We start from the raw sequence: 72089 nt of genomic DNA, 5'->3' as shown, positions 1-72089 counted from the left end.
TGATTATTCTGCTTTTGATTTCCATTTAAAAATGTAAAAACCATTCTTAGCTTGCACGCTGTACACACGCAGGTGGCGGGCTGGATTTGTCCCACCAGCCATAGTCTGCAAGTCCCTGAATGGTTTTCAGCACAGTTTTACATCTTGTCAAAGCAAAGAACATTAAACATGACAAGAGTACATTCCATCAAAGTTTCAAAAAAGGCCGATCAGCTCATACACAGCAAATCAGTAAGGCCTTGGTGCCTGGAAAGGGAGTCTTATCATCAAAGGAGTACCAGCATTGGCATCCCAGGATGGGAGGCATTTCATCTTTATGCTTAAAAACCAGGAGATTTTTACTCCTGGTCAGTGCACCCTTTTCTTTTATGGTTAACACAAATGTACAATGTATGTCTAACAGGCCACAAAGCAAGCTGTTCCAATTAGCATAAAGTGTAAGTTAAATCATGTATAAGCCAGAACGACTTCTCCAAACCTCAGTATATGAAAATTTATTCCATCAGAATATAACCTATAAAAATATCGAATTATTTTGCTGTACATCTGAAACTAATGTAATACTGTAAGTCAACTATACTCAATAAAAAATAATTTGAAAAATATTCCTTCTTCATGCCTTTCTGTTTTCAATTTCTAAGAAACAAAGAAAAATGTAGAAGACATGAGTAAAGAATATTGGGAAATCTTCTCTTTGTCACTCCTCAAAGTGCGATTAATTCTACCTCAAGTGGAAGGAAATATCTGTATCTCAACCACATCTTCCCTTTCCCTATGAGACAATGGTTTTCAAACTGTGACCTGGAACAGTATTTCCACCATGTACATGTTACTAAGAGTTCTTCACAAAAGGCTCTACTTCCAAACAAGTTTGGGAAACACTAACTTCATCAAATATAAACAAGTTACTTAGTGTCAGATGTCTATGAACATTCTGTATGAGTCACCAAGGGGTGGGGCAGTGAAGCGTGTAAGATGCAGTCTTCCTCAATTTATTTCATTATGATCTTTTTCTATGTCTATTAATTACTCACAGAGTTGGGGGGCATGCTACTTTGGGAAGATTCACTAGTCCATGTGGTATCTTCTGCTGCCCCTGTCCCAAGCACACAAAAGGCCAAAGAATGAAGAAGACTGACATATGATAGGCATTGATTATTGATTATTGATTATTAATGTCTATGACAGGCATTGATTATTGATTATCAATGCCTATCACAGGCATGATATTGCCTGTGATTAAGGCACTGGCTACAGTGGAGATCTGCCTATGAATCAGGGTAGCCCCCACAGCTCACTGGTTTCCTTACAGGACATAATCCCCATAATGGATCAGCAGTTACCAACTCACTTGGCAGGCTGGGTTTCATTAAAGTCTATTTGGAGTATGTGACAGTGTCACAAGAAGCCATCTGTGCCACAAAGTAAGTAAGTCAATAAAACAGGAGCAGCAGACATGCAGATGTGGGTCTCTAGGCTGCAATGTCTGAGGGCAGCATGAGGCAATACAAGATCAATACAAATCCACGCATTCAGTGATTGTTGTGATCCAGACGGTGTGTAAAGTGCTTAATAATGTATTGCCTTCTGTAGTGTTTCAGAGAATCTCATCCCAAATGTGGCTTTATCATGGTATGTTGATCTTTGTTTCAAAAGAGTCTTTCATTAAACATCTTATTCTGAAAAACTCCCATTATCCAGAAAGTAAATAAGATAAAATAAAAAATACTTCTCAGAAACAATACTATAGGATAAATATTGTCCTTGATTTACATGCAGAAAAACCACTTAAAAGCATGCAGATAATTCATGAGGGTTCCCATATTCCTATTCTCATCCCCTCCTCCAATATACAGCGGAGAAGGGGGTTTCCATGCCTCTCTGGGTCTCACTGCTTTCCCTACAAGCTGAGAGCACTATAAATTGTGGGACACAAACAGTACTTAAAACCCAGTGCAGAGAGAGAAAAATATCTTATGATGTCTCTTATATTTGGAATCTAAAAAAAAAAGCAGAACTTGTTTACAAAATAGAAACAGACTCACAGACATAGAAAACAAATTCACCAAAAGGGGAAGCGGTGGGGGTGGGGGATAAATTAAGAGTTCAAGATTTGCAGATACTAACTAATATATACAAAATAGATAAGCAAGAATTTCATACTGCATAGCACTGGGAACCATATTCAATATCTTGTAGTAACTTACAGTGGAAAAAAATTTGAAAACGGATATATGTATGTTCCTAAATGGCTGAAGTACTGTGCTGTACACCAGAAATTGACCCAATGTGGTAAACTGACTGTAGTTCAATAAAAATTTAAAAAAAGAAACCCAGTGCAGAATTATAGGATAAATTAACTAAGCTATTATTTCTAACAGTTTCATTATTTATACAAAGCAAACATAAAGATCTTTATTCTGAAAACATTACCACAGAAATACAAAAAATAACTCTGTGATTATGTACATTTTCTCAGTCGGTGGAAATCTCACAGTATTGAAAATTTGTAAGGTATTTGTAAAATACTGGTAATGAAGCATCAGGTAATAATACAGAAACCAACTTTTTATTTTACATGAAGCAATGTTTAGGGACTGTCACAGGTGGGAAAAAAATGCTTTAGTCAATGTCACCATTGTAAAATAGCCTCTATTTATTGAGAATTTGTTATAACAAGGCACATAACTAGGTGCCTGCCATTTACTCTCTGATTTAAATTATAACAGGATGCTCAGATGCTGTCTCGGAGTTTTTAGCAGAGGCCCCTGAATCATGGACAAAATACTCCGTGGCCGAACTTGCTGAATTTTCACACAGAGCATGTGGACACCCCCTCCCTAAGGCCATGGGAACGTCTCACCCTGGAGCCTCCAGGGTTGGCAGATCAGATCATTCACCTCTGACCTCTCTAACCCTAGGCAAGAGGAAGTTGTGGACAGGAGGTGAAGACAATTTAGGGAGGGTTTCTTTGGAGAGAATTGTCAATAGGCTACTCTTTTCCCTTTACAAGTCAAAGGACAGAGCCTGCTCTTGCAGACTTCGGAAGGACCAGAAGTGCCTGCAGTCCCTGTGAGTCAGAGATTGGCCTCATGGAAGAGGGAACATTTTGGGTTGTCTTAAAAAGGGACTGCCTCAAGTCAGCCTTCTGGAGGGGTGGGATAATCACAGCCCAGAGTCGGGGTCAGAAGCCAGAGATTTGCAGGGCTGTCCAGCCAGAGGAGGACCTGGCCTCACAGAGGACTGAAGGGCTGAACTCAGGGGTCACAGGTAGTTGGGGCGAGGGGCGCTCTGGCTCTGAGGAACCCACCAAAGCATCCTCCGAGAGAAAGAGCAAGTAATCGGGCATCTGTCATTAACGGATGCTGGCACCAGACTCCAACTTGGCCCGTCCACTTCTCCTGCCCTCTGGACCCTCTTCCTTCCACCCTGGCCTTTGATCGAGGACCAGCCACACACAGCAGTGAGTGTGGGAAAGGAGGCGCCACAATGACCCGAGAATTGGATTTGCCCCCTTTCACCACTCAGGCTCCAGAGCCCAGGATGAAGGAAGGGAGATGTTTCAATTTGGAAAAGGGTGTGTCGTTGGACATTACAGGGGACTTGACGTTTTGATACTTGGAAAAGGAAATCATGTGTTTCTCCTGAGTGAAAGGAAAAGCTCTTGGACCTGTCTGTGATGTCAGGGAGCGGTAGGAAAGGCTGGAATAGCACAGCAGCATTTTGAAGGGGCAATAATGAAAGTGAGTAAGGCTGCCTCCTGCTTCTCTCCTGTGAACATCAGCTCCTTTACGAACCTGGTCACAAAGCTTCGGTGGCTTTGGCATTATTCTCCCTGGCTTGTCGGCTGGGTTAAAAGACAGACCTAAACAACCAGGACCTACTGTCAAGCACATGGAACTAGATTCAACTCCTTTTAAGGACCTGTAATGGAAAAGAATCTGAAATGTATGTTTATGTGTGTGTGTGTGTGTGTGTGTGTGTATAGACATAAGTTTATGTATAACTGAATCGCTTTGCTGTACACCTAAAACTAACACTATAAATCAACTTCATTTCAATAAAAAATAAAATTAAAAAAAAGACAACCCTAAAATCATAAAACTCAAGTGAGAGGTCTAGGATTCTTAATCCAGGATTAGAAGGTGGGTGACTTCTCCACAACTCCAGCTCTTCCCTGCTCCATACTGCCTCCACTCCCCTTCCCATTACCACATTGCAAACTCCTGGAAAGGAAGAAATATTGAGGAATCTGAAACACTGTGCACTTACCCTATAACACCTTGGTTTGAAAATGTTTCTGTTTCCACTAAGTGGTTTTCGCCTGAGTTGTTGTTTATATTTTTATGTACCTGGTAGGTAGGCAACTTTTCCCAACTTTGGAGAAGTTGCCATTTGTAGGAGCTTGTCCCATATGTGTCCCAGCAGAGCACACCTCTCTCATCACCAGGGCTCTGTGCCCTAGGGGTCCCCCCCATGAGGGCTGTGAGGGTCTGTGGTGGGAGGACTGCGGGGGCAGCCTTGTAGGCTTGGTTGACCGCTAGTCCTGTTAGTTACCAAATCACTGGCTGGTGGAACACGGTCAGGAGGTGGTTGACTGTGGAATCCTTGGGGGCCCAGGGGCTAGTGCTGGGGTACTGGTAGGTGGAGTCAGGGTCAAAGAGATCCCAGGGCTGTTGCCACCCACTGGTAGTCCTGGGCTCATGGCAGCCTGCTGGTGGGCAGAACTGGGTCTTGGGGTCTGGTTGCAGGGCCCAGGGGTCCCAGAGCTGGTGTTGAATTCCTGGTGGGTGGGGTCAGTTCCTTACACAGTTGGCTGCAGGGGTCTGAGTGTCTTGAAGCTTGTGTTAGCCTTCTAGTGGGTGGGCCAGCGCCCAGCTGGTCCCTGGGCAGGGTCTGGCCTGCTAGTCTGTGGCCTGGGTCCACAGGCTGTGAAGCTAGTTTTCTCACAGCTGATGTCTGCCCAATGGTGGGTGAAGCTGGGTCCTAGGCTCGAGCAGGCTAACTGGTAAATGGGGCCAGCCCATCCAGTCCCAGGGCAGGGTCATTCACTTTGCCTCATGGAAGAGGGAACATTTTGGGTTGCCTTAAAAAGGGACTCCCTCAAGTCAGCAAGATATGTTTACAGTTTATGAAGAAATTCCACATGCCTTCTCTAGTTTAATCTTTACAGGGTCTTATGATAAGGTAGACATTATCAGTACTTCCATTTATCTTGTTATGGGCTTGAGGGGTACACCAAAAGGGTGGTGAACATTAGCACATCTTAGACCTGCTATCCTATAACCTCTGAGGACATTTCTATAGCATGACACTGTAATGTCATCTACAAATGCTGATGCATTTCCTCAGTGAAATGCTGTCTCTTTTTGGCCCCTTCATCCCAAAGTGAAAAGGCACAGTCAGACCAAGAGAGGTAAGATAGAAGGGGCACCCTTCCTGGGTCTCTAAGAGAATGGGGAGACCCTGGCAGGGTGACCACTCTCCCCGTTCAGTGGTGGTCCGTCACTGCACTCAGACCGGAAGGCTGCCCAGCACTCAACATGCACAGGAGTCAAAACCATCCAATTGAGCTGCAAGGATGCGGTTCCTCATGATGCTACAAATGTACTGACCTTACTAAGAACAGGCAGATCTAGACTGTGAGCCTACCTCCAGCCATGGCATTTCCCTGTACGTTCCTGACTGGGGAAGGACTTCATTGTCAGGGTTCAGAAGGTGCTGTCCTATGTACAACCAAGCCCCAAACCAGAGATGCTTAGTTAATCCTCTAAACTTCTACCAGAAAATTGAATCCTGAGAAAATACAGTCTTACCCCATTCGGTCAGAAGCCCTTTCAGGTATGAAATATATCAGAGATAAACACTAGGGCCTTTATTACTGTAAACAGGGCCCATCTGTCGGAGTTGAACACAGGCCCATCTTCAGTTCCTGACACACACATAGTCCTTTGCTCAAGGCCGTCCCCCAGAGTGGTGTGTACAGCCAAGAGCTTCATTCCCTTATGAGGTTAAACATAAAACCCCACACCATATTTTTGTACAGATGCCTATTGAAGGGAGCTAGATGTGCATGTAAAACCCAGCACAAAAAATTTTAAATTCCCATTTTTGGGAATTGGAACATTTGCCAAGGAGTCAGCAGAAAAAGAAAATGTATTAGTGGGATGATTTAAACAATTAGTAACTGATATTAAATAATAACATTGTTTCAAAAATAATTGGACTGTGAGGTGTCTGAGAGAAACAAAATTAAGTGGGTGTGGGTTTGAATGGTAATAGAAGATCACATGCACGGTTTAATGAATCCACATCGAGAGACCAGATGAATGAATAAGTGGCTGGATGAATGGGTAAAGGGGTGCCACCAAGCCCCCACTCTCAGGTGGCCTGGAATCTTAGGAATCTACACAATTGGCCTGTGCTCTTTGATTCCTCCCCCAGTGTCCTTTGGAGATAAGAATCTAGGCCCTACAGAACTTCCTCTTTGTGACCATCCTGTGGATGGCACCTTTGACCTCCTTATTTCTCAAACTGTAGATAAGTGGCTTCAACATGGGGATGACTGCAGTGTAAAACACCGACACCACTTCATTGAGATCCAGGGAGAAACTTGCACTAGGCCGCACACAAATGAAGAAGTGAGTACCATACAGGATGGAGATGGCCATCAGGTGAGACGGCAGTTGGAAAAGGCTTTGTGCCTCCCCTCGGCAGAGAGGAGCTTCAGGATGGCAATGAGAATGCAGACATAGGAGACCAGGATGGTCAGGCTGCTGAAGACTCCCACAGCTCCTGCCACCACAAAGACGACTAACTTGTTGAGCCTGGTGTCAGTGCACATGAGGGAAAGCAGGGGGGACATATCACAGAAGAAATAATTGATGACATTGAGGCCACAAAAAGGGCGGTAAAATGCATTTGTTGTGTGCAGCATAGTGTTTATGAACCCGATGGCATAGGGACCAGCCACCAGCTGGATACAGAGTCTCCGGGACATGGCAACTGAATACAATAATGGGTTGCAGATGGCGACATAGAGGTCATAGGCCATGGATGCCAGGAGAAAACACTCTGCCACCCCCAAAGAACCCAAAGGACCACTGCTGCAAAGCACAGCCCAGGAAAGAGATGGCTTTCCTCTTCACAAAGAAGTCAGCGAGCATCTTGGGGCTCATGGCTGAGGAGAAGCACATGTCCACAAAGGACAGGTGGCTAAGGAAAAAGTACATGGGCGTGTGAAGGCAGGCATCGATCTGTAGCAGAGCAACCATCCCCAAGTTTCCGGTTAGGTTGATGACGTAGAAACTCAGAAAGAGCAGGAAGAGAAGCAACTGCAGTTGGGGTTGTAATTCAAACCTCCGAAAATGAACTCAGTGACCCGCGTGTAGTTTTCACTGACCATGACCGATGCTGGTTTCCACCACGGAGAGCAGAGGCATCACAACAGACTGGGTGAGCGTATCTTCAAAAGGAGGACACAGGAGAGCATTGGAGAGGATATGACTTAGCTACACACTATGGCCAAGGAAATACAGGCAAGATAGAAGCCAGCGCAAAAGATCAGACCTGAAGCTACAATATTTTAAGACTCTATAGAATGCTGTCAACATATGGATGAGAAAACATCAGCCTAGAAGCTCGAGTCCCTGTAACTAACTGATAGCAGCAATAGTTCCAGAATAAACACCCAGTAACTGCAGCTTCAGTGAGTTCACCAGGTGGACGCACACCTGGTGAAGGGATGCAGGAGAGTGGAAATGAGGCAAGCTGGAGAAGAAGGAGCAGACACTCCATTTCAGGCTGAATGCTGTGCGGTTGGTGGTGATACAACCCAAGGCTAAGTGTATATTCTCCATTGGCCCGGGAACCTACCTGTCTGACCCTGGGAACCATGACTTTTCTTCATCTGTGGAGCAGGATTAATAATAGTAACAACTATGTTGTAAATTGTTGTGAGGATTAAATGAGATAATGCATGCAAAGCATGTAGCAGCATCTTATTAAGAACTGAGATAAGTGCAGAATAATTGTACGTATTTTTGCCTTATGTAGTCCCTTTAATAATACTGAAAACTAAATATCATTATATCACCTTATTTTTAATGCTATCTTTGATTTTTAATTTTATTACTTTTTATTTATTTTACTTTGATGGGGGAGGTAATTAAGTTTATTAATTAATTAACTTCTTTATTTTTTATTTATTTCTTTAACGGAGGTACTGAGGATTGAGCCCAGGACCTCGTGCATGCTAAGCACACATTCTACCACTGAGCTTTACCCTCCCCCCCTTATTTCACTTTGCAAAAGAGGAAGACTGAAGATCAAGGCATGCTCATAATGCTAGCAAATGGCAGAAAAGGGCTTAGAACATGTATTGGTCAAAACAGACTGTGCCCTTTCCTTTTTCACACTGTGGAAATGTTTCCTGTGTCTTCACAGATCCTGTCATCTCAAAGAGGTTCAAAATTCATTGCAGTATGAGTACAGGCAATGCATTTTTGGCTTCCTCTTCCTGGTGTTAGGTTCTAGCCACTGGTCATTGGTAGGAAGGCCACTGGATAATAGAGTGTCAAGCTTAACATCCCCTTTATGGAAACAGTACAGGGAAGAAGCCGGGAAAAGAGCCTAACTTATACCACCTCTATATCATCCATATGTCCTTTTTCACCCACTATAAGGGTAACCTTGGTTACATCAGCTGATCTCTTTGAACCTGAGTTGCTGCATTCATTCAGTGTGGCTAAACCCTTGATCTCCCAGAATTCTCATCCACTTAGAATGAGAGGGTTGATGAGTGCTCAGAAAACGTCTTACACTTTACTTTTAACTTTTTTTTTTTACTAGCCCATGAACATTGGAATTCAACAAGCAGCCTTATGCTAGACAGTTCCCGTCACTTCTCTAACTTGAAATTGATCATTTGACTTTAGCAAGGCCTCCTCTGAGGGCAACTACTACAGCTACTATGCCATCCTTCACTTCAGGGAAATTAAAGAAAAAGATGGATTAGCCAGTCACACTGTCCACCCATCAGATGCACCTCTTGCTCAAGTTTCTTCAAGAGTCTGACAGCTCCTCCAGGATCAGCCACTATTGTCAGTGCTACTTCTCAGTCTTCCACTTGACAACTGCCCAGAGGTCCTCAGTGCTTCCTTGTCAGCCTTGGTTCCTAAGCCTGCCCAAGCCTTCCTTGTGCATTTTAATGTCTCAGTTTTTCCTTTGTCGCTTGGTGCTTAGGATAGAATGTAGTGCTCCATATGGGGTGGGGGACACAATCAGACCTCAGGTCTGGAGCCCAAGGATAATATCAGCACAGCCCATGACAGCCTTGTTGGAGCAAGGACATCACCCGGTGGTTTAGATCGGGCTGTGAGCTGAATTCAGCGCTGCCTTCCCCCGGACCTGCTGCTGCAGCATCCCTGTCCCATTTCATACTTACTGATTATACTTTGACCCAGTTGCAGAACCTAAACCTGTTTCTCCATGTCATCCCTCCTGAGACCTTCCTCAGTCATCAAACAATGGTGAGGATCATGCTGATCTTGGCCAGGAACCACAAAGATCACTTATTTCAATCCCACTTTCATTTATGTTCTCCTAGCTTGCTAAAAGTCAGGCAGAAAGAAGAACAGATAATGATGCAGAAGGTCGCAACTTATGCTATAAAGGGCTCCCTCTTCTCTAAAGATGGCACGAAGAACTAAAGCAAAAGGGAGCCAGTTTCCCAGGTTTCACCTTCCCTTAACGTGGCTACCTCCACACACACAAAAACGGGTCAGAATTTTCAATAGTCATTTAATTTTATTCTGTATTTTCTTCCAAAAAGAAAACATGGAAGACTCCACTGTAACACATATTCAGCATCTTCATCAATTAGCTAAAAGCCCCCTGAACTAGTTGCATCATTTTGTCTTTCTTGTTGCTATGGAAGATGCTCGCTCCCCAAAGTGTACTATATCCTGGGGATGAGCTGCTAAGGGAAAGCCCAAATAAAGTTTTGCTTCACAGCATAAGGAAGTCCCACGAGATCTATTTTCTGGTGATTTTATGTTTGTTTCTGCCTGGATATAGGCTCTCCATTTTCTCTAGTTCCAAGCTAAGCAAGGAGACTCTGTGGAATCCTTTGTAAATGAAAGCAGCAGAGACGGTGGTGCCACTAGAGGACATAGCTTTCCACGTCCTTCTTTCTTGTGCATTAATGGTTTGGGAACAAGGGCAAAGAATGTGGAAAATGGACTTTCCTCAAACACAGCATTCACCACACATTGCCAAAGAAGTTCAACTTCCTGAGACTTTGCCCAAACCACAAAAAGAGCTTTAGATGCATCAGGTAGTCTGTCAACTTCATTTGCTTAAAAAAATTTCACCTGAAGCTCACTGCTCTGTTTCGACATCCAGTGCACCGTTATCATCTTGGGATGTCCTTTAAACATAATTCTTCATGTGTGCACCATGGGTAAAAACATGCATAGAAGAGATGGGTGTGTCTGTGCCTGAGCAAGAAGAATGCGTGCTGTCAGTCAGCCTGAGCGCTCAGAGAAGGTAAGCCATCAGTAATCGATCATGAAAAACGCCCCCAAGCCAGGACATAAAAACAGGAAACACAAAGGAGTGGCACCATTTTTTTCCTCTCTTGCATTGGCCCACTCCCAATTCTCGGGGTGCATCACGCTCTTTATCTCCTGTTAGAAATTCATTATTTGGGGGGAGTGAATAAGAACCAAGGTAACTTTTATTCCCCTACTTTCGCTAACAGAAGGACCAGGCAAGGATTAACTTAAATTCCAGGGCTCACGGCTGGAAACTCAGATGTTTCAGATCATTTAGACTGATTAACCACATTGGCAGAAATGACACTTGGCAGCAGACAACAGAGGAGTCATCTGTGGCAGGAAATCTGTTAAGTGAAGACATTGGAGCATTTGTACTGCTTAGTCTTTTATTATCTTAATACTGATCACTGCTTCTCAAAATGTTTATCTATATTTATACAGGTGCCACCCAGACGAAAATGTAAGTATTTTTTTCTTGTACCATGGGAGAGAATTACAGCGGACACCCAGGGATTTATGGAAATACAGTTTAAGAAATAAGAACTTAACCAATAAAGTGATATGAAAAGTATTACTCAAATGGGAATTGTCAGAGTGAGGAATGTCAGGGAAAAGAAACCACAGATTGAATGAAGTGAGTCCCATTGACAATTTATATAGAAAATTTCCATTGACAAATTACCAGATTTTTATAAGGATTTTTTTTCAAATTTACATTTCATTGAAAAAATAGATTATTGATGTACATAAAACATTTCATTAGTAAATATACTGAGAAAAATTCCAAAAGTGGTAAGTGGGGCATAAAGGTCCAGGCATACTGACCTACTAAGTAAAAGACACTGTAGAACAGTAAGAGTTAGAACCGGGTGATGCTGGGACCTAAGTGGAAGACTGAATAAAACAGGTAGCAGTAAGATGTCATACATATGACAAGGGAGACAGTGGATGAAGGGGCTTGAGAACAAAGCAGGATTTATCTGACGTCTGTGTCTGCCACTTCCTGTGAGGCTTCAGGAAGTCACTGCCCTTTTAGGACCCTCAGTTTTCCTTGTCTCTTGAATGAGGACAATTCCTACCTTACAGAGTTATCTTAAAATCATCTTTTCAGGTCTTACAACACCACTTGCTACTTCAGAATTTTACCTCACCTCTTCTTAAAGAGTGTTTTAATAGCTCAACTGACAGTAGCATTTTACAATTACCATTATTATTAATATTCAAGTATTATTTCATGAAGAAAAAAGTGATTACTCTTTAGGTATTTTAAAATTCCTGAGTAATTAGATTAAAATACAAGTATGCAAAACCATAAAACATAAAAATAAATATTGGCCAAACACTCCAATCTGTGGTCAATATGTATTTAAAGATGAAAATAGTAATAAAAAATTTTAAAAATACACAATTTTATTTATTAAAGTTGCAAAGGATAGACTAGAAAATATTTGTAGCTAACGTTAGAAAGTCTGTTATTATCATTACGGTGATGTAAGGAATTATAAGAATGTTGATGGAGTAAAAATCTCTGAACCATGTGTTTCCATGTGTGCCATAATTCTGTTATGTATAATAAGAAAAACATTTTCCTACTTTTTTATGCTTTAGTTTCACAAAATAAGAAAATGAAAATCAGAATGTTAGAAGAGATGAAGGATTTTAAATTTTTTTGCGCCATGAACTTTAAAGAGTCTGTAAGACATTTCTTTTCCTGTACAGAGGTCCAAACACACAAAACTTGTATGCAGTTTCACAGCCCTTCAAAATCAGCTCTTAGACTTTCAAAAGCTTTTTTCCAAGCCTGCTATGTTCATAACTCTTTTGATTACAAAATGAAACGTTAGTGGACGATTTCAGTGTGATTGACACGCTGATGCTGCCACCTAGTGGCAGAGTTTAACAACATCTTAAAAAGGAATGACGTCAGTCATTGCACAAGAAACGGTGCATACTCTTTATTTGAACAAGTGTATACTCACAGAGACCGTGCTAATAGGAGATGAATAAAGAGCAGAAGGGGGACAGCTAATTAAGAATGTGAAATAGTGCATCTCATGGTGCTGAAAGTATAACAAACTTTAACAAACTTTGACCCTCATGTTCAAAAATAATACGAAATATTTAAAACTAGGTTTTTAAGAATTTAGAGAATAAGGCCATTTTGAGGGGACCTTTATTAACATGAAATTGGAGCAGGACTAATACCAGCCTTAAAAGTTAATGATGTTTTTCATTAAACAGTCTACAAACAATAAATGCTGGAAAGGGTGTGGAGAAGCGGGAACCCTCCTACACTGTTGGTGGGAATGTAAATTGGTGTAAGCATTATGGAAAACAGTATGGAAGTTCCTGAAAAAAATAAAAATAGACTTACTATATGATCCAGCAATCCCACTCCTGGGCATATACCCAGAGAAAACTAGTTCTGAAAGACACATTCCTCCCAACGTTCACAGCTATTTACAACAGCCAAGATATGGAAACAATCTAGATGTTCATCGACAGATGACTGGATAAAGATGTGTGTATCTACAATGTAGTATTACTCAGCCATAAAAAAGCAATGAAATAACACATTTGCAGCACCATGAATGGCCTTAGCAATCATCATTCTAAGTGAAGGGAGTCAGACAGAGAAAGACAAATGTCATATGATGTCGCTTACATTTGGAAGCTTAAAAAAAGATACAAATTTTATTTACAAACCAAAAATAGGCACACAAACATAGAAAACAAACTGTGGTCACTGGGGTGGAAAAGCAGGGGGAGGGATAGATTAGGAGTTTGGGAATAACATATACACATTACTATATATGAAATAGATAAACAACAAGAACCTACTGTCTATATAGCACAGGGAAGCATATTCAATTTCTTGTAATGAGCATAATAGAATAGAAACTGAATATATGTGTGTGTGTGTGTGTGTGTGTGTGTGTGTGTATAACTGAATTGCTTTGCTGTATACCTGAAACTAACATTGTAAATTGGCTACACTTTAATAAAAAGAATAAAAAAGTTATGATGTTTTATCACATTCCCTCCAAAATGACCTCAGATGGATTTAACAAACTTCTAGTGTATAACGTCTTCAGTGTCACATATTGTCCTAGACCCCGATGATAAATAAGTTGTGTTTACCCGGGACATGTGATAAGGGAGGATTCTTCTCTTTCTAGGCTACTAAAATTTTATCAAATTAATCAGGAGCAGATGGTGTCCTATGCCTTCCTAAAATTTATAAATATGATCATATGGAATTTTTATTAACCTAAAAAATATCAAGAGGAAGAATAGAAATATCAGTCACAATCTCTTGGGCACTTATCTATAAAGTCTTACCTAATTTTATATTGATACAGTGCCCTTCATAACGTTATCCCCATCTCACAGATGACTACAAGAAATTTTTGGTTTGAAGTATCTGTAATGTCAGATATTGATTCTTACTTTGAATTTTGCAATATTGCATAACCTAAACATAATTGTGACATTCCCATTTGAATTCACTCTCCTTCTCTCTCCCTCTCTCTCTCTCACACACACAAACACTCTCTCTCTCACACACACACCACTAAGCATATTAAAAATAAATGGTTTTTTTTCATAGTCTTTCTCTTGTTGGTAGGGGATAGGAAAGTGTGAAAATGGTTTCTTTCTTGTTCCAGAACATCTTCTTTAAACCTTTCTCTCTCTTTCCTCAAAGTTCCATTTCAAATATGTTTATCTCCACCATCCACATCATGTCTGTGAAATTCATCCCTGGTTGAATAAATCTCTAGTTCATATATTGCACTGCTGTTAGTATTCTAATATATTGGTATTTCACAAATGATTGATCCATTTCTGTGTGGTTGGGCGTTTGAGTTTCTCTCAGTTTTTACATTTTGGGAATTTTTCTCCAAAGATCATCCAGTGAACACCATGTCCTTTGGTGTTCATGAGCACACATATCTCTTGGGAAGATACCTGACAGTAAAATTTCCTTATTAGAGGGTACATATATATTCATATTGACTGCTAATTCAAGGAATTTTCCAAAACCCATTATTTACACTCCCATTAGTAGTGCATGAGAGTCAGTATTTGTCATTTTAACCATCTCGGTGAGTGTGGAGTGGTATGTCATTGTGCCTTTAACCACCATTTCCCTGGTTTCTAGCGAGATTGAGCAACCTATTGCAGTATTTATAGGACATTTACATAACCACTTTTATGAACTGCCTGTTCAAGTGCCTTGCTCACATTTTTTGACTGGATTGCCTGTCTTTTTTAAAAGTTAATATTTATCCATATATTCCAGGTATATCAACTATATGCGTCGTAAATACATTTCCCTTGCTGTGGTTTACATGTTTATGCTCTTCAGTGTAAGCCTAAGTTCTCAATTTTAATGTGATTCAGAGAATCAATATTATCTTTCATGTTTAGTATGTTTGTACCTTATTATTACTTTTTAAATTTGCAACCACCTGTAAAAGAGATATTCTCTAATATATTCTGGATGCTTTAATTCCTTGCCTTTCACATCTTGATCTCCAAATCATCTGGAGATGATCTTAGTGTGTGTTGTGGGATGGGGGTAAATTCCACTTTTTTTCCATGCAGACATCCAATGGATCCAACATCATTTTTTAAAATCATTTTTTCTGTCCCCAGCATCAGCTTTGTCTTAAGTGAATATTGTTGAGAAAATGAGGATGCTAATTATACAGGAAGAAACCTGCTGTCAAACCAATTTACTCAAAGTATATCAGTATTTTCAAATGAAAATATACTGAAATGAGCAGAAACTTTATCAGGATCAATTTGTGAATACTGCCTTCCCAAAGTACACTGCACGATAAAGCAGAAGTTATTGTCTTTGACAGCTTTACATCATTGTATTATTTTATTTTGGCAAGGAAGGGAGAAAATTAGGTTTATTTGCTTTTAACGGAGGTACTGGGGATTGAACCTAAGACCTCATGCATGCTAAGCATGTCTTTTAAAGAAAGCCTTCAGAGATGACAGTGTGGATCTCATTGAGTCTTAAGTTACAATGATACAAAAACATGGTTTATCCCCCTCATGTCTTGGATGTGTTGCTATGTTCCAGTAAATAAAACACAGAAATATGGCTGAAAGAATATTGTAAGTGGAGAAAATAAAAATGTGAGACCAAATTATGAGTTCATGGGCAATCCATTGATTCTTCATGGCTGTTTGGCTCATTGTCTGTAAAAATAGAATTAACTTCCTGCCTATGACACAAAAATCAATAAATAACAATAGTAATAGTAACACTTTATTAAAGAACTGGAATGTATTCTACACTTCACATGCACAAATCATGGCAAAAGCCCAGCAAGTGACTATTATGAGCAAAAAGTATAGGGGATGTAAAACACCTTGGTAAAACACCTCCTCTAAACATGAAAGTAGTAGTAGAGAGTGCTATGGTTGCATGGTTCCTGAATAATTCACTTTTTTCCAATTTTATTAATATACAATCGACATAAAATATTGTGTTAGCCCAAGGTGTATGACATTATGATTCAGTATTTATATATATTGCAACGTGATTACCCTAATAAGTTTATCAATTCCCTAACAGAGTTATAAATTTTATTTCTTGTGATGAGAACTATTAAGATCTACTCTCTTAGCAACTTGGAAATATACAATGCAGTATTGTTAACTATAGTCACCACTGTATGTTACAGCCCCAGACATATTTATCCTATAAGTGGAAGTTTTTACATTTTGACCATAGTATACTTTTCAACAGTTTGTGTTTAATGAGTCAAGGCCAAGATCACAGACAATGAGAGCTCTCAACATGTTATAAGCAAAATAGAAGTACTTTAAAGTCACTGGTTATGATGATAACATTTACTCAGGATTTAACAAAGAACCTCTCATATCCTAGTCATAAATTTTTGTGTGTATATGAGTAACAATGCTTTTTAAAGTCTTGGGATTCAGTAATCTACTTATCTGAGTTTAAAGTTCTAAAGTTCATTTCTACTGAATAAGAAATAAGAAAAACAAAATGAGAAAATTGTAACCTAAAGACATTGTGTGACTTATCGATGACACAGAGTAATAAAGAGTGAATCTCAACACACAATTTGCAGTTTTTCCATCGTACATATATATTAGCTCTCACTCTGTAGTACAAATGATGTTCTAATTTATTTACCTTCTCAATCTATAATACAAATGTTGTCATAGTTCACTTACTCAAAAGAAATTTCTTCCTTTCAAATGTCCTTCTGAATGAGTCCTTGACCTCTTTGTTTCTTAGGCTGTAGGTAAGTGGGTTTAACATGAGAACCACAGCTGTGTAGAACACAGAACCCACTTTGTTAATATTCAGGGAGAAACTAGAACTCCAACGTTCATAGATAAAGAAGAGTGTCCCGTAAAGGATGGAGACAGGTGTCAGGTGTGAAGAGCAAGTGGAAAAGGCTTTCCACCTCCCATCAGCAGAACGGATCCTCAGGATAGCGATGACAATGTAAACATAGGAGACCAAGGTGATCACACCACTGAGTACTCCTAGAGCTCCAGCCAAGATGAAAAGTAAAAATCTACTGATCTGTGTGTCTGCACATGCCAGGGATAGAACAGGAAGGTCACAGAAGAAGTGACTGGTGATATTCGGACCACAGTGAGGCAGGTGAAAGGTGAAAGTTATGTGGATCATGGTGATTTTAAGACCCATGGCAGCATAAGGCCCTACCACCAGCTGCATACAGACTTGCTGGGACATGAGTGTGCACAACAAGGACTTACAGATGACCATATACTGATCATATGCCATGGAAGGCAGAAGGAAACACTCAGTCTTTACAGACCAAAAAGCCAGATCTGGGCAACACAACCAAAGAAAGAGAAGACTTTTTTCTCCACAAGGATGTCAGTCAACATTTTGGGACATATCACAGAAGAGAAGCAGACATCTGCAAAGGACAAGTGGCTGAGAAATAAGTACATTCGGGAGTGGAGTCGAGAATCCAACCAAATGAGAGTCATTATCCCCATGTTTCTCAGAAAAGTGACAAGATAAACCAAGAGAAATACCATAAAAAGAAGAAGCTGGCGCTGGAAGTGATTTGTTAAGCCCACAAAAACAAACTCAATCACCAAAGTGCGATTTCCATTATCCACTTCTCTGATCTAATCTGTAAAGAGAAAGAGAGATTTTTCTTTGGAATCAATTCATACTTGGGCTTCTTATTTTTAAAAATAAATACAACTTCTATATTTTTACAATTCACAGAGTAGACTGACAGGTGACACTCCTGCCTCCGACCTCTAGGTGGTCATAACTACCTACTAACTATCTGTGTGATACTGAGTAAGTCGCTGAACCTCACTGGGCCTTTCAGTTTCTCCTTGATCAACACAGAATTTTTGAAGGGAATCAGATTTTTTAGGTGTAGGAGCTCCCTTTGGAGATTACCCAAGGCAAGTCCAGATTATTAACTGTGTTCAAAAGCCCCTGTTTTTGAACAGAGGATATTTTAAGACATATTTTATAGATAAGGTATTATGTGAATTTGATGAATTCAGGCTGATAGCTCTCACTTTCACCTTGGGTGACGGCTGTTAAGAATGTATCTTCCTTGTCAATTCCTTTAGATTCTAGAAAAGTAGTGTTGAATCTAAAGGATAACTTCTGAAGCCTAAGAAGGACTGCAAGCTCAGACAAAAGAAGCTGGTTTTTGAACAGGATTCAAAGGCCACAGCAGTGTCTGCTCTGTGATGCCTTCTCCAAAACACCTCCTGGTGTGTCCTTTTCATCCTGAAGATATTATTTTTCTTTCCCAGCTTCTGCTAATACTCCATTGGTTACAACACTGACTCAGTATTTAAGAACCAGTCTCTTACTATGGACTAAAAACTTCAATGGAGTTTGACAAGATTAATCAGTGTATATACTAACAATATGAGGAATGTAGGTGTTTTAGAGAATAATGACTGAGAATATCCTCAAATTAATGTTTGACACCAAATCTCAGATCCAGGAAGCTCAGAGAACACTAAGGAGGATAAATGTCAAAAACAAACAAACAACTATACCTAAGCTTAAAAATTTCAAAATACAAAAAAATTCAAAGATAAAGAAAAAACATCCTGAAGGAAGCCAGAAGCAAAAAAAAAACAAAAACAAAAACAAAAAAACAACATCTCTTGAGAAACCGTATCTCATTAAAGTTGATGCCCTCCTCCAAGGCACCAATACTGTATATCAGGGGATTTCAGTGTCTGGAGGCATTCATTGATGTAGAATTTCTCTGCTCCTCATATTGGGAGCCACCCTTTCATTCCAAAATATGGAGAACCACTTATAGACCTATGAGATGAACAAAAAAATGTAACTCCATGTGAATTTCCATCACGCCTAATATGAAGAATCAGCTGGGAATATTCCTCACTAATAAAAACAAAGCAAAACCAAAAACGTTATCCTAATATGCAACATGTTACACTTATGAAGGAAAAGAATGTGATGCTGCAGTAATGACAGGGTAATTAATCCTCCGAATGGAAGCCACGCTTAAGCAGTGCATGAAAAACAAGCAGAGTTATCCATGTAACCATGGTACAAAGAGTATTCTACACAGAAAAAACATCAGGGCATCAGAACAGCAGTAACTAGAGCTTCAGAGGACAGTTGGTTTTGCATATATTTGCACATATTTGCATATATTTAGAGAAGGACCTCAGAGCCATTGAGGAAATTTATAATTACCACTTGCTTCCTACGGTTCTTCTCCCAATCCCCTTTCAATGGATGTTAAATCATAAATGCTTAAGGAACAATTAAAAAGATAGAAGACACTTCGAGCATCATACTAGGAAGTGACCATCTGAAAAGGTGACCTGTGGTTTGAGACACGTTACACAGTGAAGACGCAGAATAGAGGCACTTTAAGGCAAAATTTGACTGGGAAAGAAACTGTTGCGTCCTTCTAGATAAAAATAGGAAAAATACCTTTTCCCTTTGTCACACCTATGCCCAAGTTTTAACAATTCTTAGTAAAATGGTGCTGGAAAATTTTACAAGACTGACAATTAGCGATGTTAGTTTTACATGGATACATTTAAGGTAATATTTACTGTTCCTTTCAAATCTCATCACACTTGCATTGTGTCACTTTTAGCATTCTGCTATCATTTCAAAGGTTTTAGTCAAGAGAAAGCATATCGCTATGTATAGAAGTTATAAACTATGGGGGTGGAGGAAAATGCATATCTTTAGAGGGAAAAGGTGAGAGACTAAAGCACAGAGTGGCTGAGAACCTCTCCATTTTACTTAGGTTTTGAACAATATTTCAGTAACCAATGTTCAGAAGTGTTTCATGAAGTCAGAGAATGGTGGAATGTAGAAACAGCCTTAAGAGAAGGCTACATGAATCCATCCTCCTCAATTTATCCATTTACTGATAAATTTATTCATTCAGTTTTGACACAGACTGTGGCTTTTCAAAAGTGAATCTTGATTAAAAAGGTAGACGTATTTGTTATAAAACAAGTTCAACAACCCAGATGAGGATGGAGCACCACCCCACCTTCCTGCTTCCCATGGGCATGCCACTGAAGTAACCAGTGTTCACAGTTCAGTCTGTAGCCTTCCATACTTCTCTCCATCATCTTGTATAATGTGCATGCCAATATATTCTACACAGTAGGTAGACTCTGCCCACACATTATTTTTACTAAGTGTAATCAATTTTGCAGATTTTACTTTGACTTGGGAGTTTTTTCCATTCACCTACGATAGTATCAGGGAGTTTCTTCCAAACAAAAGCACAGATATCTAAAACATTCTTTTTATAATTAGCTGCACAATGATTCATAAGAAGAAGATTTGCTTCTCCTAATGATACAAAACTATACTGTTTCCTTTTATCCCCCTACAAATGATGCTGCAATATTTGTGTCTGATATTTATATTTCTATAGCATAAATTTCTGAATGTAAGCTAGCTAGGTCAAAGATCAAGTGCATTTTACTAGAAATCACCAAATTAGTTTCTGAAAATGTACCCACTATAGCTAAGTATAGAATACCCAAATGGTGACCTTACCAGCATTGTAACCTAATCAGCTGAATGTTCACCAATCTGATAGATGGAAAAACAAAAACAAACAAACAAACAAAACCAGATTGCATTTTCATTTCATTTACTTAAGCAACTGAGAATTTGAGCAATTTTTGTATATATTTATGCTTTTGGCCATTTGTATTTCCAGTTATGTCATTGCCCATTCATCTGTTGGTTCATTTCTCTACTGTGTTTCATATATATGTATATACATGTTCCAACGCTTTCCTGTTGGGACACTAACTCATTGTGAGTCACTTGTTCTACAGTTGTTCTCTCACTTTCCATAGTTCAGCTTTTATCAAGGTCTATCAAACCTTTACGGATGGACTTTGTTGATCTTTCTCTTACAATGTTTGCTTTTCTGGGCTGGAATAAAATGTCTTCTCACCTGTAAGAAGATACAAATGTTCTCCTGGACTTTCTTCTGGCATCACTTACATTTCTACTTTCAACATGTATGTAAAATGTTTTATATTCCCCAACATTTTGCAAAGGAGCAGACTGAAGAAGAACAATATAAACAATATGTCTAGTATATGAATGACCTTGAAAACAGCAGACCCAGGAACTAAGGGGAATGTCTCATTCTCAGTACTGTCTTCTCTTGACCACACATAACTGAATTAACAAGAGTGGTGCAGCACAATTAGAATTCTATTTTATCTACTAAAAATTCTTTTTTCCTTTCAAACTTCCTACTGAATGCATCTTTCACCTCTTTGTTCCTCAAGCTGTAGATGAGTGGGTTCAACATGGGGGCTACCACAATATAAAACAGAGAAATCACTTTATTCATATCTGGGGAGGAACTTGAGCTAGGTCAGACATAAATAAAGAAACGAGTCCTATAGAGGATAGAGACAGCTGCCAGGTGAGAGTAGAGAAGGCTTTCCTCCTCCCATCAGCAGTCTGGATCCTCAGCATGGCCACCAGGATGCAAACATAGGAGACCATGATGATCAGGCCACTGAGAACTCCTATGGCTCCCACAAAGATGAAAAACACCAACTTACTGATCCAGGTGTCTGCACATGCTAGGGAAAGCAGTGCTGAAATATCACAGAAAAAGTGATTGATGATATTTGGACCACAGAATGGTAAGCAAAAAGATGAATTGTGTATGTCATGGTGCTTAGAAGACCCACAGCATAAGGGCCCAGAACCAGCTGCACACAGACCTTCTGGGACATAATGAGGGTGTACAGCAAGGGCTTGCAGATGGCCAAATATTGATCATATGCCATGGAAGCCAAGAGCAAACACTCAGTTTCCACAAAAAGACCAAAGAACCACATCTGTGCAGCACAACCTATGAAAGAGATGTCTTTTTTTTCTACAAAGATATCACACTGCATCTTGGGGATAATGGAAGAAGAGGAAAATGTGTCTACAAAGGACAAGTGGCTGAGAAAGAAATACACAGGTGTGTGGAGTCTGGGATCGATCCATATGAGAGTGATCATCCCCAAATTACTCCCCAGGGTGACAAGACAGATAAAGAGAAAACTAACAAAGAGGACAATCTGCAGGTGGAGATGATCTGTGAGGCCCAAGAAAAGGAATTCAATCACTGCTGTCTATTTCTTATCTTCCATTGGTCATCTGTAATTTGTTAATAAGAAAGAGAAACATTTTATTATTTAAAAATATATCAATAAGAGTAACAAATAATATATTATTCAATAACAGAACATCTTTAACAGACTTGTTACAGAAAAGTATTGAAATAATATCAAACTGGAAGATAATATTCCTAGATACTAGGTCAGGACAGTTGATGCAAAGATCCTGTGTCAACTTGGATATTCACCCTTGACCTCTGCTCTCTCTCATCAAGAGTCCAACTCTATTATCTAAAACTCCTTCAAGTTATAAGCTTGTACATGAACTGCTTCCCAAGTTTCATCTTACTGTATGATGGGATTAAAAAATAAAACATTGGAAAATACTGGGAATACTGTAAAACTAATGATATTCAGATCTTAATGTATGACATCTGGGAAAGACTAACCAGGGGAGTTCTTGATCTTACAGAATGATCAGTACCATTGTAATACTATTAAGACACAATTCACATGTGTGTTTTTCAGTCTGTTCCCTACTCCCAGTTGTAAAAAGATGTGGAAATGATAACACACACAAATGACAGAGGTTACTCATATAAAGTGATATGATGCCATAGAGGGAATGGGGAGGCTGTGCCTGTAAGATGAAGTGATCTGGTAAATGTTGGACAGCAACACGTCATGGAAATTGTATACAAAACGAAGCACCCTTTGCACCAAAAATCACATGGAATTACTTTATGTGATTACCCATATTTCATATAAACTACTTTTAGGGCACTTATCCTGAAATCTGTCAGGCAATATCAATTATAGTAATAATATATGTAAAATGTCAAATGCATAACAGCTTATGCAGAGAACACATTCAAGAATATGTTATTTCTGACTCACTAGCAAGGAAGAAAAAAATCAACTGTTTTAAATTCCTAAGGGAAGATCACTCTGTAGGATATTTTTTGTGAAAAGACACTTTCAAACAACACTTATTACCGCTGAAATTAATGTCTTCTTTCAGTAAAATAGAAGCAATATATTACTCTTAAGTCAGACAAAGACAAATATCTTATGGTATCCCTTATATCTGGAGACTGAAAAATGATACAAATTAACTTATTTATAAGGCAGAAATAAACTCACAGATACAGAAAACAAACTGATAGTTACCAAAGGGGGAAATGGGAGGAGGAATTAAATTAGGAATTTGGGATCAACAGATACACACTACTATCTATAAAAGAGATAAACCACAAGGATCTGCCGTACAGCACAGAGTACTGTATTCAATACCTTGTAATTGCCTATAATAGAAAGGATCTGTAAAAGGAGAGCATATATGAAACTGAATCACATTGCTGTACACCTGAAACACTGTAAATAACTATACTTCAATTTAAAAAATGTAAATCAATATACCACTCTTGAATTATACAATAATTATATGTGGAGCTCAGTCTATGAGAAAATAGTGAATATATCTATTTGATGTATGATATTTATCATTATCATGATCATTTGCTTAGTGCTACATGGAGTATATTTTAAGCACAAAGAAAATTCTAGGCTTAGATATGAAGCCTTATCCATTGCATGAATGTTTTCCTTTTTACCCATCCAAATATGGCAGTATAGTTGTGTGGAGGTAGGGGGTTGTACAGACTGCTTCTGGTCTTTCGTTAAACCACTATTTATTTATTTAAATGTAAGTCATTTTCAGTCTTCTATTTTTAAAAATGCAGGATTATCTCTATGTTACTTTCATAGCTAACATTCTTTGACCTTATAATTCTTTATGGACATCACAGTATCTCTATCTCAAAAAGAAATAAACAAGAAAATCAGTTCAGAAAAAAATCACCGTATAGACCAGTTACTTACTCTCATAAGGATGTGAACAAAATGCCAGTCTGCTGTCTTTAGAGAACCTGGGCTGGGGAGGGGGATATTACATTCCTAAAGTGCAAACTCATCCTGCTGCTTCTCCATCATATTTCAAAAACTTCAGTATCCAAAATGCAATGTCCTCACTTCTCTAAGGATATCCTTTGTGTATCTCCATTAATTGCTTCAAGGGAAATAACCATTTTCTAGAAATAAGGACGGAATTTTCAACTTCCCTCACGGTGGCAAACTTTTTAAAGAATATTTCTTAGATTTTCTAGGTACTTGGCAAAGAAGGCAAAGCCCTCATCTTGAACATCTTGGCAGTAAAGGGATACTCTTTGACCTGCACATTGATTCACCTGTTGTACAGAATAAGGGAATTTTTCTTTTGGAGTTTTCAAAGATTTAGAGCCAGGTCCCCAAAGAACTAAAAGCTCAAGAGCTTATCCCTAGAGGGACAAAGTTAACATTGTCTCAGTGGCATTTGGACCAAGTGTTATTTACCAACTGTATCTTTTCTCAAAGAGAAGACTGCTAAGAAAACAACATGGTTCTTCCCACTTTAGGATCCTCCACCAACAAAAGAGAGCTCTCTTTCCTATGAGTGGGGAGTGATGCATTGAGAACCCAGCACCAACTGGGAGGATGTAGTTTGCTGCCTAGTTTCTGGATCCACATTGCCTGCAAACCTTAATTTCATCACTTACTGGCTGTGTCACTTTGAGCAAATTTTTAAATCTCTCTGTGCCTCATTCTTTTTATCTCCAAAATTAGACAGTATCTGATAAAAAAGAAAACATCAATTCAAAGTAGCATTTTCTTATCTCAAAGCAAAAAATCCCATCAAGAAGATCTGTTTATCCCATCAAGAAGATCTGATAACTCATTCTGTCAACCCCCATAACACTTCATTGCTAGCTCATTTTTAACCCCTTTTAAGTATCTGTCTCGAAAGTTCATCAATAATTGGTGTTGTGTACATATTTGTTGAATTAGTGGAAAACAAATCCCCAAAACCTGTGTAATTCATAGTGGTTCATATTTAGTAGATAAAATTATGCTATCTACTTTTGATTAAAGATGTCAGGAAAAAAGTATTTATACCTGTTATTTGTCTTAAAACCACTTAAAAGCAATGAGAAAACAACAAAAACAGATTTTTAAAAATAGCACTTCATTAAATCTACAAAAAAAGAAATACAGAAAATAACAGGAAGAAGGATTCCATTAACAAAACTATAGGCAGGTAACATGTTACTATGCAAAACACTAAAGACTCCACATGAAAAATAAAATACTTAGGAACAAACCTGACCAAGGAGGTAAAAGACTTATAAGCAGAGAACTATAAAATATTAAGAAAATTAAAGATGATTTAAAGAAATGGGAAGATATCCCATGCTCTTGACTGGAAGAATTAATATTGTTGAAATGGCCATACTACCCAAGGCAATAAGCAGATTCAGTGCAATTCCTGTAAAATTACCAATGACATTTTTTACAGAACAGGAATGAAAAATTTTTTTAATTTGTATGGAAACACAAAAGATGCCAAATAGCCAAAACAATCTAGAGAAAGAAGACCAGAGCTGGAGGAATCACACGCCCTGACTGAAAACTATACTGCAAAGCTACAGTAATCAAAACAGTATCTAACTGGCACAAAAACAGACACGTAGCTCAATGGAACAGAAGTCCAGAAATAAAACCATGCACTTATAGTTAATTAATCTACAACACAGGAAACAAGAATATATGATGAAGAAAAGACAGTCTCTTCAGTAAGTGGTGCTGGGAAAGCCGGACAGCTACCTATAAAAGAGTGAAATTAGAACATTCTCTAATGCCATATACGAACACTCAAAGTGGGTTAAAGACCTAAATGTGAGAAAGACCGGACACTATAAGATTCCTAGAGGAAAACACAGGCAGAACAGCTGCCTGCAAATCAATAAAACTAGAACACTCTCTCACACCATACACACACACACACAAAACTCAAAATGGCTTAAAGACTGAACAAGAGACAAGACTAAATGTGTAAGCCTCTGCACAGCAAAGGAGACCATAAACAAAATGAAAGTACAATTTACAGAATGGAAGAAAATATTTACAAATGATGTGACTGACAAGGCCTTAACTTCCAGAGTATACAAAGAGCTCATACAACTCAATAACCAAGAGACAAACAACACAATCAAAATTCAGCAGAAGATCTAAATAGACATTTCTGCAGTGAAGACATACAAATGGCCAACATGCACATGAAAAACTGCTCAGTATCACTAATTATCAGAGAAATGCAAATCAAAACTACCGTGAGGCATCACCTCACACAGGTCAGAATGGTTATCTTTAAAAAAATCCACAAATGAGAAATGCTGGAGAGGGTGTGGAGAAAGGGGGACCCTCCTACCCTGTTGGTGGGAATGTAGTTTGATGCAGCTGTTATGGAAAACAGGATGGAGATTCCTTAAAAAGCTGAAAATAGATTTATCCTATGTCCAGCAATCCCACTCCTGGGCATATATCTCAGGGAACTCTAATTTGAAAAGACATCTGCACCCCAATGTTCATAACAGCACTATTTACAATAGCCAAGACATGGAAGTAACCTAAATGTCCATCAACCGATGACTGGATAAAAAGTGGTGTGTATATGTATACACACACACACACACACACACACACACACACATATACAACAGAATACTATCAGTCATTAAAAAAGAAAAAATAATGGTATTTGCACCAATAGGGATGGGACTAGAGATCATCATAGTAAGTGAAGCAAGCTAGAAAGAGAAAGATAAATACCATATATCATTTTTATGGGACATCTTTAAAAACAGTACACAAATGAGGTTATTTACAAGACAGAGACAGACTCACAGACATAGAAAACAAATTTATAGTCACCAGGGTGGAAAAAGGAGGGGAGAATGGAGACATAAACTGGGAGTTTAGGGTTTGCAGAGACCACTATACACAAATTAGATCAGCAACAAGGTCCTACTGTACAGCACAAGGAACTCTACACAACATCTTATAACAGCACATAATGAAAACGGATATGAAAAGGAATATATATATGCATAACTGAATCACTATTGTACACAAGAAATGAACACACATTATAAATTGACAGTACTTCAATTTAAAAAATTTAAATATCTTCTTAAGAATGTTTGGAGTAGATGGGAAACAACGTTTATTTACATTTGGTAGTATGTACTTTAAATTTTGTACTACATGCAATCATACTTTAAAAGTGTAAAAAAACACTGAAAATTATGTTGAAAGGAATATTTAATCAGATGAAGAGTTAGATATTCATATTATTTATTAACTGAAAAAAAAACAGAGTGAAAAATAATATGCATTGTATTATGATCTGACTAAGAAATTACTTCCAAATCTAATATTTACTTATGTCTTCACCTCTAAAACTAAAAATTTTACTTTCTTCCTATAGTGTTATCAAAAATAAATGGAACATGTAAGTGACCAGACATAAAACAAGAAGTTTACTTTTCTGGAAAGTGCAGGTGCATTTCAACAGGTATGATGCAGGTGTCAGTAGACTCAGAGGTCCTAGCTTGCAGACCTTCTAATTCTTGATGTCCCATGTCACATCACCATCTTTAATTCTTTGCTATGTAAGCCCTTTTGTGTCCAGTATCTACTCCCTGGTACACAGCCAAGTAGCAGTTATAAAGCTGACGCCAGTGACATGATAAATGAAACTAGACCGTATCCTAATATTTCCAGCTGTTTATTCGAGACATATTTGTAGTTTCTCCTAAATTGGGGCAAAATTTAAAATGGGCCTTTATGACTTACTGGGCACTCCTGCCACACCTTTAGAATGTTTCTACATTTTTTAGCCAGCAAGAAGGTTTCAAAGTCACATCTGAGATAAATTTCAGGCACTACAGAAAGTGTAGGACACACTCTGCTTCCCACTTGTACACTGGTTAGCATGGCCGACTCCGTTTGTGCCCCACCCTTAACATTTCCATACAAACCAGCCAAATTTCACTGCCACCACCTGCATTTCTTTATTTCAGGATTTGTCTTTCCTCTACTTCTCCACCACCACCAAGATGTGCCAAAAAAATGAACATTCCCCAGGCACAGATTTCAACTAAAGACTGATACAAGGAAATAAGGAAGATGAGGCAAAAACTAATAAAGAACAGACAAAAAGAAAACAAAAAGCAAGACAACAGATTTAAGCCCAAGCATACCAATTATCACTCTATAAATGCTCTAAATAGCCCAATCAAAAGGTAAAATTTTTTATTGTGAATAAAGCAACCTCAACAATATGACCCCAACAGAATCCTACTTTAAATATGAATGTAATAAGCCAAACAGAGAAAGACAAATATTGCATGATTTCAATATATATTGAACCTAGAAACGAACAAACAAACAAACAAACATACCAAAACAGGAACAGACTCACAGATACAGAGAACAAACTCATGGTTCATCGGTTGGGTGAAACAGGTGGAGGGTATTAAGAGGTACATGCTTCTGGTTATAAAATAAATAAATGATGGGGCTGTAAAGCACAGCATTGGGGATACAGTCACTATAACACTGTAACTTGTATGGCAACAGACGGTAATTTGAAATAGTGTGGTCATCATCTAGTAATGTATTTAAATGTCAAATCACTATGTTGTCTACCTGAAACTCATGTGGTATCGTAGATTAATTACCCTTCAACAACAACAAAAAATAATCCACTGAATCAGCCTTCAAAAGCTGGTCAATGACAAGAAATGACCAACAGGTGGCAGTATATCCACATGCAAAGAGGTCAGCGGAACTGATTTCCAGTCTCTTCAAATGTTTTTCCTCTCCCTATTCAAAAACAACAGAATATCCAAACTCAAGCATCAGTATCCTGACCACACCACAGTGTCTCCTGTGCCTGTGTAAGCTTCAGAGATCCCTAATTAGGAACTCTGCTACCAACTCAAAGCAGAATGTCTCAAAATGGTTTGTTCCTGATATCCTTATAGTTAATTAACTGATTTGCCAAAAGCAAAAACCACTTTTTAAGAAATTAGGGAGCATCACTGCATCTGAGATTTAGCTATTAATAATTTAATAATTCATGTTCAATTAATGGAGTCATTAAATTAAGAATTTATTCCTAGTATTTATCAAGTGAAAAAAATTACCTTATGTCCACAGATCTTCCTCTCCAAAAATAATTTTTTTTAATAAAAAGAATTGTCTATTATGAGAATAAAACTGTGAGTGGAAAATAATTGAGAACAACAACAAAAAAATCCAAAGTCACTTTTGAAAGATCTATCCTGTTTCATTGGACAAAAATAAGATTAAATTATTGCCTTTCTAAAGACAGAGTATACCCATTAGAAGAGATTTGCCAGTAATGCAAGCACAAAAAAAGAAAGAAAGAAAGAAAGAAAGAAAGAAAGAAAGAAAGAAAGAAAGCAAAGAAGAAAGAAACCACTCAAAAAAGAGAGGCTAAGGGTGAAAGTTCCTACCCACATGTATTATATGAGGTAAGAAATTGGAATATCATTCTTATGGCAGCTCAACCAGATGCCACTGAACATTCGAATTTTAGCCACAACTCCCTTACTCATTTCCATATCCAACAAGCAAGTTTCAAAGTGGTGTATGGCACCCTCCACACACATATGTAGCCATTCTCCAGGGAATCTGAACGAATGAGGCCGTGTGGGTTTTGCTGTCCGTGGAAACCACATGCCTGGTGCTGCAATCATAAGAGCTCTGCTTTAGTTTTGTGGAGACTTTCAGATATCATCCGTTGGTTCAAGTCAGAACCCATCAATCCAATTACCCTTGACATCAAGATTCTCTACTTGACAACCTAACTAGGTCCTGGACTAGATCTGTCCAAAGCAAATATTTTTGTAAGATCTTTGGGCAGTTGCTCAGCTTCCTCTCATGACATTTCACATACATGGACAACGTTCAAATACTCACAAGTCCACTTTGGTGAATGTTCAGCTTACTTACACACACACTCACATTTGTCCTGCAGAGATGGAAAGAAATGGTCACCTGACCTCATCCTAGACTTGATGATGGCCAGTAACCTGCCATGTAGTCTCTTTCCCAGTCATATGGGCAATCAGACAGTTGGATGATTTGGTGTAATACAGTTTTAGGCCAAACAAATTGACCTCCAAAAATCTGGCAAATCACACTTTTTTCCCAATTCAAAGGTGACTTGTTAATCCTCCATGCCACACCTTCTTTCTTTCATTTGTCAAGACAGTGAAAGGTGATTATTTCACTGATTTCACACAAAGCACTTGCCTTCTAGTCAAGTGTATTTGGGTAATTTATTTGTCCATGGCCACATGAAATATTTAGCTGAAGGGCATTCCAGAGATTACAGAATTCAACTTCTTACTTTACAAATAAGGAAATACAGGTCTCACACAAGCAATATGACTCATGATCATGTAACCCTTGGGTGGCAAGCTTCCAGGCTGACAGTAAGGGACATTGGTGTTGTGTTAAATGACCTCAATAAAAATAATATTGATATTTTATTCAGGGTAGAATTAACCCCAACTTAAACTAGATGAAAGTTCACTGACCTTTCCAGCTTCCAAAGTGGATCCATGGTCACAATAATCTGTGTGGCATCATTTTAAGTCTCTGTGAAAGCCCCCACTTAGGAATATATACAAACACCTGATCACCTGACTCGCCTACCATCTGGCAATGTCTGATATGCATGATTTCAACAGCATCACTTTGTAAGCTTAAGGCTTTATCACCTGATAGATTTGGAATGCAAACACACCTGGGAGGTATGTTACCAGCCAGTCAACACTCAGTAACTCTTCAAAATGAAAGAACTCTTTTCTACTAAACAGCTATTTCTTAATTCATTGATTTATTTGATTATGCATTTAATAAGTACCTGTTTCTATAAGACTTGCCAAGAGTTGGTGGAATTTACGCAAATGAAAAAGAAAGGAGTGCTGTCTTCAGATTTCACAGTCTAGCAGAGGAAAGGGGGATTTAATAGTCTGTGATGTGTCATAGAATCTAGGTATACAACCTTCTCTCCTCAGCTCCACAGCCCAGGCAAAGCATTTATTCGTAGCCTATTTGCAAATATAAAATAAAGCTCAGAAGTGGTATGAATATAGCCTTGGGGGGAAAAAAAGAGTGGAGGATGAACTCCCCTTTCCAGGGAGCTGGGCCCAGAGATTAGACACCCTGTGAGCAACTCATCACAGAGAAGGCGGGGACCAGACAGAAGCAGCATAGGGCAAAGAAGTCAGAGATGGGACAGGGGAGAGGAAAAGGAAACTCTTCCAAAACAGAAAGCTGAGTGGCTCCTGGAAGTTGTAAGGGCCAGAAAATGAGAGGACAGAAGGAGAATATGCACTTTGAATTTGAATTTGATAGGCTGTCATTAAATGTGAAAAAGCCAGCTCCTTTCTTTGAAGAATTGACAAATTTTTTTTCAAAAGCAAAATGTTCACAAAAGATGTATGAATGCCTATTAACATATGAGAAAGATGTTAAAAACAAATCTGCATTAAAATAAAAAGGCATCATTGATCTATCTAAGTGGCAAACGTAGCAGGAGTCTCACAAAGAGCCTCTGTCCCCGCCCCAATTCCAGCCCTAAGAGGTTCACTGCTCCAACTAAGAGTTTCTGCTGCATGAATTTGTGGTTAACCTGCAGCCTCCACCGTCCCAGTTAGAAATGACCTGCCAGGGATGCTTCTGGTACAAGTATAGACCCCAAGTGCTTAACATGAAGTTCACCTTTACATCATCAGTATGGGAATGATGGAGGTTTATAGAAGTAAAAGACCCATTGCTATTTGGGGGTTTGTGAGGATGAACACAGCATATTTTAAGGTTTGTGGCCTTCAGACAAATCCTCCCCCCACCAAAGGTGTCGAGGTCCTCAGGAAATCGAGTCAGCCTCACCGCATACAGCCCACCTGCTACAGACTTACATCACGCCGTCTGCATGAGGGTCCTCATGAGAGCCTAGCCATCTGCTTGTACTCCATGCAGATTTTCCAGTTAATGGATTCAAGAACTACTAGGATTTCTACAATGTTAGACTACCTGGCTGAGCTGTGAACACAAATAAACCATGAAAATGTTTCCCCATGTTTACTCAAAAAAAGAAAAAAAAGAGAGAGTAGTATCTAAAGAAGAAAGGCTACATCCTGGATCAGAAATTTTAATTTTGACAATTTATCTTTAACAGAATTGAATGCCCTCGTGGGCCTACATTTCAAAGGAGAAGCCTAACTGATATTGGGTGCAAATGTTCAGCTATACTAGAATTTTATGAGAACTCTTACCAGTTTTGCTAGTACAGAGATTACAAAGCTACATAGTTCTGAGTGGCTTGTCTGTATTTTTAGGGTATGATTTTGCAGAACTTTAGGTTTTTTCCAGAGACACATATGTTGTTTTACAAGAGAACTGCCTGCATTATGGTATTGTAGAAAACTCAGTTTCAGCACCAGCTTTATTCAGACCTAGTCTAAGTTCTTCAGTATTTTCTGTTACAGAGTAAAACCAATCTAAACTGAGAGGTTAAATAAACTTTATTTCTACTAAACACTTAAGAATTATTTTGTCAAAGCAAATCATTGCCCATTTTTATTTTTACTTTAAGAAATAAGAAAGAGTTGGAGTGAAATATTTGAAATAAACAAAAAATAGAAAATAACATTTTAAAATACAGATTATATTAATAGAAGTAGAATATATGATCTCAAAATTCTCACAATTATGCTAAATTAAATGTAAATTCTAGTATATACTATATATTAAAAAAACAAATATTTTGAGTCAGTTTAAATTTTTTTTTACTTCCACAAGGAAGATGACATTCATTACAATAATAATACAGGTTTTTCCCTTAGAAGTAGTCTATAGGTAGCATACTTGAGATTATTTTCCTTATGAAAATGTCAAAATATTAAGGAGAAAACAATATTTACCAATATTGGCCACAGAGAATAGACTTTACTAAGTTGGCTTCTTCATTTAAACCTTTCTCTGTAATGTGTCTAAGACATCACTAATCCTTTAAAAATGTCAAATCCTAATCAAATTTTAACTCTGGTAAAGTAAGTTACTAAAAGTTATCAATATTGAAAGTTATTAAATTTCCACTGTGATAAAACAAAATAGGAATAAAAATTAAACAGTCCCGCATAAAATAAAATGTTTATTTAACAACTAGAGCTTACACTGCTCAGTAAGTGTTTTACTCTCCTCATTGAGATGACTGAAGATTTCAGAACTAGGCTTCTGTCAGTTTTCTACCTCTCAATCTCAAAAGGCTTTTGTTTCTTGATTCCTCCTTCAGTCTTTCCTGTCTGTGAAGAAAAAAGTGATCCCTATCAATCCCAAGACTAATATCAGTCCTTTTGATTTTGTCTACCCCATGTCTCCTCCAGAATCTTGCTCTTTTAATCATCTCCCTTCTGCTTAAATGTTCAATTGCTTTAATCTCATTTGTCTCTCTTTCCATGAACATTATTGTTCTTAAGTTTAAGAGATAATGTTGTTCCATGAAACTTACCTGTGTTTTGTGTATTCAGATACCCTGCTGTAAAATGTATCTCTTACTATGACTCACAGTAAAAAAAAAAAGCTTGAAAGTTACTAAACTAATCTTGTGCCTTCATTTCATAGATGTGAACATTGAACCCACAGATCTGATCTATCAAAATTCACTCACTCAGTAATAGAACCCTCGGCCTTTCAATTCTCTCTATGGACAGAGCTTTTCTTTACTTTTCAAACTATGTCATGACATGGTGTCATTTAGTGACGACCATTTGTCATTATCTTAGGGTTATCTGTCAATAGACCCTTTATGTTAATATTAACTAAAAACTCAAGTTACTGGTTCCAAGCAAGGTCAGAATTCTGGAACAAAACTATTAACATCTCCATTTTGTTCATGTGCATCTCTTTTATTATGGGTCCATGAAGTGCCATTTATTTTCAGTCACCTTCTCCCTTTCTAGGTCATACCTCAGATAATGGTATCTGTCTTGGAGATCAGACTCCATCTTATCTTGGGTGTCTGACTGTAGAGGAGAAGGCAAATGTGTGTATTTTCCCAGTTTTCTAGGATGTTCTTTGTCCTGTGGGGTGACATATTGGAGACACTTGGCAAAAATGTGCGCTGTTGGGAAAGTAACAGGACTTGCCTTACCCTGTGTGCAGGCTGGAAATGAAGGTCAGTGGTGGGCTTGGCAGTGGCAGCCGCATAGGCTTACTGAGCCGTCCTCCAGCAGGGGGCAGCACTTCCTTTACTGCTAGTGGAAGGGAGGGAGAGAGTGTGTGTGTGTGTGTGGCCTTCCAGTACCTTTGCAATAACTGTAGTATGTGCTTTACTATGTTAAAGAGCTCCTCCTTTCACTCTTGAAATAATTTGATTTCTTTGAAGTTGATTTTTGAATTAAATTAGTTGTATTCAAAGAAGTTTAAAAACCCTCCCGTCTTTAGTAACAACTTTACCATGATTTATCATCATGTTTGTTTAAGGACCATTTAACATTGTTTTTGTAATAGAAGAGAAAACATTTTAACTTTCAAAAATAAATTTATTATTTTCTAGTTATGCATTTATTACATTTATTTTGAAGTAAAACCTGTAATCTTTAATCACTTAGAATAATCACTGTTAACATTTTTCTATATGCAATTTTTTAATGTATAAATAAATTTTTTAAGTATACAGCTAGACTGAAGCAATATGCTGTATACCAGAAATTGACACAACATTGTAAACTAACTGTACTTCAATTTAAAAAAAAAATCTCCTAGAAGAAAACATAGGCAAAACATTCTGTGTAATAAATCTTAGCAATGTTCTCCTAAGGCAGTAAACCCAGACAATAGAAATAAAAGTAAAAATAAACAAATGAGACCTAATTGAACTTATAATCTTTGCACAGCAAAGAAAACAATACACAAAACAACATGACAACCTATAGAATAGGAGAAAATATTTGCAAATGATCAAACTGACAAGGGCTTAATTCCCAGGATATTAAAAAAAAAAAAAGGTGATACAACTTAATAACAAAAAAACAAACAGTCCTATCCAAAAATGGGCAGAAGACCTAAACAAGTAATTCTCCCATGAAAGCAAACAAATGGCCAATAGGCACATGAAGAAATGCTCAGTATCGCTAATTATCAGAGAAATGCAAATTAAAACTACAATGAGGCATCACCTCACACCAATCAGAATGGTCATCATTCAAAAGTCCACAAATGATAAATGCTGGAGAGATTGTGGGAAAAAGGGACCCCTCCTACAGTGCTGGTGGGAATGTAGTTTGTTGTAGCTATTATGAAAAGCAGTATGGAGATTCCTTATAAAACTTAAAACAGGCCTAACTTATGACCCAGCAATCCCACTCCTGGGCATACATCTGGAGGGAACTCTAATTCAAAAAGACACATGCACCCCAATATTCATAGCAGCACTATTTACTATAACCAACCTAAAACGTCCATCAAAAGATAACTGGATAAACAAGCTGTGGTATATTTATATAATGAAATACTACTCAGCCATATAAAAGAATAAAATAATGTCATTTGCAGCAACATGGATGGACTTGGAGATCATCAGTCTAAGTAAAGGAAGTCAGAATGAGAAAGAAAAATACCATATAATATCACTCATATGTGGAATCTAAAAAAAGAAAAAAGACACTGATGGACTCATCTTCAAGACAGAAAGAGACTTGCAGAGATAGTAAACAATCTTATGGTTTCTGGGGGAAAGGGGATGGGGAGGGACAAATTGAGAGTTTGAGATATGCAAACATTAACTACTATATATAAAAATAGATTAAAAAAACAAATTTCTTCTGTATAGCACAGGGAAATATACTCAATATCTTGTAGTAATCTATAATAAAAAATGTGAAATGAATATATTTGTGTATATGTATGACTGAAACATTATGCTGATCATGAGAAATTGACAAATTGTAACGGTATAATTTTAGAGAAGCTTAATTGACCAAAAAAAAAAAAGTCAAGGAGAAGAAAAAATATATATATATATGTATGTATATTCAGCTAGATTCCTAGTCTTATCACTTAATGTGTAAGGGGAATGATTTTTTTCCCTCAGCCACCTTCTGGCAGGTTGATGCATTGGGAGTCTCCCTGGGCCTCTCCATCACCTCTCAGTGTGGAGACTGTCCGCACTTCCTACTAGAACTTTGGTGTTCTTGTGGCTTTAGTTACTGTCTCTATGTTGGGATCCAAATCTGCATCTCTAGTCCCTAAGGCTTTTTTATATTCTTCTAACTGCCTGTCAGAAATTTTCAACTGGATGTTTTATAGGCACCTCTTCATGTCAAACTTTACTCTCCCCTGGGGCTTTAAGCATGACCTACAAACTTTTTGCAACCACGTTGGTGTATTTCTCTCTTGTCACCTTACTGTCCTACATAGATCTCTCCCACCCATTCTGGGCTGGTTTCCTAGCTTCTGAGCATCTCCTTCCTTCACCTTGGCCTGGCTACTCAGACATCAGCTTTCAGAGCCTGATCTCTGGGAAATGTTTTTGAACTCCTCTTTGACCTCCTTAAGACTGGGTCAAGTGCTTCAATGTACCCTGTGATACCTTTTTCCAGCATAGCTTTTGTCACTTCAAAATTGTATTATTGTTGCCTGTTTACTAGACATAAACTTCTTATTCACAACTTCCTAACACTTAGTCTGGGGCCTGGCACTTAGTAGGGATGTAATAAAAATTGGTTGGATAAGTGAGCAGTACTATGAAATGTCCTCAGTTCTAATTAGCTGTAATTAGTCTTCTACAACATTATTTTTAATGTCTTTGATGGTATTGGCATTTAATAGCATAAAGGTTCACCCAGTGTTTGGGCATTTTCCTTTCTTTTTTTGAGTACAGCACGAATGGGTTTTCATAGTTCAGTGTTCAGAAGAAGCCTCCCCTTTGCTTTCTCATGGGAGCCTCAGCTGAGCTTAACATGCCTGGGTGGTGTGTCTGATTAGGGTAACAGAACTGGAGCTGTTACCCAGCTCCGCTGTGTCCTGCTTTATTGCCCTATTCAGCTGCTTAAATGGCTCTTATGAGAACTTCATACAGGCTTCTAATTATTTTTTAACTTACCTGCCCTCAGACTCAATGGAGGTTAATTTAACAGTCTCATCCTCTCCCTACAGGGTGCTGTTAGCTAATAATATGTTTGAAAAGAATTCTCTAACCTAACAACCTCCCCATATCTGTTGAACTTTGTTACTGAGACATTTGTGGAGCTGGCTCTTATTTGTGATCTCCTCTTAGTATTTTGCTAATGCCATGGTAAGGAATTGGCCCTTGTGTACAGAATGAGGTACATTTCTTTTGGCGGTTTCTGACTGGCTGGCAGTATCTGGCACATAAAAAGCGGCTTTTACCCCCACTCCACACTTCTCTAGCCATTCCTTTCCTGGTTCTCTTGTTTCCTGAATATGTATTTCCCAGGTGCTCTTTTGGACCTTGTCTTCTCATCATCTTCATCTTAAAACAATTGCAAAGATTATTGACAAATTTTACTTCTTGGTTATCATCTCAGATTGCAGTTGCTTCTTGCATATCCCATAAACCTGAGAGTGAGGCTTGGATAACTCAGGTACCTTATACGTCAACTGATTGAGCAGGGCTCTTTCCCCTCCCTTCACTGAAGTTCTGAGTTGCTCCTGTATTTGGAGTTTTTGAAGACTGTCACTATCACTGCTGTCATCTGGGCTCTGAACCTGGCCAGATCATGCCAGTTTTATTTCCCATAACATCTCCTGAATATCTCTATGCTGCACACACTACCACCGTCGGTTCAGGAATGAATTTCCTCTGACCTGCTCACCACTCTTCCATCTGACCCCTTCCTCCAGTGCCTCGTGAAGGTGCACATTCACAGGGAGCCTCGGGTGCTTGTCTTTCTAGCTCTGCAATGCTAACCACCTGTTGCAAATTGCATGGCCCTTAACATTCCTACCAGTTCTGCCCCTCTTTATCAGGACCTGGCAGTGCCTTTTCATGTGAAATCTCTGATTGTAAAACTTCAGCACCAGATGAAGATCTTTTGAAACTTTCTTTCAAAATTGTTCCAAGTTTAAATAGACCCTTGGCTTTCAGCTATTATCTGCTGTTTAAAAATAGTGCAGTGTTTTTTGACTGGAGACTGTGGGCTCTTAAATACAGGTGCACCTCTAGAAAGATCCAAGAATCATTTGGAATTGTTGTGACCTTGTCGACAGTCTTAAGTGAGTAGGCCATGGGACCAAGGTTCACAATAACTTGCATGTGTGTGAGGTGGGAAGTAAATGTACACATGTGCCAGTAGCATGAGAAAGTATTATGAACAATACGCACGCGCGGGCATAATAAAAGGACACGTGCATACGCCCGAGAACGCGCTTCACCCGCTTGTACTGCAATAAACTGCTGTTTTGCTCCATGTCAGCTCCTCACGCATTATGTCAGCTCCTTGTGCATTTTTCCACTTGGGCAGCTCACCTCCTCGCACCCCTCTCCAGCCTCCCACGGCTGACAGACCTAAACCAGTATTTCTCAGATTATTTCTAAGGCTGTAGTTTTGCTCATGCTACTTCCGTGTACCCCAAAACTATTTGTATTCCCGCTGCTTTCAGAATGTTTACGTAAGTTCCAGATAGCCTGGCATTCTGGGTGCATTACATATTGGCTATGTTTCCAACCTCATAACCTGCCATTTTACACCATATTCCTGGTATACCTCCTGTCACAGCCAGATAGGTGTATCTGAGGCCCGCTGGTCTGGAGTGCCCTGTTCATTCCCTCTCCCAAACCCTTCATCCTCTACATCATAAACTCTTCAGTTCCAGCTCCATCATAAGCATTCTCTGGCATGCCCAGATGAAAATAATACCACACTTATCACCTCTAACACCTAAAACTTTGTACATTGGATGATAGTTTTCTTCTGTGCACTGCTCCTACTCACTGGATGTTCTCACGGCAGGAATTTATATCCCTACAGCACCCAGCACATAATAAGCACTTGCTATTCTATTGATGAAGAAATTGTCAGTTAATCAGTTTCCACCTGTGATCCACCTGTTTGTAAGTTGAGAGTACTGTGGATTCATTGGTTTAGCTCCACACTGTGAAAGTCTTCTTTGTGGAAAAACTTGTTCATAAAGGCGAAATTTCCCTTAGCTCACCATGATTCTGTTCCTCTAAACTTCTAACTCATTTTGAAGTTTACAGATAGGGCATGAGAGTCAAAGTGAGCCTGTGGACATATATATTTTTACTTGATAAGTTGTAGAAATTTACCGGTATATTGAGAAGATGATCCGACTAGGACTCAGAATACAGACCTAAATTTGAGTTCTACGTTTCCACCTAAGCTTAGATAAGTCATTTAAAATCTCTTGGTCTTAGTTTCCTCTATAAGGAAAAGGTTGCATAAGATAGTTTCAGGTATCAGTTTGGAATGAAAAAGCCTATATAAATGCTTTTGACCAGGAGGCTGCAAACTGTTTTCTTTAAAGGACCAGATAGTATTTTAGGCTTTGTTAGCAATAGAGTGTTGCAGCTCCTCGACTCTGCTATTTGTAGCTTGAAAGTGGCCATAAACAATATGTAAACTAGCATTTCACTATTTTATGAGAACATTACTATATAGTTTCATTTTTATGAAATTATAAAACAAGCAATACTTATCTGTGCTTAAAAAAAGCTCAAAATGATGTCTGCCTTTAGGATGGTGGGTGTGGGGATTGACTAGGCAGGGACATGAGAGAGATTTATAGGGTGATGGTAATGTTCTCTATCTTGATAGTGGCTTGGATCATATAGGTTGAACTCAAGTAATGGTACACTGGAGGTTTGTGTATTTCACTGAATATAATTTGCTTTCTCAATTTTAGTTAATATGCATGGAGTGTTTAGGGGTAAAGTGTATGGACATCTGCAACATGAAATGCATTAAAAACAGATGGTAAATAGATATAAGATAAATACAGTAGGCTACTGTAGAATCTAGGTGGGTTTATGGATGTTCACTTACATTTCTTCTAACCTTTCTATGTATTTGCAAACATTCCTAATTAAATGTTGCAGAAAAAAATAATAAAGGAATATATTGATATATTCCTCGTCTGCCTTCTACCAGTCAAGGATTCTTTCCTGCAGATAATGATTGCTTGTCAGTTTTCCTACCAGTGCTTTTCCAACACATTTATGTACGTCTGTCTGTATATGTCTGTATGTGTGTGTGTGTGTATATGGGTCTATGTGGAATATGTAGGAATCATTTTCTTTTCCAATTTTACATGAGTAATAGGAAGAATGTATGTTCTTGAACTTATTTTTTCCCACTTAATGTCTTGATTGTGTTTCCCTGTCTCTCTCTATATATATTATACATGTATATCTCCTTTGAATCATTGCAAAATATTTCACAGTGGAGGGATATATTTCCAAGATTATATACATATGTATTTCTTGGTGATATATATTTAGATTTTTCCATTTTTCTCTCACAAATTGCTGCAGTGCAATTTGTAAAAGAAAAAACTATTTCTCTAGGGTAGACACTGAGAAATGGAACCACCAGTTTGTAGTATATGTTTATTTTTATATTAATAGATTGTCCTCCTGTAAAGCTGTACCAGTAGTCCCTCCAGGAGAGATAAAATTACCTGTTTCTTTTGAACTTTCTGAGCATTGATTATCACTTGTTTTTTTTGTTTGTTTGTTTTTTGCTAATTTGATAGGATGCTGGTATCTGGTTGGGTTAATTTGCAGTGTCTGGTGACTGCAGCTGAGCATATTTTTATGCTTGCACCATTTCCATTTCTTTACAGTCATGTGCTCATCTTCTTGCTCTCTTTTGTCTTATATTTTCTTTATTTTAGAAATTGTACTTGTTTTAAATTAATATTTTCATTATGGACTTTTCCTAATCATTTATCCCCAAATATTTTGCATGATCTGCCATTCCTCACTATTTCAATTGCCAAATGTGTTGCATGTAAAACTCCATTTTATATGGATCCTTTCCTAGACACTGTTTTGTTTTGTTAATTTCTACCTCCGTTCTGTGCCAGTATCACACTGTAGTATGTAAGCTCTATGTAAGTGTTCGTAAAATAAAACAAATGTGTGAAGTTTGTGTGAGTACCGTCTCTCCAATTTTGGCTTCTATGTAGTATCAGCTTTATAAAAATCATTTAGGTAAATTTGTAGAAAAGGAAAATATATGTAGAAAAATAATGTATTCCTTCAAAATTGGGAGAACCAACTAAAGGCATTTGGACATTAGAGATAGAGCTCTATTTATTTTTTCGAAGAACTCCTGATTTGAAAATGTTAACCAGCTCTTACTTAGATGGTACCAGTAGGTCTTACTGGTTTCTCTTCTCGCCGTTGCTTTATATATTTTTCTTGTATCAGATTTTTTAAAAGAAAACTTTAAAAAATGAAAAATATACAATTACATTAAATTTCTGGAATTTAGTTTATGAGATTTGTCCTTTTTCTCATGTTAGACAGATAACATTTAAGAAAGTTTTCTCCCTCCAACCAGAAAAAAAAATATATATATATATATATATATATATATATATATATATATATATATATATATATATATATGCCTCTAGAGGGCAGCATTACTCATACAACAGATATGAGAAATAAAAAAAGAATTCCACGGTCCAAGAAGTTTAAGAAACAAAAGATAAACAAGCTATCACAAGTTTCTTTCTTGTAAGATGTCTCAGAATCTTTAACATATTATGGTGCATTATGAATCATCAATAGGCCACTATTATGGTACACAGTGTTTCTTCAAACTTAATCACAGAAACCTTTCTTCAAGGACCATCTCTAGTGACTACTCCTACAGAATCCATTTGGAAACACTCTAGTAGACAAATTCTCTAGTTGGCAAGTTTCAATTCCTTTTTTTATTCATAGACTTGCTCCTCGGATTTTTAAAACAGGTCTTTAGACATCCCCCTCTATTCACAGATCATGACTGAGAATGGAATAAGAATTTACCTTCATTTATTTTGGGGAAATCAGAAACATGGAGAACTTACTGCTTGGCTTGCTCAAAGGACAACAGCGAAAGAAAGAAAAGAAGACAAAAGAAAAAGCAGGAAATAAAGAGAGAGAGAGAGAAAGGCTGGTGCTATAACTAGTTGAGGGACCCCAGCTTTAAAAACCAAAGAGCGGTTGAGGTGTGCATAATAAAACATTTCCATATTTACCCAAACTCAGAATATTAAATACTTGAACTCCATTAACCTCTCCACAGTCCATGTCAGCTGACATTAAATTTCCTAATTTAAAGATCTGTTGTAAGCCTGATGAGATCTCTATAGATGAGATGTCCTTTAACTTGTGAGAGAGCGCTTAAACAAAATACTCCCCTCTTTTGTTGTCATTTGGTCTTTCACTGAAATGATGAAAGCAGTTTTAGAGTATAGACATGCCCCCACTCCCCAAGTACTCCTGCAGAATACTCGGAGAATAATGGGGGATGAGCCATGACTTCAAATGTAATACATGTGTCCAAATGTTTGATTCCTAAATAGCCTTTATCCATAAGCAGTGTTTGAAATGTTCTTTTTTCTTTTTAATTTTGCATGACTATGAGGCATGCCACAAAGACAATGCAAGTACAGGCATACCTTGGAAACACTGCAGGCTCAATTCCAGACTACCATTATGAAGCCAATGTCACAACAGAGCAAGTCACAGGAGTTTTGGGGTTTCCTAGTATATATAAAGGTATAGTTATAATATACTCTAGCCTGTTAAGTGCACAATAGCATTATGTCTAAAAAATATACATACCTTAAACAAAAAATACTTTATTGTTAAAAAATGCTAATCACCCACTGAGCTGACAGTGAGCTGTAATCTTTCTGCTGGTGGAGGGTCTTGCCTCCATGTTGGTGGCTGCTGACTGACCAGGGCGGTGGTTGCTGGAAGCTGGGGTGGCTGTGGTAATTTCTGAAAATTAAGCAGTGAAGTTTGCTGCATCAATTGGCTCTTGCTTTTACAAGTGATTTCTGTCTAATGTGAAATGCTGTTTGATAGCACTCTATCCACAGTAAAACTTTTCAAATCTGGACTCAATTCTCTCAAACCCTACTGCCATTTTATCAAGTTTATGTAATATTCTAAATTATTTTGGTCATTTCAACAATCTTCATAACATCTTCACCAGGAGTAGATTTCATCTCAAGAATCACTTTCTTTGTTCATCCATAAGGAGCAACTCTTCACCCATTCACATTTTATCCTGAGATTGCAGCTAATTCAGTCACATCTTCTTGCTCCACTGCTGATTCTCATTCTCTTGCTATTTCCACCACATCTGTAGTTCATTCCTCCACTGGAGGTTTAAACTCCTCAAAAAGTCATCCAAGAGGATTGGAATCAATGTCTTTCAAACTCTTGTTAATGGTGATTCTTTGACCTCTTCCCAGAAGTCACAAATGTTCTTAATGGCATCTAGAATGGGGAACGCTTTCCAGGTTTTCACTTTACTTGGCACAGATTCATCAGAGGAATCTCTACCTATGGCAGCTGTAGCCTTGCAAAATATATCTTAAATAATAAGACTTGAGCGTTGTAGTCACTCTTCCCATGGGCTGCAGAACATATGTTTTGTTAGCAGGCACATAACATTAATCTCCATCAGAGCTCTTGGGTGATCAGTTGCATTGCCAACGAGCAAAAATATTTTGAAAATAATCTTTTTTTTTTTTTCTGAGGTCTCAACTGTGAGCTTAAAGTATTCAATAAGCCATGTTGTCAATAGATGTGCTCTCATCTGGGCTTTGTTGTTCCATTCACAGAGCCCAGGAGAGCAGACTGAACATAATTCTTCAGGGCCTGATGGTTTTCACAATGGTAAATAAGTACTGGTTTCAACTTAAAGTCACCAACAATGTTAGACCCGAATGAAAGTCCTAGATGGCATCTTCCAATATAAGGCTGTTTCATCAACACTGAAAATCTGTCGTTTAGTGTAGACACCAAAATGAATTCTCTTATTGAGATCTTGAGGCAGACTTCCTGCATTTTCTCCATCAGCCTTTATTGTTTCCCCTTGTACTTTTGTGTTATGGAGATTGTGTCTTTCCTTAAACCTCATCAGCCAAACTCTGCTAGCTTCAGCCTTCTCTTCTGCAGCTTTCTTACCTCTCTCAGCCTTCAGGGAATTAAAGAGAACTAGGGCCTTGCTCTAGATTAGGTTTTGGATTAAGGGAATGCTGTGGCTGATTAGATTTTTTATCTAGAACAATAAAGCTTTCTCTGTATCAGCAGTTATCCTGTTTCACTTTCTTATTATTTGTGTATTCACTGGAGTAGCACTGTTAATTTCCTTCAAGAACTTTCCTTTGCTCACAATTTGGCTCATTTGCACAAGAGGCCTAGTTTTCAGCCTATCTTAGCTTTAGCATGTCTTCCTCACTGCACTTAATTGTCTCTAGTTTTTGATTTAAAGTGAGAGACATGCAACTCTTATTTTCACTTGAACACTGGGACCACTGTAGGGTTTTTAATTACCCTGATTACAATATTGTTCTGTATTAAGGAATAGGCAGGCCTGGAGAGAGATGGGGGAATGACCAGTTGGTGGAGCAGTGAGAACACACAGCATTTACCAATTGTTTGACATCTTAAATGGGTGTGGTTTTTGGCACCCTGAAACAATTGCAATAGTAACATCAAAGATTACTGATCACAGCTTACCACAACAAGTATAATAATAATGAAAATTTTTGAAATATTACAAGAATTACTAAAATGTAACACAGAGACATGATGTGAGCAAATGCTGTTGGGAAAGTGGCACCAACAGACTTACTTAACATAGTTGCCACAAGCCTTTAATTTGTTTAAAAAAATGCAATATCTGCAAAGCACAATAAAGAAAAGTGCAAAACTAAAACAAGGTGTCCCTGTAGCTTTAAGCAGTTCATTCCAGGTTTCTTGAGTCATACATAAGCCCTCTTTGTACTGCTCCTGTGACATTAATAATATCAAAAAAAAGAAAAAAATGCTAAAAAGGCTATACTCTTTGGTCTCAAGTCATCAAAATATTTTAACCAAGTATATAACCAACTCTCAAAGTTTAATTTCCAATACATTAACTATTGGCTGCATGTGATTAGTGAACACTTGAAATGGGACTACCATTACTGAGGAATTGAATTTTTATTTAATTATAATTAATTTTATCTAAATTTAAAAGCTGAGGCAATGTAAAATATCTATCTACAAAAGAAACATTTATTGTTTTCATCTAGTCAGCATCAACTAACTAATCAACTAAAATGACTTTTCTCTACACATCAGTGTAATAATAGAGCAAATCATTTATTGAATTTTTTGCAAAGTACACAAGTTACAGTGATCCCTATGTAAATCATAACTGATAACCAGAGATACTATTTGAATTTTAATTATTATTGAAATTTTTAATTTTAACGTATTTTGAATTAAGTTGTTTTCTTTAACTTTTTGGTCTGGGCAAAAGGGGATAGGGTATAACAAAACTTCTAAATTAAAACACAGGCATTCTACCCAAGCAGAATCAAGTGGAGATGCAGTGAAGATAGCGCTGCCACCGGCACAATGAAGTGAGACTAGGAGAAAACAATGCACCAACTTTAACATGAATAATAATCACAATTAGCTTTGGTAGAGCAAAATTTAAAAACTATTACTTACATAAAAATATTTTAAACAACATGTAGACAATATTAAGAGACATTTTTCAGGAAATACATAGTACATTTTCATAAGAAGTTTCCTAAGTCAAAAGAGAAGCAACAAAGTTATTCACCTGAGATCAGAATTAAATGTCCAACAAACATTTTTAAAAGATTTTTAAAGGATCTGAGCTTATTACTCTCGTGAGCTATAGAATGGCATGGATTCTTGCAAAAAGAAAGGGAGGGAGGGAGAGAGAGATGAAAGAAAGAAAGGAAGGATGGAAGGAAGGAAGGAAATAGGGAAGAAACCATATTTAAGTAGAGAGATGGTAAATAAATTATTTCAATTATAGATATTTTATTAGAAAGTTATGAGGAATATTAAAACAGATATTATAGAAAAAGTAGAAGGCCTTCAATTAAGCCACCAAACATCTGTCCATCATATGGAAAAGCTGTCTAACAGTATCAAAAATCAGTAGATTCAAAATATGAGAAATTACTTTTCTTTTAGCTTTAGGTAAGTCATGTGATACAAGAGACACTACCAAAGTACAACTTAAGACACATTTTGTTTGAAAGAACTTCCAAACTTAAGGAGAATTGTCAAATATGTACCTTAAAAAAATCAAAATTGTAGCATGGATTATTTTTCACCTTTTAAACAGCCAAAGAATTTCAGCTATATATTAAAATAATAGTCTCCATCTCAATAGACAGCTCCAGCCATGTTAGGTTAAAAACCTACACTTATTGGACTTTTAAAAGACGAAACTGATATTCCTCTTATTGCTCTGCTCCACTGTATGATATACATAGAGTAGACTTGTGAGGGGGCTAGTATAGCTCAGCGATAGAGTGTGTGTCTGGCATGCACAAGGTCCTGGGTTCAACCCCCAGTGCCATCATCAAAACAAACAAACATACAAACAAACCTAATTATCTCCCCCTCAAAAAAAAGAATGAAAAATGTTTGTGCTCAGCATTCTAAAGCTATGAAAAGTAGCATGTATTAAGTTGTTAAAACTGATGTGTGTACCTGAAAATAATCAGAATCCTAGCCAGCTTACAAAACTACTGAAAAAATAGAAAACAATACATTTAAATATCTTGTGTTCCTTGCTCAATGGTTGAGTAGAGGAAGAATTTCACAAAGATTTACTGTATTATTAACGCTGATCAAGAAAGTATTTTTTCAATATTCAATAATCAAAGACAAAAATGGCAGTGCTCATGTTTTCTCACTTTTATCTCAGTACAGGTAGACAAGCATGGCCTGAAGTACCAAAGAAAGAGAAATTGTACCTATGACCTAGTTACACAGGTACAGACATTTATGTTGAGATTGAAAGCTTTCATAATTGTGGGAGCCCATGATTGGGTTAACAAATTGTAACAGATCCCAGCCGCTTATCTCCTTAAAGAAGATGTGCCTAGTAACTGCCTTGAGGTTTTAGCAATGACCCAAGTCCCTGGCTATAAACGCTGGGTGTGCCTGCTGTTAGTCTTCTATCCCCAAAACAGCCTTGGGCTGGAATGATAAAGAGCTGCAGACTCAGAGGTGAGAAGGCTGGGTAGCCAATGACGGGAAAGATCCCCTGAGGGGGGCAACCTAAGACAGGCATAGCCACCTGAGTCCAAGTTGTTAGGCAGCTGATTCTCAGATGTTCCACCCTGATAAGCTGAAAGGCTCAACACCCACGAACATGATTCACCAAAAAGGGTCTTCTGACCTTGAGCCAAAGACCAACAGTAAACAAAGCCTTTGTACTCAGTGTGATCCCACCCTATCCTTCACTAAATTCCTGCATTCCTCCTTTGACTGTACTCAATAAATGTGGGAGATTTGAGAGGCTCAAGGCTCCCAACTCCCTCTCGCTCTCTCGACTTTTCCACAGAGTCTTGAGTAATTTATCCCGTTTCGGTGGGACTTCTGCTGGCCAGAACCCACAACTGGTGACGAACCTACAATAATATGATTTGATAATAAAGATTTTACACTGTTCCCTAACATGAATCAATATGCAGAATATTTTATTTACAATGCAGAGTGTTGTAAAAATTGGCTGCAAAAATAATCAGAAATAGTTGAACACTTTGTTGTTTTGATCGAGTTTAAAGTTGTTGTTCAACTTATGCCATATTCTTAGGAAATGATGTTAATAACACTGTTGACACAAGAATTAGTGAATTTGCTTAATTTAAGTAGCACAGATTTGAAACTTAAATTTTTGCTTCAAATTCTAAAAAAGCATGAACAAGTTTTATCATAATAAATAAAAATACTCAAAAGAAAAATTTTTGGCACTTAATTCAGATATTGAAAAGTATAAGTTTCTTTGGAACAACTTAGTCATGTGAATCTACATTTTCAACCATAAATTGTTTGAAGTCCCAACTAAGATCAAGCATTTTGATGAAAATTTGTTGATCCAATCAAGATGTAAAAGATCTACTAGGTTTCAAGGAATTGGTTTAAAACAGTAAAATAGATAATTTAAAAAATATATATATAAAAATTATTTAATAAATATAAAGTGAACACATAGTTACAAAAACTTGAAAAAGTATTAAAAAAATGTAAAATATCTCAATCCTGTTATATTGTTTAAATGTTAGAATGATAATATCCTGGATATGTCAGATTAAATAAAATACATTAAAATTATATCTAGCCCTTTTTAACTCTTTTAAATGAGGCTACTAGAAATGTTTAAATAACATATGTGGCTCAAATTATATTTCTAACACACAGTGCTATTCTAGGCAAGAGTAACTAAAGATAAACATAATTAAGTTCTTGCAAGAGGAGCACATGCTTTAGAACATCGCTATCAACTACTAAAAATTTACCCTGGAAGTTCACATTACAATAGCCCATCTCACTATCTGCACAACACACAGTGAAAAAGTCTCAGCATCAGAATATAAATTTGCCCAAGAAAGATTCCGTATTTGCAGATGGATGGGTAAAACCATACAGAAGGAGGCAAACTTCAGTAGTATAATGGCTTAAAGTGTCTTTCATAACAAACTAAAACACAAAAGACCCATACTCTAGGAAACTAGTTGCAGAATATAACAGAAATGAATTATACAAACATAACAAGAGTAATAAAATTAGGTGCTTAAAGTAAAGATACAAACTATACAACAGCAAAAAAAAAAACTATAATATCTAAATTTTACAACTTTGCTGCAACAGGGATAAGCGTCTCATATACTATACTAACAACATCATAAGGGTGGACTCACATGAATAAATAGAATGGCAAAGCAAAAGTGTAGTACTTTTAAAGTAAACGAATGGAGTTGCAAGTTGTTAGAGAACAGAAACAAGTCTTGTGCATTTTCATGCTTCCCTCAGAAGCCCAGGAGTGTACATACCACATAATACTAAAGTTACTTCTTTATAATTTACTAAGTGCAATATTTTAAATGTTTAAAGTTATTCATAATTTTAGTCTTATCAAGAACAAAAAGTTAAAATAGCACTTAAAGTGCCTAAAGAAGATTTTTAAAAGTATATAAAACAGCATGGGGAATGTATACTCAAAACAACATAGTACATAAGAATAGACATATACACCAATGAAACAGAACTGAAAGTCCAGACATTAAGCCATAAATCTATTTTCAAGTGATTTTGATTAGGGTGCCAAGTTCATTCAATGGAGAAAGAAAGGTCTCCTCAACCAATTGTGCTGGAGCAACTGGATTTCCACACATAAAAGAATGAAGTTGACCCCTGCCTCACACCATATACAAAAGTTAACTCAACATGGATCAACAATCTACATATAAAAGCTAAAATCACAAAACTGTTATGCAAAAACACAGGGGAAAACCTTCATGATCGTGGATTGCCATGATCATGGCAGTAAGCTCTTAGACACCAAAGTACAAGCAACAAAAGAAAAAGTAGATAAATTGGACTTCATCAAATGTAAAACTTTAAAATAAATAAATAAATAAACCTTTTGTACATCAAGATATTATCAATAAAGTAAAAAGATAACCTACCTAATGGGTGAAAATATTTGTAAGCCATATATCTGATAAGGGTTTAATATCTAAAATATATAAAGAATTTTATAACACAACAACAAAAAGACAGACAAGTTAATTTTAAAATGGGCAATGGTCTGGAATAGACATTTCTTCAAAGGAGACATGTAAGTGACCAGAAAGCATATGAAAAAATGCTTAACATCATCAGCCATTAGAGAAATGCAAATGCAAATCACACTGAGACGCCACTTTGCCATAATTATGTTAAGATTTTAATACTTTTTTTAAAACAAAATATAAGCACTGGCAAGGATATGAAGAAACTGTAGCTTATTTGGTGGTAATAAAAACAATACATACACTGTGGAAAATAGTTTGGTATTTTCTAAAAAAGATAAAAACAGAATTACCATGACCCTCAAATTCCATTCCTAGATATATACACAAGATTTGAAAAAAGTCTCTAAAACACATTTATACACCAACATTCATCGCAAGCCTTATTCACAACAGCCAAAAAGTGAAAATAACCCGTGTGCATTAACAAATGAATGGATAAACAAAATATGATGTATACATACAATGGACTATTATTCAACTATGAAAAGGAATGACGTTCTGACACACATTCTACAACATGGATGGACCTGGAAAACATGATGTTAAGTGAAATAAGCAAGGCAACAGGGACAAATATTGTATGAGTCTCCACTTGTATGAAATACCTAAAATGAACAAATTCATAGAGACAGAAAGGAAATTTGAGGCTACCAGATTCAAGGGGAGGAGAGAACAGAGAGTTAATCTTCAAAATAACTCACTACCCCTACAAACTAGGTAAAAACAGATAATGTAAAACAGCAAATGGATAAACTGGCACTCTGTACCTCCACCAGTAATTGGAAACAATTTACAGGAAATGGACACAGCAATGTTTCTCCTGCATCAGGATCACCTGAGGGCATGTTAACCCACACTACCTCCTCTGGGTATTGCCCGAGAAGGCTACGCTTCTAACTAGTTCCCACAGGAGGCTGGCACTACTAGTGGTAGGGGACCACACTTTGAGAACCACTAGTAAGGATAATTTACAGATAAATTAATGAAGAGTATGAATGAAATCTGTGGTGCCAAAACAACTCAGTCTAAGAACATGGGGTTCTAATGCCTCCCTTAGTTTTAAGTTCAAGTGTCTAGGAACTAATGACTTGTAAATAATGCTTCATAATTTCTCTTTTCCACCATTCTAGAGACTGCAAATTAGAAGTTACAGTTTGTGACAGGGAACTAATTTATACTGTATATTAAGAGCAAAGTTGTGTTTTAGATGATAAATAAGGAGAAAAGGCTGAAATCTTTTGTAGATAGTGTAAAGCCTAATCAAAATTGTACTCTGGATAGATGGCCAACCCACCTTCTTGGAAGTGAGCCAAGAAAGAACTTAAAGCAAAGTCAAGAATTTTCTTAAGAAAAAAAAAGAGACCGCTATACTAAAAATATGGAGAATATAAATATTTCTATACTATAAGCACTGGAAGAAAGCTCTTGGAAAAGTTTTCAAAACTGTTATTATCAAATACTCAATGAAACCAAAGAAAATCTTCAACCATGTTTCCATGAAATAACATATTTGGCACAGTGGAACCTGTGCAGAAATCCTCCCACTTTAATTAGTGCAAGATGAATCTGCTGGGAACTAAACAGAATATATTACAAAGGGAATTACTGGATATAAACTAACTTCTGTACAGCAGTTACATGCCCACATCCTCCAAAGTGGCTTTATATTGGAAAGAGTTTTAAAAGATGGTGAGATACAAGTATAAGGGAAAGAGCATGGAAGAATTCCAATCTTCAATAAAGACAGCTAATCTTCCTTGGTGAAATGGCTAATTCCAGGGCTAGAGCAGAGAATGCACAAGATGAGCCTGGGACATCCTCTGGTACTAGAAAGCCAGTCAATCCTCAAAAAGTGATGGGCCAGAAGCCTTCTTGAAGGGGTTCCCTAGGGCCAAACTATAATAATTATAGCACAAAAACAATGATGGTAATGGATTGAATCCATAGAATAAGAATCTGTAAGTACATTTGATATAAGTAAAATAAAAATCCTCAAGGCTATTCTGATATAGATTTAAAAATTGAACACATACCTAAGAAAGGAGTTTTTCTTTTTTTCTTTTTTTTTGATTGAATGTAGATTTATTCAGAGAGATACATTGAAAGGCAAGAGAAAGGCCATGAGGTGTGGGGGTTGGGTGCTCAGATTAAAAGTAGGTACACACTCCATAGATAGAATACGGGCTGTCTCCAAAGAGGGAGAGAGGGGTGGCTGTGAAGGCACTGTGTTGCTGGTTTTTATGGGCTTGGTGGTGAAATCTTTTCTTTATAGGAGATCCAGCTAATAAATGCAGAAGGAATGATGGAAACAGAAAGTCACCATTTGGCAAACAGCATAGTAGTAATATCATTTCAGGTAAGAATCATCAATGAAAATAAAAATTAGACAGTATGATGAAAAATAAGATAATTACCTGGTCACAAAGTGTTTTCCTACAGAACACTTATTAATTACAAAGGAAAAGCACAACTACAGCAGACAAGCCCGATTGTATCACCTAAACCAAGTGAACAAATTAGCATCACTGGTAATTGTACAAATCAGTAGCACGTGCCTCCTAGTAAGCTTAGTAACATCACTTGCATAGTTCTCTTAACCAAAAATGTTTAACATTCATTGAATCATGGGGAAACCACACAAATCCAAATTGTGGGGCATTCTACAAAATTACTGACCAGTACTCTTCAAATTATAAGAGTCATGAGAGACAAAGAAAGATTTTGGAATTGTTTCATATTAAAGAAAACTAAGAGGGGACATGACAACTAAAACGCAACTGCATCAGATCCCGGACAGAGGGAGGACATTACTGAGACAAAACCGGTGAAAACTGAATACAGCCTGGAGACTAGGTAACAGTACTATATCAGTGTTAGTTTCCTGATTTTGATAACTACACTGTCACTGTGTAAGCTGTTAACATTTGGGGAACCTCGATGAAGACTACATGGGAAATCTTTGTAATATTTGGTAGTTTTTTCCTGAGTTTGACCAAAAAAAAAGTAAAACCACCAAAAAAAAAAAAGCTAATAAATCAGAATAAACTCTTGCTTTTATATCATATCAAGTTATTTCTGTACCTGTGAAGAAACTATTAATGTTGACCCAGACTTTCATTGGGATAATAAAAAAAAATGACATGTGCTAGAGCAGATATTCAAGTTAAGCAACTTAAACTACTATTGCTTCTTGCTAAAGGAATGAGAAGATAAAGAGAAGCCAAGAAAATCAGAAATAATCTTCTATAATTCCTGCCATTTTTATAATAGTTTTAAACTGGCTGCAGTGTTACCCCCTTAATGACAGTTGAAGATGCTTTGTGAGTCAGTAACTATACACAATTGTAGCACAATGGCATCACAGTGGAGTAGGGGACCAGAAAAGCACGGGGCTCTCTCACCAATGGGTTGTCTTGTCCAAAACAAATACTAATGGCACCCTGACTGACACACACCCCTAAAGGAAGGTGGAGAATTTGATCGTGGGCAACAGTGAATAGCGCGTTTGTTACCACTGTCCCAGGTCAGTCTGAGAGGCCCAGATCTGCAGAATCTCCTGATCAGGAAGGGCCAAGGGCTTGCCATCAGTCACACACCCCTGCAGGCAATCAGCTGTGACTTTAAACTGAGCTCTCCTGTGCTCCTTGAAGTACGAGGAGGGAAAACATAAAGCAGAAGACTTTCCTAGCTACAGCAGGTAAGACACTTTCGGCACCCATGAGTGTGTAGCATGTACACCAAGATACTCACTGCAGCATTTTTTATACTGAAAAGCACTGGAAACAAGTTAAACATCCAGTAGGTAAATTATAACATACCTCCACTGTGCCAGGAGAGCTGGGGTAGGTTTAACAGCTGTCTTGTTAGTAAACACTAAGTCACAGGCTGCAGCTGTGTTGAATTTCTATCAGAAAAAAAAAATTTCATCTCTAAAGGACTCACCTTTCAGATAAGGTTGTATGAGTACATCTTCAGCGCTCAGTTCCTGGAGGTACAGCTCCTGAGTCACAGGGCATCTACACCTTACTTCAACAGATAATCCAAAAAAGGCTGCATAAATGTACAACTCCTAGCAATGGGGAGAGAGGAGTGAAAGAGCACAGAGTAGGACAGGTCCCTCCTGTCACAGGTCACGCCCAGTAAGGGTGAGAGCAGAACTACAGCTTTTGTAACTAAAGCACATCAGGAAAGCTGTGAGCCTGCCCCAAGATGGCGTTAAGGAGCAATTACAGAAAATACAAAACTGTGGGAGCACAAGCTTGGGTTAACAAACTTTGATATTGTAATGATTGTTTAACAAAATCATATTCTCACCTTTATGTAAACACATAAGAAATGTATAATCAAAACCCCTGCTTTCTATATTTGTCATTATACTGCTCCTTCAAAGCAAGATGTCCAAAAGCACGAAAGACTGAACTCTCAGTACCAGTCACCGCCGTAACTGAGGGACTTCGCTCAGCTGCCTTGAAGCTGCTGTGCTAGCAGGGACCTGCTGCGAACTGTCTCCTCGCCGTGGAAAGCAGAGACATAGACATGCTTTGCTCACTTTGCTTAGTTCAAGGTCATAGACTCAGGGCTGCTTCTGCTTATGGAAAACCATAGCTCATCCCTCGCCCTAACCGGCAGGACGTGCTTGGCTTACCAGGCGCAGGTGGATAGTGTAGGTCACTCCTGCTCACAGAAAACTGACTTAGCCCTCAGCTGGGGGCAGCTGGGCTGCTACACGTGCTTAGATGATTTCTGATCATAGTATGGAGACTCTGTGGTGGCCTGGGGTTTCATTATCAATTATTCAGAAAACTGTAACCTTGCTCATGATTGTTTGAGGCGTAAAATAACCATTTGTATTATCAATATTGTAACCCTCTAAGTATAAATTAAGATTATAATGTTTTTGTTTTTCATGATCTGAAACTGCTGACCCGCATCCCTGCACATACCACATGCCCCTTACTCATTCCTATGATGTATTTCACTTTGATTTTTTTTTGAATATTCGCAATAAATATAAGAGCTTTGGAGCAGCTTGGGAGTCGGTCTCTGGCTCCCTCTCACTCCCTTGACCTGATAAAGTCTTGAGAAAATTCATTCTCCCATGGTGGAACTTTTGCTGGACAAAACCCATGACAAACAGAACTCACACAAAAATATAGTGATCAAGAAAAAAATGAAATTTTCATGGCTGTACTCACTCAGTTTAGTCTATTTAGTAAGAAGGCTAACCTCACAAAGTCCTTTTTTATTATCTTTTGTTTAATTTGTAAATTATTTTTTATGTAAAGACTGAAGCAAAGAACAGGTGTTGTTGTTGTTGTTGTCTTGTCAAATGACTAGAAATTTGTTGCAACGTAAGTCACCAAAGCATGGGGAAGGGTACAGCTCAAGTAGTAGAGTGCAACCCCCAGTACCGCCTCTAAAAATGAAGAAACCTAGTTACCTTTCCCACCAAAATAAAAAATACTTATGTAAACCAATAATAAATAAATAAATTTTTAAAAAATCCTCAGATCATCCATCTTTTCCCTCACCAATCTGAAATGCTGCCTGCGATAAATACCTATGTATATTGGGGTCTCTTTTTCAGTACTTTACTCAATTCATCATAAAGTGTTGTTGTTGTTGTTGTTGTTTTGACAGGAAAGTAGGATTTATTGGTGGTTTTGTGGAAGGAGGGGACAGCACCAAGGCTCTCATGAGTGCAGGGCCTGCCATTTGTCCAGGGGGCACGATTTGGGATGTAGTTGACCCCACAGCCATCTGGGATGAGCCACCTTTCTGCCACCATGTTTTCAAATTCATTTGTGTTAAACTTGGTAAATCCCTTCTTTGAGATGTGGATCTTCTGGTGACCAGGGAACTTCAACTTGGCCCTGTGCACGGCCTCAATCACATGCTCCTTGTTCTGCAGCTTGGTGCGAATGGACGTGATGACTTGGCCAATGTGGATCCTGGCCACCGTGCCCTGGGGCTTTCCAAAGGCACACCGCATACCTGTCTGGAGCCTTCAGAGGAAAGCTGCTCATATTCATCTGACACCATTTGGCCACAGAGTGGAAACCGATCCACTTTTGCCTTCTTCCGCCCCAGGTCAAAGATGCGGGTCTTAGCATCAGGGACACCTTGGCAGAAGCATGGCTTTGGGTGTGGCTTGTTCTTACAGTACTGGTAACACCAGGCGGGGTGGCAGCCCATGGTGACACCAGGATCTTCAGTAGCACGCAGAAGGGAAAGAGCTAAAGTGTTTTATTTACTATCATTTCATGATACTTTTTTTTATATCAGAAATAGTCCTTTTGTAGATTGAAAAGCACACCTAGAGGCTTCAGAATGCAAAGCTTCTTAAAGGACTAATCCAGAAAATAAAGTCTGGAATTCTATTATTTCTGTTGAAAAAGAATTTGGCATGACTTCTCTCCCCTTTTTTTCATCAAATGCAACATGGATACAGCAGGGAGGCCATGAACTTGGAACACCTAGATTAGCATCGGGACACTGCGCTGGTTGCATGATCCTGGGCAATTACTTAAATTTTCTGATCTTCCATTGTTTTCACCTATAAACAAAGTCCAAACATCTGCACATTGTTTCCTTTTTCCCATTTATATCCCCTTATCTCTTTTTTCTAAGTAGAGGTAATCACATTTCAAGTGGATACACATTTTAAAGAAATTATCCTTCAAGAAAAAAAAAAATGAGAATGTCCTCAATCTACTGTTATGAAAATATTTCTAAGATATACTGTGATTTTTTTGTCTATATACTATGTTCTATTTTTCCATATAATGGGAGAAAAATGCCACTATACATTTATATCTGTATGTGTATATGCAGAAAATACTCGGGAAATAATTTTTAAGTTTATGTAAAAATATTTCCTTTTTAACAATTTCAGACATGTCAAAAGGAGAAAAAGACTGACTCTATCTGGATTTTTAAAAAAACAGAAAAACTGAGGCCCCAGAAAAATAATAACCGTGCTAACCAGAAAATGAATGATTTGAATGAGTTCCACCTATCAAAGGCTGACTCAAATAAGGTGCTTTTTCACATTGTATGAAAATGAATATCTCTATTTGACATTATGGTCAAATCCAGAAAAGTTTTTTGTTTTTCTATAATGTTTCACTTTACTCTGTTCTAATTCTCCAGACTATCTATCTACCTTCAATCTACTCTTTGGTTTGTAAATAAAGTCTTCATCCTTAAAAATTTAGATCGTTTTAAAGTGAATTAAATTGATGAAATTATATATATTGTTTACATAATCTAAATTCATATGTAGCACATATTTTAGAAATAATAAATTACAACACAATGGAAAAGAAGGGTGGAAACGAAAGTAGCAAAGGCTTTTAATGCAAACTAGGCATCTTCTATTTTGTTGTACAAGCAATAAGGAGCCACTGAAAGTTTTGACAAGAATGGGAGATAATATGAAGAATGTAATGTTTTTGAAGAATGAATGTAATCACAAAAACTAGGAGATTATTCATAATAGCCAAAAATTAGAGAAAACCAAAATGACCATCAACTGAAGAATGAATAAACAAAATGTGGTATCACCATACAATGGAATATTATTCAAACCTAAAAGAATGAAGTACTGATACATGGTACAACGTAGCAGAACATTGAACATTATGCTAAGTGGAAAATGCCAAATATAAAAGGCCATATATCACATGATTCCACTTACATGAAATGTCCAAAATAGGCAAATCCATAGAAATAGGAAGTAGATTTGCGGTTGCCAGGGAACTGGGAAGAGGGGAGATGGGAAGGAACTGTTAATGGGATTGGGGTTTCTTCCTGAGGTGATGAGAATGATAAAGCATTCAATAGTAGTGATGGGTGCAAAACTTCATGGATATACTAAACCCCACTAAAATGTATACTCCAAAATGGTAAATTTTCTGGTATGTGAATTAGATCTCAACAACACAAAAAAGGGGTGTGTGTGTGTGTGTGTGTGTGTGTGTGTGTAAAATACTACAGGCAAGAAAAATAGAAAGCAACCATATTGGTTTAGCAATGAGTACATAATAGGCCATCAGGGCTTCTATTGTTAAGCCCATCTAGGGAGCACCACTCAGATAACCAGACTCCACAGAGGACCACTCACAGGGTCCCCATGGGGAATACAGCCTGGGACTCTGAATGAGTAAGTGTAAGCAAAGGGGCAAAAGGACTGTCAATAACAATAAATATATGAATATGAGGAGCAAGGAAATAAGACAAAAATAAATCTCTTTTCTCTTTAATTGAAAATGAAACATTCACAAAGAGGAAGTTCAACAGAATCCAATACTTACCATCTTTGGATTGAGAAATAAAGGCAATCTGTAGTCTCTTACCCAGACTTTGTCAAATTTTCAACAATAAGATTACCTGTATAAGGAGGAAAATGTATAAAAATGTATTTGTCTTTATTAACAAAATATTTTATATCTCAACCATAGAAACCATTCTGAAATACTCAAGCCCTAACCTATTAGAGAGTCAAGCATTGTTAAAGCCAATTTCTTGTGGACTCTATATACTATTGTCTTAATGGGAAAAATAAAGTTCATAATCTGCATCTTCACTGTCCAATATGCCAGCCAAAAGCTAGTGAGCACTTGACATGTGGCTAGGTCTACACTGAGACATGGTGTAAGTATAAAATACACTCCAGATCTCAGAGTTAGTACTAGAAAAATAATCTAAAATATCTCATTAATAAGTTTCCATAGTTTCATATTGATTACATGTTGAAATAATAATATTGTGATATATTAAATAAAATGGATTAAAATTAATGTCACCTGTTTCTCTTTAGTTTTTTTTTTTATATGGCTACTATATATCTGGCTTGCATTATACTTCTATTGGACAATGTTGTGTTAAGTGGCAGCTAAAAGAGCTTTCTGAGAGCTTCATGAGTCCTCCCTTGGTTCCCTTTTTCTTGTGCTCCAGGAGTGACTTTTCCCAGAGTGTTTCCTGCTCTGGAAACCGCTGCACACAGCAAGCAACATGAAACAAGCAATAACCCTAAGATGTGACTGGGAGGGGAATCTCTTACAGTTCCTAAGATCCACACTGTACTATGAATCTGAACAAGAAAAATGGAGACTCTCTTGGGGGGTAAGACTGCCTTAAGTAACAGGAGGAACAGCCTCAGACAACAATGATGTGAAATTTTTTAGGAGCTTGGAACGCCCAGCTGAAAGCCGCTGCTGTTGCTGGGCCTCACACAGACAGCAAACAGAGCAGTGGGCCAGGAGGCCACGCACGCACACGTGTGGGGCAGGAGAGCCAGCTCCGAGCGGTGGTGAACAATGCCCAGGCAAAGTAGAAGTCAGGGGTAGCCCACGGTAGTGTCCAGAAAGCTTCACGGAGAATCATTTTACCCCCACACTGAAGGGATAAGCCTCAGACCTACAAACGAAATTATTTCTCTAAGAATGAGGGGGTCTGGAGAAAACCCCAAAATTAACAATACTGTCTCCATAACCATTTTTTCTCACTTAAATACCAGAAAATGCTAACTACTCTACAATAACAACAACAACCACCAAATCTATAATTGCCCGGGGTGAAGGAACTGACTCTTTTGAGGCTGATGGAAATGTCTTCATTGTGGTAGTGGTTCCATGAATACAGTTGTCACAACTTATCAAATGAAACCCTACATGGGTGCACTTTACTGTATATATTATATCTCAATAAAGCTGATTGAAAATAAGTAGGAAATAAATAAAATCAATCACCATTTGCCCTGTGGCAGTCAGAATATAGCTGTCATTCCCTGGGCATGGGCAAATTTGGTCACTGACAGTTTATATCATCGTAAGCTTTGCTGAATTGGGTGTACTTTGTGTACACATATGTCACATTTATGACCCAATTTTTAATATCCTTTAAAAGATTACACTATGATTCAGCATTAAAACAAAAATTGATGCTTGCAAAAAAGCACAGAAAGGCAGCAGTGGGGACTAAGTTTGATATTCATGAAGCAAATATTTGTGGTTAGATGAATGACCACAATTCTATTTTTTTTGTTTGTTTGGTTGGTTTTTTTTTTTTTTTTGGACAAGGCAATATCCAAGTGCTAATAATGCACTCTGTCATACTTTAAGCCAGCATTATTCTTCCTTAGTGACAAATAAATTAACAATTTGTCTTATAATTGATCATATAGTGGGCAGAACTCTAAGATGGCCCCCAAGATTTTAACACCCTGGTTTACACACCTTCTCAAAGTTATTCAACCAAATAGTAATCTAAATGCTGCTGTGAAGGGATATTATCAATGTAATTAAAATCCCTAATAAGCTGACTTTAAGTTAGTGAGATTACTGTAGGCTGGCCTGACCTAAAAAATCAGTACTTATGAGAACAGTATCCTTAAATAGCAAACAGCCACGCTGTGAGCTGTGCATACAGAAGGCCATGTGGGAACCTAAGCGTGGCCTCCAGGAGCCTCTAGGGGAGTGTCTGTGACTCCCAGCCAGCAAGCAAACAGGAATGCCACTCCTACAAATGCAAGGAAATGAATTCTGTGAACTATCAAGTGAGCCTGGGAGAGGACTGTGAGTCTCAGATGAGCTCGCAGCACTGGCTGACACCTTGATTTCTGTCTGGTAAGACTCAGAGGACAGGACCCTACTAACCACGCCCAGACTCCTGATGGACGGTGACTGTGAGGTGAGCTGCCAAAGCAGCAATGGAAAACTAACACAGAAGGCTTCTTAGGTTTGAGGAAATATGGTTTACATTATTTCTCTTAAAGGCTGCTGATATGCTCCATCATCAGTACAATTTCTCACACTTCACATTATTATGAGTGATGTGATCCAATTTCACAAAGCAGCAGGATGAGGTAATACTACTCTCAAAATTTTATAGGTAAAAAACTTTAGAACATATAACAATTTGTTTCCTCCAGCAACTGGGCATACGATTTAGCATATCTGCCTCTCTCTGTCTAAACCAATATCATTCCAAAAATAAATAAATAAGTAAACATCTTAGTCCTTATCCATTTCAAAAGGAATGAAAATAAAGTTGAATCTGTGGTGAGAAAAGCTAATTTTGAGATCTAGCAAGGCCATATAATTTGAGGCAATCATCTAGTTTCTAAGAACTTCAGGGAACTCAGCTATTAAAAAAAGGACTAGTGGAAATTTAAATCAAGTCTGGAGTCTAATTAATAGCAGAAAAATATACAGACATATATACAGACATAAATGGATAATGACATGCTCTGCCAAAATTATACAGTGTAGAATTAAATCCATTGCAAATGGCCTGCACTTCAATAGCTCTTGTGTGCCAGGCACTGGTCTGTAAGTGATATATGAAGTGTACAGACAAGGACTATCATATAGAATAGTGGTTAGGGATTCCAGCCACAGCCCCAGTCCGCCTGGCCGCAGCCCCGGGCCCACCACTGACTGAAGGCGAGGTCTTGGGCATGTCTAGCCCCCCTGTGCCAAACCTTCAGCTGTAAGACAGGGACATGGACAATGTTTATCTCTGAGGGCTGCGGTGAGGATTGAATGAGTTAATATATACAAAGCACACAGAAGAATGCTGGGCACATATTAAGCATTCAAACGCTGACATCAATATTGTTTTCATAATAATGCCACATTAATATTCACTTCTAAGAAAGGCAAACTGTGCATCTATGGAGGATACTACCGGACTGTCCTCCTGGGATGGCTTTTACTTTTATTGTATGGATTTGCCAGGGCACTGTTAAAATTTGCTACTGTGTTTTTTACCTTAGTGAAATGTTTATGGGTTCAAGTACTGTATCTATTTCTGTGTTAAAAATCTAATTGAAACTTATACGGAAACATTAGACACTGACATTCTAGGGCTTTGTTATGCAAAATAGTTTTGAGGACCACCAATTCAGCATCCCCCAGCTGCCTGTTAAAAATGAACAATCCCAGAAGACACAGTACATTTGGCCAATATACTTTATGTTTCTTTTCCATGGGAGGGATAGTGTCTCAGGCGTTTCTCTTCTTCTTTTAATACTCAGTACTTCCTTTTCTGTGCCTGTAAGGCTCCCGGATGCTATTCAGTCATTTTATAGCAGGTGCAACACTATTTTTCATAATATTTTAAAAATCAAATAACATTATCTAGGCCATAGAAGACTTTTACAAATGTACTTTTACGGAAATCTGATACTAGGAGGCAATATTCAAATCCAAATAAATGTTGCTTTAAAGCTCATGTTGATGCTTTATAGCCCAAAACGGTGCAAGCCAAGAAGCAGGAGCAGGTAACCAATGCAACACGAAAAACTGACATCTAAGATTGGGTATTGCTAATTAAGGTTACAAGTTCAAAGCCTTAATCTTTATACACAAGTACTTGAACTTCTGAAATAAGTGGTTTGCATCGCCTCATTAGTACAGTACTTTGGTTCTCAAATTCTGGGCCCCCAACCATCAGTATCACTTGTAAACACGTAAGAATTATACTCCTGGGTCTCTCCCCAGACCTGCTGAATCAAATACCAGGATTGGGGACCAGCATCTATGGTCCTACAAGCCCCCAGACGATCCTGATTCTTGCTAAATTGTGGGAACTACTGGAATAGTGGTTCAGGCACAGTACATTTATGCTGAGTTTTTCATCACTAGTTTGAATGCAATTCTGCCTGGTCAAGTATGAAAATGTATGAATATTGGAAATAGGACACTAAAATAAGGAAACCCAACATGTATGCCTGCAAATAAGTGCATCTATGACCAATTATATAGAATTGTGTGATTTAAAGCTGATATAATTCAAAGTTACTGCACATTTACTTGACTGTCTACTATGTATGTTTGAAGAATTATTTATAAATTTTCTATAACCTTAAACTTTTTACAAAACTGTTAAGTATGCAAGCTTACATGGTAGAAATAAAACCTGTTTGCCTGGTTGATGGGGGTGGGGGGAAATAAAGATAGGTAATGTGAAAAAACAGTAAGGTGCCTAAGACAGGATCCTGAGGTCTTGACAGGATTATCTGACTCCCTATACACCAGCCATAAATTCCTATTTACCACAATTTATTTCATTCAGGCATTTTCTTCTTTTTTTTAATTGAGTTATAGTTAGTTTACAATGTTGTGTCAATTTCCAATGTAGAGCACGATTTTTCAGTTATACATGAACATACATATATTCATTGTCGCATTCTTTTCCACTGTGAGCTATTCAGATACTTTTAATCTTCAATAGACCATCATTCAGCACACTGCTTTTAGTGTCTGCATGTAATTTTGATAAAATTTTCAAAGGCTTTGAATTATAATTCTGGAAGGAGCAAAGTTCAAATGTATATAACTACAGTTAGAAATACAGTATTTAAAACACAACCAAGAGGAAAGAGAAAATTTTCTATGAGACTTTTTAAAGACCAATATTCAGGGTTAGCTCTTTTTAAGGTAACAAAATAAAATTCAAAACTATTTAAATCTCCTAATGAACAAATAAAATAACAGGGCACAGACATCAAAACTATGTTCTCACTATATTTATTCAATGTAAAACAACTATAAATAAACTAATTAAGGAGTAGTCCCATACAAAGTATGGGGAGGAAGGAAAAATGAATGTTATCCTAATGACAAACACTATCTCAGCAAACAAAAATAGTTTTAAAAAACCACATAAGAAAAACATGCTGCTTGTACCCACTGACTTACTGTATATCTTAGAGACTAACAAGTGCTGCATCCCAAATTTTCTGCTACCCCTTCCCAGCATGACAAACCACACGTTTCCAAATCTAAATAATATATTTCTGAGGCTTGTCTCCTAAATAAGAATCTCTTTCAAAAGATTTAACTCTAATGACAAAACACATTTTACAGATAGAAAATAATTATTTATAAACATCACTTTGCTCCCTAAGCCTTTAGATTTGACCTAGACAGGCTTCTTCTACTGCTAAAGATGTATCTGGGATGCCTGTCCTGATGGTGATACCAAGGGCAAGACAGAATTTAATTAAAAAAATGCAAATTACTGCAAGTTGGTTAAATTACAGGTTTAAATTTCATAATTATTTTGTATAAGAAAATAAACGTGGAAACTGCTTCTTCAAGAGTCTGTTAATCTTCTAACATCTGTATAGGATGAAATCTGATTATTTCCCCTCCTATTTCAGTACTACAATTTTCAATATAAAACTTTTCACTGAAGGGAGAGGGCATAGCTCAGTGATAGAGTGTGTGCTTAGCATGCACATGTTCCTGGGTTCAATTACCAGTACCTCCTTAAGTAAAGGAATAAATGAATAAATAAATAAATTTAATTATCTCCCCCCAAATAAATAAATAAATTAAAACACAAATTAAAAAAAAAAAAACACCTCCTCCACTGAAACTTAAGAGGCAGCAACACAGTGACTAAAAGCATAGACCACAGTCAGATGGATCTGGATTTGAGTCCTAGTTCTGTGAATTCAAATTCCTAGCTATGCATTCTTAGACAATTCTCTGAATCAGTTCTTCTGCCATAAAACAGGCTTGTTAGTATCCATTTCATAGGGACTGCTGTGAGAAATAAGTAATGCATGTAAATATCCTTAGCAGAGGGTCTGATATATTGCAAACATTCAGTAAGTGGTAACAATGATAATCAAAACAAATAATGATCAAATTATTAATTTATCAAATGATCAAATCTGCATTTTTATCCTGTAGATCCTCAGCCCTCTCCTAGTTAATTCTTTATAAATAACTAGGGGCAGCTCAGAGGTATACAATCAATCATCAAAAGAAAGAGACCTAGCAGGCACCTTCCTCATCCTTGTTCTCTCCCATGTTTCAACAGCCTTAGTCATTATCCAAACTTGAGAATAAAGACCTGCTCACACTGGGCAGAGGAGATCAGAGGCCATATTTAACACCTGTACTTAATGATAGCTCACCCACGGTGTAAGACTGATACCGTACATTCATTTTTCCAACACACTCAACATAAGAATGGGCACTTAGGTGGAAAAGAAATCAACCAAAAGCATCTTTCAGGAAGTGCCTGTTGGATCAAAAGTCTCATTGCTGAGTCAAGAAGAAGAAGGTCAACTTAATGCATCACATGTGCCAAAAGTATAGGCTGTTTTATACTTCCTAGAAATGAAGGGAAAAGTTCACATGAAATCTCTATCAACTTTTGTGACTGCCTTCTAATTCATTTAATAAATATTTGTTGAACACGTCTGGATTGACACTACACTAAGCACTTGGATACAAAAGTGACAAGATAATAATATTCTCCTCTTGCAGAGCCTATTAGAAAATCGTTTCCTTTTTTTTTCTATCTCATTCATTGGTTGACTTACTATATGCCACTCTGTGGCAGCAAATGTTAGGCATTTGGGGGAGAAGAGATTTACTAAAAAGATAAATAAGATAGAACCCTTGTCATCAAAGAATTGACAGGCTAGTAGAAGAGAAAAATACAAATACCTATGTTAAGTGCTACGAAAGCCACATAGATACTGTGCATAATCAGGAGGAAAAACAACTAACTCTACTCACATTAACCAGAACAGGCTTTCTAAAGGAGATGGTATTTAAATAGAGTCTTAAGGGATAAATGTTTCACAGATGAAAGGAAAAAAGTACTCCAGACAGAGGAAATAGCCAGGTGCGACACATACATGAAACTATATACATGCACACACACATACACACACACAAACTGCATTAAATATATACATGTTACATACAAATGGATAGACAGTCAGTTTTCAGATGGAAGCAGTCATTTGAATTACAACACAGAAAATGATGCAATTGACTACTTTTCCAATTCTCCCAAAGATGGTACACAGCTAATAATATATATATATATAAAGGAAAAGTTAGCTCCTTCCAATTCCAGCCTTAGAGCATTAGCACTTAAATCTCTCCCTGAAATAAAGGGAGGTTTGAATGCTAGATTAAATCTGGACTAGAAAAGGCTCTCCCTTAAGCAAAGTATCAATTCAGGTAGGAAAATAAAGGAAAAGAGCAACGGGATCAAATTAGAAGCTCCGTAAATGGACAGGGTTCAATTTTAAACAGTAGGAAAAAAATTAATTCCTTAGTGAGTAATAAAACTTGAAGGAAGAAAGGGAAATCAGACATGATGCAAGGTTTCTCCCAATGATCATTCTATTAACATTGATACTTGCTTTTTCCATTAGCGTGTACTTGACTTTACAAATATTTACATATCATGGCACTCACATTTCGTAAGCCCCCTAACTCTTGCTATACTTTCCCATGAATAGTTTGCCATTTAAAAAAATTTAATTCAGGCAGATGGGGTGAATAAATTTTTTTAAAATTGTATAAAAATTAGTAAAATCTACCTGGGAACCCTTCCTAGCTTCTGAATAATAAGTATAAATACTTTTACTTTGTGAGTAATTGCCTTATCATCTTAAAAAAAATCATGAAATCTGTTCATTTTCCTTTATGTCTATGTTTTAAAATGTGGGTTAGAGGCTTATCCATGTCTAAGCTTTCTCTTTATCAATAATCAGTATTTATACAAAATCTAACTGGTAAAGTACCTTATACTACAAAGGAAGTAATCAAATGAGAAACAGAGAATTTAATGATGGAGCAAGGTTTCCCAAACTTGGTATCATTGACCTTTTGGACCAGATCATCCTTCATCATGGGGTGCTGTCCTGTACAAGGTTTACACCTGGCCCCTACCAACTAGACACCAGAAGCACCCTCACACACAACGTTCCCCTACTTGTGACCATCAGAAACATCTGCAGATGTTGCCAAATGCCCCCCTGCGGCCACTGCTGCATGCGGGCAACGTGCTGCGCTGCTCGGTGGTTATCTCACTTCACCTAACAACATAGTGTCCATGAAATACTTTTTATTTCCCCAGCTCAACAAATAAAGAAACTAAGGCCAAGAAAATTAAACAACTTGCCAAGAGTCATGTAACCAACAAGTGTGGCAGCCCGTACCGAACCCACACAATGGGGCTTCAGTCCCTGCTCTAGTCACCGTTCTGTTGTCTCTTATTAATGCCTCAGCCTTTTTCATCTGACACTGGAAAAGTAATATTTTGAATCTTATCTGAAAATAAAAAAATAAAATTATCCACACAAGAGGAATTTAAATTAAAAGACTCCCAACCTCAATTCAGGATAAACTAACAAGTATTTTTTAAGCACTGACTGTATGTATGCCCAGTACCCACTTTAGGAACTAGAGTGATTCAAAGAAAAAAAAAAACTACATTTATTAAGGGTTTGGCTCAAGACCTTTTCCACACATTATCTCTCTGAAGTCTCACAACATCCCTGTGAGGTAGGTATTAATATCGTCGGTGGATGTAACCAGTGTACCAGGTTCTTGTCCCATCGCAGAAAGAATTCTGAGAAAAGATGTAGTGGTTAAAAAAGGTTAAGTGATAACTTATTAAGGGATGGATTGTACACTCTCAAGGGGAGAGTTAGCAGGCTCAGATGAGCAGCTGCCCTGTTTCTCTGGCAAGTTAGTTACATAGGGTGTAAAAGTGAATGAGTGGATTATTCATTGGGGAAGGAACGGTTTGGGATTCCCTGAGTATCATCCCAAATCCACATTCCCAAAGAGAAAAGGGATTTTTGTCCTTATTTAGCCTGGGTCAGAAGTGTGGCATCAGTGCATGATGGATACTTCTAATCTGCAAGGCTAATATTAATGAAATGAGGGCATAATGAGAAAAAGTTTCATTCAGACACTGGAAATTCCTGCCTTTTCTCACCTTTCTTTATTTGTCTCCAGGCCACTGATCACCCCCAAATGTGTGACCACTTATGAGCTCAAAGATTCCTGCTTTTCTTTCTCTGCCAATGGACCCCTGGTGCTTACATGATACGTGGTTTCCTGCATTTGGCTTGTGCCCCTCCTTTCTGCCCAATTGCTGCCATTTGGTCTGTGTTCCCCTTTCTCTGCTTATATCTAGCTATCTGCCTGCTCTAACATTACCCTTTTTCAAATGGGGAAGCTAAGGCTGAGAATAGAAAGGTAGTCCCTGACCTAAGAATGCTTACAACTCAATTGAAGAGACACACACACACACACACACAAAGTTTTTTTTTAAGACACAGAATAAGTTAAGTATCTCAGTTAACAACACACAGAGGGTGAGAAATACAAATGAGCAGAAGTATGAAGGAGGATTAAAAAAATGGCCGCACTTAGGCTAACAGATTGCTTATTCTTATGCTCACCCTTAAAACAGTCAACTGACCTGACTGACTGGTTGCTACTCACGGTTCCAGGCCTGTTGTTGAAATTGAAGCTATTGATCCTACTACTGTTTCTACTTTATTCCAGTCATTGAAAGTCATCATCATGCTGAGTCTCTGAGTCCTTCTCCAAGAAGAAATTCCAGTCACAGGACTGTCACCTTATAAAGTACCCTGAATTACCAAGAAGACCACACCTTGAGATAAAGCGATCTATCCACTATCCTCCATAGAACTGATCACCTGAAGGCATCATAACACCATTCTGAGTTTTCTGATGAGAAAATGATTGTGTTGATGGTTATCAATGCTTTGTTTGAGCTATGGCTCTAGAACCACCCCCACCCACTCCATCCCCAAGGTGGGTACACAGTTTGGAAGGCACTAGCCTGCTGTGAATCCCCTTTGCCTGACAAAGCTATAAAGCTGCCTCTTTTCTTCTAAGCTCCAAGAGCCAGTCTCTGAATTCTTTGGCTTGTCAGGGACCGGGGGCCAATCTTTTGGCAACAAGTATACAGTTAGATTAGTCAGGGAATACTTCTTAAAAAGGGTTTCTAGTATCCTTTCTTAGGAAAGAAATTGCATGAGCAAATTGTAATAAACTGAGGAGGAGCAACACATCTTAAAACAAGAAACAGAAGTGTGGGGACTGAAATGTAAACTTTGTGATAGCCAATGCAAGCAGCAACTCAGGGAAATGATGAGGAGTGATATGTGCCTTAGAATTCAGATGGAACAGTAGCTGGTGATGAGACTAGCTCTGTGCTTTTAGGGTGCTCCTGTCACACTCTCAGGCATAACTACAGGAATGAAATCAAAAGAGCTGAAGGTGAAGACTAATGGTTAGTAGTGGAAGCTTAGACATAAGGAGTCAAACACCAAAATTCATAAGATGGGTGATGGGTCATCTACTTTGCTTTGTATATTTTGTCTCCCCCAAGCAGAATGTAAGTTTCCAGAGGGCAGGGGGCTTGATGTCCTGTTCACTTATGACAATCCCTGTCACAGTAGGTGCTCAGTAAATGTCTGCTGCTGAATAAAGGCAGTTTTCAAAACAGTTCACCTATTCAGAAACTAAGGCCACAAATGTATTCAGCATTCAAAAAACAAAAAACAAACAAACAAACAACAACAACAAAAATCCCAGCAAGCACACACACAGAAATAAGAAGACTATTGTCTTATTCAACGTTATTGCAACAGCTAACATTTACTGGGCACTAACTCTGAGCATACACTGTGATCTATTATCTCAATCCTCTTAGCTGCCCTGTGACAGAGGTAGGTAGTATTATTATGATCCCAGGTTTACAGGTTCACACAGAGAATAAATAACCTGCCCAAGGTCACAAAGCAGCGCAGCTGGAGAAAGCTGGGTCTGTCAACTCCAAGGCTTGCCTCTCAACTACTATGTCACATGCACAGAACTACAAGTATCCTTCTTAGGCAAGGCTAGGGAAAAGTGGCCAATGAGGAAAGAAAACAGCAAAACAAAACAAAATAGAAACTCCAATGTAGTCAAAAAACATTGGTCCACCCCTCTCCTATAGCAGCGGCTGTAGAATCTCCCTGCCTGGGTACCCTGACTACCCCATGCCCAGCACAACTTCAGTGGTTTAAACAATCCAGATGCTGAAAAGCAGGAACTAGAGTCAAGCATCTAATCAACATTTCAAAGAGCGGTAGATAACAAGTGGTAATGCCCCAGGGCCACAGCCCGAAGGAATGATGGCTGTGAACTCAGACTAAGGCTGACCTCAGACCTTCTCAAGCCCTTTTCTCCCTGTCTGCCTCTTCCCTCCCTCCTGTGCCCTGCGTGTCTCTCCCCACCTCTGCACCTCCCCTCTCCCACTAAATGGCCTTCACAAACACTCTGAAAATTTTTGTTTCCTGCTCTAAATTTCTCATCTAGAAAGTTAAATTTGTAATATTTCTCTAATGAAAAGAAGTCTACCTGTAGACAGGTAGAAAAATGTTCTCTGCATGTTGCAGCATCAGTCCAAAGGGCACATTATCAAATTCACACAGTAGTCACTAAAGAGACCACCAATCAAACAAATTAAAACTGACATCCCACATATATATTTATGTAGCCTTCTGGTGTTACACACATGGTAACTACACAGGAGGACATTAAACCCACTAGACAGACTCTGCTGTTCTCCCTTCAGTCCAGTAACACATCCATGACTGCAAAGTTCTGAAAATCTCTAAAATGGAAAGAAGTGTAACTCCAGAAGCATGATTGCAATCATTACCAACAAACAAAAATACTTAAAATATTGAATTTGCTTAAAAAACTAGAATATTCATTAAATTAACTACTTAGAGATGCACTAATACATAAGCTAATTTAACTTCTGCATTTACACCAAAATCTAAAGCAAATGTGCCTTAAAAGCAGTCCAAGAGTAAGCCAGAAAGAGAAAGAAAAATACCATATGAGATCTCGCATATGTGGAATCTTAAAAAACAAAGTATAAATACAGAACAGAAATAGACTCATAGACATAGAATACTAACTTGTGGTTGTCAAAGGGGTGGGGGGTGGGAAGGGATAGATGGGATTTCAAAATTGTAGAATAGATAAACAAGATTATACTGTGTAGCACAGGGAAATATATACAATATCTTATGGTAGCTCACAGAGAAAAAAATGTGACAATGAACGTATATATGTTCATGTATAACTGAAAACGTGTGCCCTATACTGGAATTTGACACAACATTGTAAAATGATTATAAATCAATAAAAAATGAAAAATGTTAAAAAAAAAAGCAGTCAGGGAATGAGGACAAGAGTTGGCAAGATAAAAAGTACTAAGAATCATACCTCAATCTTTTCTTTCTGCCTTTGGATTTTTTTCATACACTTGTCTTAAATATAGAACTCTATTAAATAAGCAGACTATGAAAGCAAATTCATATTGCTCTCAAAATAGAAATACTTCCCAAATACAAAAAAAAAAAGAAGAAGAAGCATTTATTTCTTGAATTTGTCAGCTGAACACTGATTATGCCAAATCTAAGGAAGGAAAGGAAAATTATTTCTGAAAACGGATCCTGTATTTAATAAATATTAAGCATGAAAAGGGAATGTCCACCCCACCTTCACATCATTTTAGGAAAAGGAGAAAATCAAAATTCAGTTACAACAAAACCACCTGAATAAAATTCCATCAATCATGGTTTGAGATGTAATGATACAAATTAAACTTATTAAACTTCTTCCTGATTTTTTTTAAGCTTTTCATTTCGAAGCATTAAACCAAAGGATGTTTAAAAAACTTGATAACCCAATTACAGCCTGATATTTCCAAACGGACAATTTAAACCAAAGTCACTTTCAGAGCTAATCAATGAATTCATCAAAAACATTCTTTCTGATCTAAGCACTACGGAGGTCTTTGGAGATGAATTCAAACTCTAATTATGTTCATATTAGTCTTTCTTTTCTGTAAATAATAAGCACAGTAGTTCTGTCATTTCTCTACTTTTTAAGATTTTTAAATAATACGTTAATGAATCACACACTAGTACAGATGCTTTTGAAAACACTGTAGAATTATTGCAGTTTTATTTGTCAAACTCCAGGGCTGAGTTTAAGTGTTGGGCAACATAAAGCCTGACCTTAGCCTTCTGTCTGCGGCACACTGTAAATGACCTTTAACTCACATTAATAGTGCGGGGCCACGCTGTCCTATGCGCGGGGCTGGGAGAGCTCTGCCTGTGCTTTATATTATCTCATTTAGTCCTAACAGCCCTGGGAAGGACATGGTTTTCCATCCACATGTGATGAGGCC

General features: G+C 37.6%; 4 pseudogenes; all 4 read right to left on the bottom strand.

Annotated features, from left to right (window-relative positions):
- Nucleotides 1–6381: 6381 nt before the first annotated feature.
- On the bottom strand, nt 6382–7405 carry LOC140694533 (olfactory receptor 5G9-like; annotated as a pseudogene).
- Nucleotides 7406–16776: 9371 nt separating this feature from the next.
- LOC140694488 (olfactory receptor 5G25-like) lies at nt 16777–17579 on the bottom strand (annotated as a pseudogene).
- Nucleotides 17580–21307: 3728 nt separating this feature from the next.
- LOC140694350 (olfactory receptor 5G3-like) lies at nt 21308–22124 on the bottom strand (annotated as a pseudogene).
- A 33599-nt stretch (nt 22125–55723) lies between these two features.
- Nucleotides 55724–56225, bottom strand: LOC140694462 (large ribosomal subunit protein uL16-like; annotated as a pseudogene).
- Nucleotides 56226–72089: the final 15864 nt, after the last annotated feature.

Source organism: Vicugna pacos, unplaced genomic scaffold, assembly GCF_048564905.1.
Source record: "Vicugna pacos unplaced genomic scaffold, VicPac4 scaffold_21, whole genome shotgun sequence".
Classification (NCBI taxonomy): domain Eukaryota; kingdom Metazoa; phylum Chordata; class Mammalia; order Artiodactyla; family Camelidae; genus Vicugna; species Vicugna pacos.
The sequence above is the reverse complement of the archived record's forward strand: the minus strand, read 5'-3'. Positions and strand labels throughout refer to the sequence as shown.